This window comes from Spermophilus citellus, assembly GCF_964194105.1.
Source record: "Spermophilus citellus genome assembly, contig: SCAFFOLD_55, whole genome shotgun sequence".
Taxonomy (NCBI): domain Eukaryota; kingdom Metazoa; phylum Chordata; class Mammalia; order Rodentia; family Sciuridae; genus Spermophilus; species Spermophilus citellus.
This window is the reverse complement of record NW_027672793.1, coordinates 2,183,439-2,255,527: the sequence shown is the minus strand read 5'-3', so window position 1 is coordinate 2,255,527 and position 72,089 is coordinate 2,183,439. Positions and strand designations below refer to the sequence as shown.

The 72,089-nt window shown below is 37.7% G+C and overlaps 2 protein-coding genes across 2 annotated transcripts; one reads left to right on the top strand and one right to left on the bottom strand.

Moving 5' to 3' along the window:
• Positions 1 to 16,295: 16,295 nt before the first annotated feature.
• LOC308640602 (cTAGE family member 2-like) lies at positions 16,296 to 22,682 on the bottom strand (the record flags this gene model as incomplete). The annotated part of the gene is given in 6 exon segments (XM_081312445.1): positions 16,296 to 16,387; positions 16,629 to 16,731; positions 16,733 to 16,846; positions 16,848 to 18,567; positions 21,238 to 21,473; positions 21,537 to 22,682. Coding segments are annotated over 6 exon segments (3,411 nt in total).
• On the top strand, positions 22,681 to 42,224 carry LOC308640601 (adenylate cyclase type 10-like; the record flags this gene model as incomplete). Its single annotated transcript, XM_081312444.1, has 14 exons — positions 22,681 to 22,748; positions 24,872 to 24,948; positions 25,045 to 25,234; positions 25,707 to 25,762; positions 26,449 to 26,602; positions 26,763 to 26,952; positions 28,102 to 28,188; positions 29,776 to 30,047; positions 30,815 to 30,951; positions 31,806 to 31,934; positions 34,743 to 35,000; positions 35,897 to 36,232; positions 39,423 to 39,489; positions 41,906 to 42,224. The coding sequence occupies 14 exons, from the start codon at positions 22,681 to 22,683 to the stop codon at positions 42,222 to 42,224; spliced, it is 2,340 nt and encodes a 779-aa protein (XP_081168570.1).
• Positions 42,225 to 72,089: the final 29,865 nt, after the last annotated feature.

The window sequence follows — 72,089 nt, the reverse complement described above, 5'->3', positions numbered from 1 at the left end:
GATGAAGGCTGAAGTTTTAATATGGAATAAGAGGCATTTAATTTTCTTGAATATGTTTTTTCAGATGGTACTTCCTGTTTTCAGTTAGGAGACATTCACATCCTAGTTTAATGATGCTTCAAACAGCATGACATTAATAAATACTTTCTTAGAATATGTGTGCTAGATTTGACTTTGTCTTGTTTCAAGCAATTTGGGACTCTCAATAACATATTCATAAAAAAAAAATCTGCCAGTAGTTCTCCAAGAACTACAACTACTGAAAGGAGTTTCTGGCACCAATCACAATCCATTCTTCTTGCTGAACAATAAAATACACTAGGATGAGCTTTCTCTCTACTTATATCTTTAAAGTTTTTTTTTTTTTTTGGTAACATTGTCTTGATCTAAGTTTCCATCAAATGGAATTGAAACAGAGGAACCATAGTCTTCTAAGAAGTAGGTACCATTTCTTCACTGTCTTTCACCTTCCATCAAATGAATGTTAACAACATGTGAGCTCTATAGGTAAGAGCAACAATAACTGCAGGAGCTTAGATACTTAAATCGTCATAAGAAGAAAAGATGCCTTCCACTAACTCTGGTATTGGATGTTCACATGAATGAGAAATCATTTGATTTAATTATTTTTAATAGCACATAGTTTTACTATACATGTAGCTACTAGAATTATTTGAGACAAGTTAAAATATTCAAAGTTAATTTCAAAGACACTTCCTAATAATGTAAAAAGCATAAAAACTCACACTTAATATTAATCTACCACTTGATGATTTTCAAATAGCCATGAAATGAAATAAATAGCTTGTAACTTCTGCCTGAAAACATTCTGTATATACTATACGTTTCACTCTATGAAAGTAAAGGGAAGTCAAAACTAAAGTACTAAAAAAACATTTTTTTTTTGGTCTACATTTAGTCACATGTTATTTGGTCAAAGCAAGAGAAAAAGATTAGTCAAATCCAAGGGAAAAAAATAAATGTGTCAAATAGTTTTCTGTTAACATTTTTTTCTCATAAACTATTTTTAACACACTGTTCAACAAATAGCAAAGAAAATAATTTCCTTTGCCTACTCATTTGTCTACCAGGGTTAATACAATCAAGAGATATACATAATTATCCATATATCTTTGAGAAACAGAAAAAAATAAGCTGTATAACTAAAAACCAAATAACTGGGAGAAATGCAGTTTATATTTAGAACTTACTTTCTTTTATTCTCAAATAATCTAGGAGTTGGCTTTAAGTGATAGTGACACAGTACAAACTTACTGTAAAATATCCTGAACCAATTCCAAATATCAGTTTAAGACATGCAAGAGATGACTATGGAATCTAAATGAAAGAAATTTAAAGGTAACCAAGCTGAACTTCTAAGGAGAAATAACAAATAACAATATTTGTTAAACAAAAATAAGATCATTTGGGGGAAGCCAGGGGCTATAATATCAGAACATTTCTGAAAATGGCATTAACTCCAAGAAATATGCTTCGATTTGATCATACAAAATACAGATGTCATTTATCCAATTAGTATTTGGGAAGTTCCAATTATTCCATTTGATGCAACCCCTTATCAAGATTCCCCAAAGTTTTGTTAGCTTTTGTTTCTTTTTGCATAATCTGACCCTAATTCAAATTTCATCCTTCTCTTTATACTTTTCTCATGTTTAAATTTCAATAGACTTATTACATTGAGTCACAAAATTTAACAAAGACAAAATATGTACAAGCATTTTTACACAATAAATATCGCTAGTCATCAATAGCATTGAGGGTGAACTGGAGTCTCTTCTCAAAAAACCAACAAGGCCTGGGGCTGGGACTCAGTGGTGGAGCACTTGCCTTGCAAGTGTGAGGCACTGGGTTTGATCCTCAGCACCACGTAAAAATAAAACAAAAACAAAAACAAAAGAAAACAAAATGTGTGTAGGCAGAACAAATAATATTTCCCTTTAAGTGAGAAGCCATTGGTGATTTCATACACAATAAAAATGGGAGTCGTTACAAAAGTCCAAATAAAGCCAAATTTCTTAAGATGACCACAATAGAGTAGATAATACAGGATGAAGAGACCTTTCACTTGTAACTAGACAAAGCTAATAAAGATAACTTAAACCTAGGAAAGAGAAACACTGTTTCTCATGCATCACTTTGAAGTGACCATCAATATGCAATGTCAACATATATTTACTTATCTTACATATTCAAAGACATCATTAAATGGAGACCTCTTGAACCTGGCTTCACTTAATTCCAGAGTCAGGTTTCTTGGCTATGGACCAAAAAGAAGAACTATTAGAAACCACTCTTCCAGAAAGATTGGGAAATGACTACAAATAGAAATAACCCTGGATCCAAACTACTGAACTGGAAGGATAGAAGGGAAGAATAGAAATTTGGGTTGACAGTTAAAGTAGTACTTGCCTTGAATCAATAATCAAGTATCACCCTGAACTGATCCTGAACACTTGTTTACCCTCCCTACTATAGGCCGATGCCTGGTTATTATATTATCAACTCCCTTAATCCTTGATCTCTGCCTTTTGGTACCCTGCCAATTTCTTCCTAATGGTGAGCACAATGCCAGCAACAATGACCGTAAGGACCACCAGAATGACAACACTGAAGTTAACTAACAAATATTTCATAATGTTTTGGAATGGAGGATAGTTGTGGATTTCTGATTCACTTTTGAGATTACCAGCAGGGGGCTTCCATACAACTGCATATTGAGACTTCTATCAGTCTGGAAGAGTGATCCCACCTAGCTTTCCTTTCAATATCAGCAGAGTTAGCAATGCCCACCTCACCAAGGGCCTTTTGAGAGAAATTCTGCTACCATTCGATATAGATAGTGGGGCGCTCATAGTATACTACTATGTACTTGGAATATAGCCAGTATCCACCACAAAACAGCCACTGACCATTCAACATCCCTGAAATGTTTAAAGACACAACATCAGGACAGTAACGTTTTGTGGTAAAGGCATTATGTCATAGGGTCAGGTCTTTCTTTTCCATTGTGAATGCCATTAGGTTCACCCACCAATGAAATGATACCTGTTTGTGCTAGTGGGTTTTCAAATACCCTTTCTGCTGTAGTTGGAGTTATTCAGGCAACCCATATCCACAAAGGTATGTTCTCTAGGGTTCATCATACTCTTCCCACTCATACATTTGTTTCTAGCAGGAAATAAGGGATCCAGAATGGAGTAGTTCACCTCAAAAGTCCAGTGAGGGGCTAGGACCACTAGCACTTCCCCCCAACACTTCACCACAGCTGTAGCATAAACACTTGTTCATGATACAGTCAAGGTGTAATATGGCTGTTTTTCACCAATAGTAGGAACACTGGGCCCTTATTCAGGCCAAAGCAAAGAGAATTAGAGAAGGCAGGAGGATATTCGGAGGGCTTTAAATAAGGACCCAGAATTTACTGCTTTTAAATGTCTTGCCTTAGTTTCTTCCTTCTGTAAACATAAAGTCCATTTTTTAAAAACATCAAAATGTTTTTCAAAACATTTAAACATTAAATATTTAGCTGCTAAAATTATGATTATGTATGTCAATGATTATAAAGGTATTAACAATTTCAATAACTTGACAATCTACCTGTCCGCATGGAAAAGATCACTTGTGACCTTTTGGTAAAAAAAAATATATTTATTTTTTAGTTGTAGTTGAACACAATACATTTATTTTTATTTATTTATTTTTATGTGGTGCTGAGGATCGAACTCAGGGCCTCACACATGCAAGGCAAGCACTCTACCGCTGAGCCACAACCCATGCCCCACTTGTGATCTTTTACATATTCGAGAAATAAGCTTCTATCTTATTTAAACAACTGCTGTTTTCAATTTTCCACATTTATGCTCAAATTGAATCTAAATGTTTACATTTTATGATTTTAATCTCATACCTAATATTTTAACACTAACAGCTATAAACATTCTTTTATTATACTCTCTTACATTTATTAATTCTATTCAAGTACTTATATTTTCTTAGTTCTATAAGTTTTACTCCTCATCTTCATTGCAGTATTTCCATTCTTCAAAGTCTTTTGCTCATCTTTGCTATAAAGTTTCATTTCAGTCAAGAGTATATTTGTTCTCTCAAAATTCTCAGTAGCTTCTTTTATAATTATAGTTCTTCAGCCACTGAAATACTTCTTGAAATTTTTAGGCCGTTCCATCAATTAGCATTAAAAAGGTATTATAAACACTTTTATTCACTCTAATAATGGTTCAGAAGTGCAAACATCTCCAGTAAGTTACTATATAATTGTCAGCTCAAACAGAACAGGTGAGATTTAACTACACCCACCGCTGCTTTTGATTTTCTTTAGTGTAGTCACCTAGTAAATTCAAGCCCTGTTCAGTAATGGGGCAAATTCCTTTCTATTTGCTATGTAGAGATTTGTTATCTAACACACTTCTAAGTTGGGGACTAGAAATTAGTGTCACTATAAAAGTCCATACTTTTCTTTGACACTAGAACAAAACTACCTCCTTCTGGGAGAGAGAATGAATGGCTTACTCACAGACCACCCTCTTAAGACATCTCTTTTTTTTTCCAATCATACTTAAATGGACAAAATCAGCTTTACCTTCAAAGTTGGTGTCAAGCGCAAACAGAAGACCAAACAGTCTCACTCATTATGTAAACTTCATTTTTCAGTTAACACCAATTCCTTACTCATACAAGCTGATAGCATCAGTACAGTAAGATCAAAGGGAGTTAGCTTAGCTTTAATCAATAATTTAACCAATAATTTGTAATTATAAATTAATAGACCATTTGATCACTATGGATTTTTTTATTCTTCCTACAAAAACTGGCAAGTCCATGAAGGGTCAGGCAAGTTTATTTCATATTCTATCTGTTGTGCCTAATTCAACCCCTAGAAGAAGCAGCTCTCAATAGATATGTGTTGAACAAATGAACTTTTTTAAGTTGATATCTGGGGTACAAACTGCAAATACTAACAGATTACAGAATTAACAATCAAGTGCTTCCCAATTCATAACTAATAATCAAAAAATTCCAATTAAATAAATAGCTTGAATGTTCCAAAATTGAACATATATTTAGTGTCGTAAGTTTCAAAGCCAAAATTTTCAGGCCAAACAATCTCATGCCAAGCTTCAAATGCCTACACTCATGCAAACTTTCTTTCAGTGAATATACTAAAAACTAGGGATCACCTCAGATGCCTTCCTCTTTCTTACCTTTCAGAATCTTTCCATTGCTTTAATATTTATAAAATCTGTCATTTCCTCTCCATCATCACTGACATTATAAAATTAAACCTTCATTACTTACCAATTGGAACTATTAAAAAAGCTTTTATAATTGGGTGTCTTTGATAGCAAGCTTACTCTCCCTGAAAATCATCGTTTTCTATTGGGAGGTGGTTTTGTTACTCCCTTAACTTTTTATTATGCTGGGGCCCTTTCGGCTGTGGCTCTCAACATACATACAGATATTAATTCATACATATATACGTATACATATTCTGACAAAACTTCCACAATCCTGTCCTCTAGGCAGACCTATGTGAATTTTTAGTATTTTCAACTCAAGTAGTTTTTATCTTTCTTATTAAAGTATTAATAGTACCTTTTAATATGTTTTCCATAAGGTATGTTCCATGAGGGCAGAACTTTCTTTTTAAACTTCTGCATATATAAGAACTATCAGCACAATCTTTGAATATAGGGCATGCATAATAATTATCTTAAGTCTGATTCATTATGATTAATTCTGATAGGGAGAAAGGACTAAAAAACAGAGTGATCATAAATAGTTGTAGAATTTCCCAATTACAGCACCACTTCACTTCCAACTGCTATAGAAAATTAAAATATCTGAATATGGCATGTTTTACTTACTATTTTTCTTGATAACAGACATTTATACTTTTAATTTTTGGCCACTACAAAGAAGCAATAAACATTCCTCATACAGACCTCTTTTATAAACATGTAAAAAAATGTTCTCTACAAAGGCTGTGGATATGGCTTAGTGGTAAAGCACTTGCTTAGCATACATGAGGCCCTGGGTTTTATCCCCAGCACCACAAAAACTGTTTGTTTGTTTTTTAAAGTAGTCTTTTTTTTTAAACTGATTTTCTTTAAAGGGCAGAAAGGAGAGGACGAAATGGGGGAAGAAATGGGAAAAGGGAACAGAAAGAGATGGGGAGGTAAACCTACTACAGTGTAGAAACTCATTAAATTTTTACTGAATGAATGAAAACTGAATAATAGATTAGTCAACTTACCTTGATATTAATAAAATTTTCTCCAAAGTAGTTAAATAGATTTAGACTTCTACTAGGTGCTATTTCACATCTTACTGCCTATAGGTGTTGGCAGACCTTTTTTATATGACTCAATATGATCGATGAGTATGAGACACTATTTTATACCATTCTACCCAGAATTTAAAAAAAAAATTGTAGGTGCTTTTAAAATTTTATTTCTAACTTGAACTGAATAAGATGCTGTTTCTGATTACTTGCTCTAATTGGTTATTATTACTACACAAAAGTACACCCATTTTTTAATGTTAATTTTCTATCCAGAAACTTTGCTCATTATATCTAGAGTTTCTCTTGAAATTTCAATATAGACAATAATTGTTTCCTTTACAAATAAGGATATGTTTACATCTTTGTTTCAATTGTTATCACTCTTTTTCATTATTATATCTATCATTTTTAATTGTTATAATTATTATTTTAATTTTTTGTAATTATAGACAGCATGCCTTTATTTTATTTGTTTATTTTTATGTGGTGCTAAGGATCAAACCCAGTGCCTCACATGTGCTAGGCAAGCGCTCTGCCACTGACATACAGTCCCAGCCCACTTAATTATTATTGTTTTAATTTATTGGCTTGGGGTTCCAGTATAGTAGAGTACTGATAATGCTAGGTCCTGGAAATACATCTATATTTCACTGTTAAAAATGATATGATGTGCACTGCACATTTTGGAGAAATAATATACACTAGGATATGAAGTACTGTCGTATTCCCAACTCATCAAAAGGTTTCTTTATCATGAATGTCAGATCTACTTTAGATCTACTTTATCAAATGATTTTTCTAAACACTCTACAACAATTCAGATAAGTATAGGTTTTTTACTCCTGTAATATGATTATTTGGTACATTATAGTACAAAAGATTTTCTAATATTAAACCATTCTTGCAGCACCCCTCCCCCAGCACTGTATACTCAATCCAAGAGTGCTTTACCACTGAACTACACCTGCATCCCTTCTTATTTTTTTTATTTTTTTCAGAAAGGGTCACATTCAGGCTGGCCTCAAACTTGTGATCCTCCCGTCTTGAACTCCTGAGTGTTGGGATTACAGGCATGCATCACTACACCTGGCTCACCTTTGAATTCTTAAAATAAAATAAAACCTCAACATCTTAAAATTTTATTAGATTCATATATTTGGATTCAGTTGACCTTCTCTACCATTTTCTCTTTAACTTCTACTTGTATTTTCATTATTGTTTTCTTCCAAATTACTTTAGGTTTTTCATTTTTCTTTTGTTAGTTTCCTTCTACTGCTGTCACTTAACATTAATACACTTAAGAGGACACATCTACTCAAGTAGTACTTTAGCTGGTCCCATCATTTACATTAACATTACTTTCACTAACACTGACATTTCACAACTATATATTTCCTTCTCAAGTTATTTTAAAAGTACCATTTTATACTTCCAAGTATAATATAATTGGAATTTATTCTATTGTATATTTCAACATTAATGGCACTGTAGTCAAGAGAACATGAGACAAATCCTTAACCAAATCTTTCAAGATTTCCTCAATATTCTCTGTTCATAATATACTCTTACAGCTGTGTAATTATTTACTTTTAAAATTTTTTAATATTTTTTTTAGTTGTCAATGGACATTTATTTCATTTATTTGTATGTGGTGCTAAGAATTGAACCCAGTGCCTCACACATGTTAGACAAGCTCTCTATCACTGAGCCACCACCCCAGCCCCTATTTTCACTTTTTTAGCTCAAGACTCCTTAGAACAAACATTAGATGTAGGGAAATTTGTCTAGAAATTTTGCCTTTTTGTTTTGTTTTGTTTAAGTTGTAGATGGACACAATATCTTTGTTTTATTAGTGCCTCACGTGTGCTAGTACACTGAGCCACAGCTCCAGCCCTATCTAGACATTTTTCTAAAACTACTTCTTCAAAAATGGTTGTCTCTTTAATTCCCTCTGATCTCTTCCTCTACCCTATTTTGAAACCATCTAATCCATACCAAAGTCTCTAAACAGCTCTTAGATATTTTCTAACATTTTTCTTACTCTGGGTACTTTCTAAATGAATGCTTAATGAAAGTTAATTACTGAGCTCTCCTTTTGAAGGCATCTAATGTAGTATTTTTCTTTAATAAAATTAACTTCTTGAATTTTATGATTCAAAAATTCGCTGAGGGTTCTTAGCCCAAAGCTCTACAAACTTAGGGTCTGAGGGAATGGCAAACAGGGAGAGTGTGCCCAGTCGTTCATGAAAATAAGGCTCCCGGGAGCAGCAGACCTGGCATGTAGCCAGTATTGTGGTGGGCATCACTGGTGAGCGGGGCCTGGATTGAGGCAAAGTGGGGAAGTGACTAGACACAAGAGAAGGCCCTAGGCACTCAGGATTGGAGATCCGCCCAGTCTGGGAGGAGGAGCTGCTGCACAGTGATTGGTTCCCAAGTATTGAGAGGAGAAGCTTGGCCCGGTGGGCACGGCTCCACCTACTAGAAGAGAAGTTAATCATACTCTAAGATTGCATTTATTGATTTTTTTAAAATTTGGGGGTTTTTTTCATTTTCATTTTTTTGTTGTTTTTTAAATTTTTTATTTTTTTTATTTTAATTTTTTTATTATTTTTTTAAAAAATTTTTTTCGTTTTTTATTTTCTATTTTTTCTTTTGTCTTTTCATTTCTTTTCAATTTTCTTATTTGCCCTTCCTTGAATTCTACCTGCTTACTCTCATTCTCTTTAGTGACTTCTTCCCTTCCCTTCTAATACCTTTCCTCCCAAGCATCAAATAAATTTATAGGAGTAAACAGTAACTCAGCAGTCAAACAGAACAAGAAGTAACATGAGCAGCATGAAAAATCAAGGAAGAAAAGGAGTACAAACAATGCAGGACAGCCTAAACATTCAGGAGGACCTAGAGGCATCAGAAAAAATGGTCATATAAAGAACTCAAGGAATACCTTAGACAGATGGAAAGGAACCTTAAAGAGGCTATGAGACAGCAAATTCAAACAGTGAAAGAACACATTGAAAATGAATTACATAAACAGATAAAAGAAGAAATTAAGCATCTTTATCGGGAGATAGAGATTATTAAAAAAATCAAACAATAATTCTAGAAATAAAGGAAACTATAAACCAAAATAAAAACTCAAATGAGAGTATCACTAACAGAGTGGAGCAAGTAGAAGCCAGAACGTCAGATAATGAAGACAAAATATATCATCTTGAAAAGAGTCTAGCCAACTCAGAAAGGCTGGTAAAAAATCACAAGAAAAACATCCAAGAGATATGGGATAATATAAAAAAACCAAACTTAAGAGTCATTGGGATAGAGGAAGGTATAGAGGTTCAAACCAAGGGACTGAGCAACCTGCTGGATGAAATAATTATAGAAAACTTTCCAGAAATAAAAAAGGAAAATGATATACAAATTGTAGATGCATACAGGACACTGAGCATACAAAATCACAGTAGACCAACGCCAAGACACATGGTTATGATGATATCCAATATACAGAACAAAGAGAAAATATTAAAAGCTACAAGAGAAAGGAGGCAGATTACATTCAGGGGTAAAACAATAAGGCTAACAACGGATTTTTCATCACAGATGCTGAAAGCGAGAAGATTCTGGAACAACGTATTTCAAACACTGAAAGACAATGGATGCCAACAAAGAATTTTGTATCCAGCAAAATTAAGCTTCAGGTACGAAGACGAAATAAAAATCTTTCATGACAAACAAAAGTTAAAAGAATTTGCATCCAGAAAACCAGCATTGCAAAGCATCTTGAGCAAAACACTACACGAGGAAGAAATGAAAAACAATAACCAAAACCATCAGTGGGAAGTGCCTCGGTAATGAGAGAGGGCGGGGGGGGGAGCTTATCATGTAGAAACAAACTAAATTTAAAAAAATATATAAATAATCAAACATGGATGGAAGTACAAACCATATATCAATAGTAACTCTGAATGTTAATGGCTTAAACTCTCCAATAAAGCGACATAGGCTGGTAACATGGATTAAAAAAACAAATCCAACAATATGCTGCCTCCAAAAGACACATATGATTGGAAAAGACATACACAGGCTGAAGGTGAAAGGTTGGGAAAAAATATTCCACGCACAAGGTCCTCGTAAGCAAGCAGGGGTGGCAATCCTCATATCGAATAAAATCGACTTCAAGACTAAGTTAATCAAAAGGGATAAGGAAGGACATTATATACTGTTAAAAGGAACCATTCACCAACAAGACATAACAATTATCAATATTTATGCACCAAATAATGATGCTGTGACATTCATAAAACAAATTCTCCTCAAGTTTAAGAATCAAATAGACCACAACACAATAATTATGGGTGACTTCAACACAACTCTCTCACCATTGGACAGATCCTCCAAACAAAAGTTGAATAAAGAAACTATAGAACTCAATATCACAATCAATAACCTAGACTTAACTGACATATATAGAATATATCAACCATCATCAACTGGATATACTCTTTTTCTCAGCAGCACATGGATCCTTCTCAAAAATAGACCATATATTATGCAATAGGGCAACCCTTAGTAAATACAAAGGGGTGGAGATAATACCATGCATTTTATCTGATCATAATGGAATGAAACTGGAAATCAATGATAAAAGAAGAAAGGAAAAATCCTACATCACATGGAAAATGAACAATATGTTACTGAATGATCAATGGGTTACAGAAGACATAAAGGAGGAAATCAAAAAATTCTTAGAGATGAATGAAAATACAGACACAACATATCGAAATCTATGGGACACAATGAAAGCGGTTTTAAGAGGGAAATTCATTGCCTGGAGGTCATTCCTCAAAAAAAGAAAAAACCAAAAAATAAATGAGCTCACACTTCATCTCAAAGCCCTAGAAAAGGAAGAGCAAAACAACAGCAAATGTAGCAGAAGGCAAGAAATAATTAAAATCAGAGCGGAAATCAATGAAATGGAAACAAAAGAAACTATTGAAAAAATTGACAAAACTAAAAGTTGGTTCTTCGAAAAAATAAATAAAATCGTTAGCTATGCTAACGAAGAGAAGAAGAGAGAGAACTCAAATTACTAACATACGGGATGAAAAAGGCAACATCACAACAGATACTACAGAAATACAGAAGATAATTAGGAATTATTTTGAAGTCCTATATTCCAATAAAATAGAAGATAGTGAAGACATCGATAAATTTCTTAAGTCATATGATTTGCCCAGACTGAGTCAGGAGGATACACACAATTTGAACAGACCAATATCAATGGATGAAATAGAAGAAGCCATCAAAAGACTACCAACCAAGAAAAGCCCAGGACCGGATGGGTATATAGCGGAGTTTTACAAAACCTTTAAAAAAGAATTAATACCAATACTTTTCAAGTTATTTCAGGAAATAGAAAAAGAGGGAGCTCTTCCAAATTCATTCTATGAGGCCAAAATCACCCTGATTCCAAAACCAGACAAAGACACCTCAAAGAAAGAAAACTACAGACCAATACCTCTAATGAACCTAGATGCAAAAGTCTTCAATAAAATTCTGGCGAATCGGATACAAAAACACATCATAAAAATTGTGCACCATGATCAAGTAGGATTCATCCCTGGGATACAAGGATGGTTCAATATACGGAAATCAATAAATGTTATTCACCACATCAATAGACTTAAAGATAACAACCATATGATCATCTCGATAGATGCAGAAAAAGCATTCAACAAAGTACAGCATCCCTTTATGTTCAAAACACTAGAAAAACTAGGGATAACAGGAACTTACCTCAACACTGTAAAAGCTATCTATGCTAAGCCACAGGCTAGCATCATTCTGAATGGAGAAAAATGGAAGGCATTCCCTCTAAAATCTGTAACAAGACAGGGATGCCCTCTATCACCACTTCTATTCAATATAGTTCTCGAAGCACTGGTCAGAGCAATTAGACAGACGAAAGAAATTAAAGGCATAAAAATAGAAAAAGAAGAACTTAAATTATCACTATTTGCAGGTGACATGATTCTATACCTAGAAGACCCAAAAGGGTCTACAAAAACACTACTAGAACTAATAAATGAATTCAGCAAAGTGGCAGGATATAATATCAATACGCATAAATCAAAGGCATTTCTGTATATCAGCGACAAAACTTCTGAAACGGAAATGAGGGAAAACACCCCATTCACAATATCCTCAAAAAAAATAAAATACTTGGGAATCAACCTAACAAAAGAGGTGAAAGATTTATACAATGAAAACTACAGAACCCTAAAGAGAGAAATAGAAGAAGATCTTAGAAGATGGAAAAATATACCCTGTTCATGGATAGGCAGAACTAACATCATCAAAATGGCGATATTACCAAAAGCTCTCTGTAGGTTTAATGCAATGCCAATCAAAATCCCAACGGCATTTCTTGTAGAAATAGATAAAGCAATCATGAAATTCATATGGAAAAATAAAAGACCCAGAATAGCAAAAGCAACTCTAAGCAGGAAGTGTGAACCAGGCGGTATAGCGATACCAGATTTCAAACTATATTACAGAGCAATAGTAACAAAAATAGCATGGTACTGGTACCAAAACAGGTGGGTGGACCAATGGTACAGAATAGAGGACACAGAGACTAATCCACAAAGATACAAATATCTTATATTTGATAAAGGGGCTAAAAGCATGCAATGGAGGAAGGATAGCATCTTCAACAAATGGTGTTGGGAAAACTGGAAATCCATATGCAACAAAATGAAACTGAATCCCTTTCTCTCGCCATGCACAAAAGTTAACTCAAAATGGATCAAGGAGCTGGATATCAAACCAGAGACTCTGCGTCTGATAGAAGAAAAAGTTGGCTCCGATCTACAGATTGTGGGGTCGGGCTCCAAATTCCTTAATAGGACACCCATAGCACAAGAGTTAATAACAAGAATCAACAAATGGGACTTACTTAAACTAAAAAGTTTTTTCACAGCAAGAGAAATAATAAGAGAGGTAAATAGGGAGCCTACATCATGGGAATAAATTTTTACTCCTCACACTTCAGATAGAGCCCTAATATCCAGAGTATACAAAGAACTCAAAAAATTAAACAATAAGATAACAAATAACCCAATCAACAAATGGGCCAAGGACCTGAACAGACAATTCTCAGAGGAGGACATACAATCAATCAACAAGTACATTGAAAAAATGCTCACCATCTCTAGCAGTCAGAGAAATGCAAATCAAAACCACCCTAAGATACCATCTCATTCCAGTAAGATTGGCAGCCATTATGAATTCAAACAACAACAAGTGCTGGCAAGGATGTGGGGAAAAGGGTACTCTTGTACATTGCTGGTGGGACTGCAAATTGGTGCGGCCAATTTGGAAAGCAGTATGGAGATTCCTGGGAAAGCTGCTAGGGAGCGCGGGAGGTGCTTGGCCGGACACCTGTACTCCGCCCTGCCTCGCTCATTTTTCTACTTTTTTTTTTTTTTTAATGTTTTACTAAGTTGCTCAGGGCCTTGCTAAATTGCTGAGGCTGGCCTCAAACTTGCAATCTTCCTGCATCAGCGTCCTGGGTTGCTGGGATTATAGGCATTCTCCATCATGCTGGCCTAAGGATTTGGGATTTTATTAAATCCCAAGGCAAACTCTTAAATTCCCTCACATCGTATTTCCCTGTTATAGTCATAGAACCCTTAAGAGATTGCAGTTCTTAAAACCTAATGAAGATACTGGAGAAGTAGCTGTTTCCTGCATCTAAGTTTCCAACATTAAAGATGTTTTTAAGGAATAAAGCCTTTTCAGAATTTAGGTTAAATCTTATATTTAATATATGCATATATCTAATTTAACTGGGAAACTAAATGGGCGGAGTTCCCTCCTTGATCTGGTTTTCCAGATTTTTACCTCCTTACATTTTAGCGTTATTGATATCAGACACTGTCTGTTGGAGCCTCACTGATACTTAACTGCAGGTTGTTTAAGGAACAACATATATGTGTGTCATAGAATTGAGTTGGGGTGTTTCCAGAAGGAATTAGTAGCCTATACTTTCACCTACTCCGTGGCAAATACCATTGAAAACAGTTTTGTAAGAGGCATCACTGTAAGTAAAACTTGGGTCTACAAATTAAAAGGGCCTGCAAATAAAACAAACAAAAAATGTGTGTTTCTATAGTTTAGAGCAAGGCTGGCATACAGACTTGGAAATTGGCCATACACTTACTGGGAGTGATACTGCTTGAACCATAGTCAAAGTATTACATCTGTCAGTCAGCTTCTTGCTTTTTCAATTGCTCAGCATACAGCTCAAGTCATGAAGTGACCATTTCATAGGATGTATGTGTTAATATATTGATATACAGAATTCTCACCTCACATTTCTTTTCTGTTCTTTTAACTGATGTAATCCAGAATTGGTTTAGCTTCAAAACCTTGTGAAGAGGTGCTGTTTTCTGTTTCCCTGAAATTGATGTGTAGTTTTTGTAAGGCGGGGGAGCTGAAGGGTAGAAGAGTCTTAAGGTACTAAAGTTACAGAAGTGGGATGATGGTGGTTCTGACAATGAAGATGTTAAGCAGCCTTCCTCTTCACTATGCTGAGAAATCTTTAAAGAAATCCTAATTTGACCTACTGACCTGGAGATGTGCTGGTAAATCCTAAACTGCTGATTAGGAGTCTCTCATCTGAAGAGTTGCAGATGCATAGGGCTGAAAGTGAGCTTGAAAAGAAGTGGTCTTATTCCTGGACTTGGGTGGGTCCCTTCAACTCCAAATCATTCCAGTAGAAAGGGATGATGGATTGATTGATACATCTTTAAAGTTCTAGATATAGATAATTATGCACAAACTTCTTTAGGGAACTTCATTCTTGTATTTATTAGTTTCCAATATATCTCACAAGGTGAAATATTAGATTGACAGATTGAAAAACCATTTTATTGCCAGTTTCAAATTGTCATTTGATGTTAACGAATCTAGTGTCTTATAGACTGGTCCCAAATTTCCTGAAGTCATTTCAGTGCCCTAGGAAACCTGACAGTTCTGAAAGCTCTGCTTCCTTAAATGTATTCATAGTCAAGCCTTATTGTTAGATATCTTAGGCCTGTCTTGTGAACCCTTGGTAAATAAAATTAGGGAGGGTTATATTCCAGATGCCTTCCTATGGTTTTGAATTCTTGTGCAGTGAGTGGCAGCAGGCATGTTAGTATATCTGAAATACATTGCATGCCCTTCTCCCCAGAAAACCCTACACTCAGGTGAAAAAAAGGATTTGGGCTTTCTCTGTTTCTCTGTTTTCTCTGTTTTACTGCTATTTTGAGACTTTTTTGGTTGCCACTTTTTGTTCAGTTTGTTCTTGTCCAATTAAATCAGGTTGTAAAAATGTTACTGAAGGGGCCCACACCGTATTGTACATGAGTTTATCTACTGAAGGGATACCCTTTTCCTGTAAGCCAAATGTTAAGACCTGTGTGAATTTTTAGATGTGTGACCATTGTATGTCCCAGAACTTATTTGATATCCCTCATGTTTTCAGGCCAAGAATGACTTGGGATTGTTTGACAGAGTAGGGAGAAACTGTGGGATATGGTTAAGTATTCTAACTTAAAGGCCTAGTGAAGTTAGTCACCTGGGTTTGAATTTCCACTTTATTTCCAACCTTTGTTAGCCTCTTTGTACCTTCATATTCTCATGTATAAAATAGGAATAGTAAAAATATCTCTCTCATAGGACTGCTAGGGAGGGATTAAATAAGCTTGTCCCACTCCCTGCATCCCCACCTACCAGGAGCTGGGTCAACTGTGGAGCATCTCTTAGAAAGGAGTAGAATAAAGAGACTAAGAACTCATCTTTATTTGATGTTCTTGTCTAACATGTACTGGTATTTCCTGGTGTACAAAATTGATTAAAACAGTCCTGTTTTCTGCTTTATACATTGTTAATATTCATGTGATTTTAGACAACTCATTTACCTTTGCGCTTAATCTTCCTCATCTTTAAAATGGGAATCATGCTTCATCACCAACCATTTTGTATGTATTGTTTCCTTTGCATGACTGTCTTTGTCTTTCCCTAAAAAACAATCAATTACAGTTTAATTGTGGATGTCCATCCAAATTACAGGATAATAAAAGTAATTGAGTAATTGTATTTTTTGGAGTAAACCGAAGGGCAAACTTTGACTTTACAGTAACATTTAATTCTCCTTCAAAATAAGAATCTACTACTCCAGGTATCACCATGATGGCCCCTTTTAAATTGTTACTTCCCCAAATTAAACCTATACTTTCTCTAGGGATTGGCCCCAAAATACCAGTAGGAATTTGTTGTGGTTCTGGATGTTCAGTAGCGGGCTCATTTGAAGATGGAATGAATCCTGAAGGGAACTCACTTCTACTTTCAGAATGCGGGGGTGGGTGGAGGAAATCCAGCTCTTGGGGGAAGGTCTCGAGAAAAACACTTCCCTGCACAGACATCTGGCATTGGAAAAAATGGAGGGGGTGGTGGGCCTGGTGGAAAATAATCTTGAGGGTGCTCCATACCTGTTTCCTGGAGGAGGCAGAGGGAAAAATGGTCCTCTTCTCGTGAACTGACTCCTTGGGTCCACAGGAAACAATTCACCTCTGACTGGAGGGAAAGGTGCCAACAATGAGCCAGAGCCAGTTGCTTGGTTTTCAGCAGAGAGAGATGAATCAGGCACATTGGTATCACCAGGATCAAATTTGGTCTCCTTTCTACTGGATTGACTTTCTGAAGACATAGGCCAATCCTCTTTATCCAAAGAAGGCATATTAGAACTTCTGAGTTCTGCTGGTCGCGATGGTCTACCATAATTCGAGTAACATCCACCTTGCCAAGGAGGACCCAATGATGAGGGACCGTTGGGGGAATTCTTTCTGCCCAATGCTGCCTTTGAAACACCAAGTGCACAGGGATCTTTCTCTACAAGTTCAAACTGAAGCTCCCTTTCAGTTAACTTTTGTCCATTGCGAGCCTTTTGTTTCATGAAATAATGGAGGTTTCTTTCAGCAATCCAAGCCGCCAATTCACTCTCATGTGCTTTTTTCTCAGAGTAAATAATCTTCCCCTGACAGGACTGAATGGTTCTCTCCAATTCTTCTTCAAGATATTTGGCTCGTTTTCTGTAGGTCTCCAGCTCTTTCTTCATATGGCCCATCTCTTCTTTGACCTTGGAAAGTTTCTTCTCTTGCTCCACCCGGTAGTTTTCCTCTACTCTGCGTTTCCCATAGAGTTTCATCCTATTTTCTTGACAGTGTTCCATTATGACTTTACATTTCTGCTGAAGGTTCTCCTTCTCACCTTCAAGCCGTGTAGTCTCTGACAGCAAGGTTGCCTGTTCAGTCTTCAGGCTTCTAATCTGTTCTCTAAGGTCTTCCTTTGTTTTCTCTACTTCAGATAAGAAAGCACAAGTTTGATATCTTTGTCCTTCTAAGTTTTCTAAGGAGGCCTTTAGCTTAGCACCATCAATCAGTTTCTTTAAAGCTCCTTTTGGCTCATCATCCAAGTGAGCACCAATTCTTGATTCACTCCTCATTCCCCATTCCAAGTTGCCAACATCTGTTTGGGCTCCCGCGCTTGGAGAAGACCTATCTTTCATCTTCAGCAAGCCTTCAGTCAGAGACTCCTCGTGATTTTCTTTATCACTTTGAACTTTTCCTGCATGGACTTGAGAGTCTTCCAATGTGGTGCTCTCTTTACATTGGACACATCCTTGTTCCCTCCATGCTTCAGCTTCTCCTTTTATGATTGGTTTCTGACATTGCTGAAGCTGGGAACTTACATCCAAAGCTTCTTTCATTGCCAGCTGAAGTCCTTCCTCACTCATTTGAAGCAGTCTCAGGTTTGTTTTACTTTCAGTTATTTGTGATCTGAGGGATCCTAATTCACCTTCGAGGGACTTTATCCTTCTCGATATATCTGCCATGATTTCATCCTGTTTACAATGTCTGGCCTTTTGCTCTTCTAGCTCTTTTTCTAGAAAGAGTCTTTCATCCCCATGGCTAGGTTTGGACCTATGCAGCTTTTCATAGGTTGCCTTTAAATTTGGGGCTTCTCTTGGACCCTTCTCAAAACTGCCACCCTTTAAAGTTGACTCTGTGCCTTCATGCTCTTTTTGAATAAGGCTAACTTTTTCAAGTAGTTCACACTTTTCTTCAATTCTTCTAGAAAGTTTTAGAGCCAGCTGTTTTTCTCTTCCCACATAAAGCCTGCTTTTAACACACTGAAAACGTCTTAACAAAAACAAGAGGAGACAAAAACATCCAATAGCTCTACACATCACTAAATCCCAAGGAACGCCATAAGGATTAGGGCCTGGCTTCATGTCTTCAGACAACGCTGCCACAACCCTTCCTACTTCTTCCAGGACCACCCTCTAATATGGCTGTGGACACTCAGGTCAGTTTGCTCAGGAATTCCAACCTGCACCAGGCAACGGAGCAGACCACTGAGAACCCCTGCAAGGGGGGGTGGGGTTGTGATGTGGGGAGCCGGGGTGAAGGACTCCCAGGAGCCTTGTGGTGCTCAAGTGCCCATCAGGGGTGTCTTGGCCCCTTCCTTCCCTACCCAGTGCATCCTGAAGTGCCAGGGGTTCAGGTCCCTTCCACTCCAGCCAGAGAGGAGTCCTCTCCATGCCACTCACCCCTGAGTTTGGTTTAGGCTAGGCCAAGATGGAGCTTCTTAAGAAATTTCTATACAGTCATAATACCACTCAGTTTGATGTCATGCAAATTCTAAAGCTTTCTAAACTGTCTCAACAGATTTTAGGTCATATTCTTATATGTGTACTGCTTGCCCTTTGGTTTTAATGACCCATTCCTTTCCCTGCTTTTGTCCTCTCCCTTTTTTCTTCCTTCCTTCCTTCCTCCCTCCCTTTCTTCATTTTTTCCTTGTTTTCTTCCTTTCCTCCTTCCTCCCTTCCTCCCTCCCTCCCTCCCTTCTTTTTTCTCCCTTCCCTCCCTTTTCTTTTCTTGCAGTATTGGGCTTTAAATTCCAAGGCCTTCTGCATGCTTGGCCAGCTCACTACCACTGAGCTACCTCCCCAGACCTGCTGACTCTTTCTAGGATGGTCATTTGAATTATTTCTAACAGAAAAAACTCTCATGATACACTACTTTCTTTCTTTCTTTCTTTTTTCTTTTTAATTTTTTAGCTGGGTTAATGACTTATGTTTCTTTTTTTTAAGTTTACCCTTAATATTGTTTTTGTTAAGTTTTATTTTTATAGAGCAAGCAACCATAAAAATTAAACAACTGGTTAAATAAGAACTGTTATTTTAGATCATTGTACTGTCATTTTTTTAACTTTATTTTTTAATTTTTTTTTAGTTATACTTGACAGCAGAATGTATTTTGACATATAATACATACATGGAATGTACACACATCATTCATATTGTCTATTCTATTCTGTTGCCCTTCCTGTCCTCCTTACTCCTCCCCTCTTCTCCCATCCTTTCTCTCTATCCAATCTAATGTGACACACTTTTTTTTTCTTTTTCTCATTACAACATCATATATGTATTCTGTATAACAATGAGCTTCTCCTTCCATTTTCCGTGCAACTCCCCTTCTCCCTCTTTTTCCCTCCCACCTTTCTTCCCTATTAGTGGTAGTCTTCTTCTCATGCTCTTATTCCCTATCCCATTTTGAGTTACCCCCCTTATATCAGAGAAGACATTCAGCATTCGTTTTTTTAGGGATTGGCTCACTTCACTTAGCATAATCTGCTCTAATGCCATCCATTTGCCTGCAAATGCCATGATCGTGTTATTTTTTAGTGCTGAGTAATATTCCATTGTGTATCAATGCCACCTTTTTTAATCCATTCATCTATTGAAGGGCATCTAGGTTGGTTCCACATTCTAGCTATTATGAATTGTGCTGCTATAAACATTGATGTGGCTGTGTCCCTGTAGTATGTTCTTTTTAGGTCTTTTTGCTATAGTCCGAGAAGGGGAATAGCTGGGTCAAATGGTGGTTCCATTCCCAGCTTTCTAAGTAATCTCCATGCTGCTTTCCAAATTGGCTGCACCAATTTGCAGTCCCACCAGCAATGTATGAGTGTATCTTTTCCCCCACAACCTCACCAGTACTTATTGTTGTTTGACTTCATAATGGCTGCCATTCTTATTGGAGTGAGATGGTGTCTTAGAGTAGTTTCAATTTTAATTTCTCTGATTGCTAGAGATGGTGAGCCTTTTTTCATGTATTTGTTGATTGATTGTATATCCTATTCTGAGAAGTTTCTGTTCAAGTCCTTGGCCCATTTGTTGATTGGGTCATTTAATTTTTGTTGTTTAACTTTTTGGGTTCTTTATATACTATAGAGATTAGAGCTCTATCTGATGTTTGAGGGGTAAAAATTTGTTCCCAGGATGTAGGCTCCCTATTCACCTCAGATATTATTTCTCTTGCTGAGAACAAACTTTTTAGTTTGAATTCGTCCCATTTGTTGATTCTTGGTTTTAACTCTTGTGCTATAGGTGTTATTAAGAAATTTGGGGCCTGCCCCCATGTGATGAAGATTAGGGCCAACTTTATCTTCTTTTACATGCAGAGTCTCTGATCTGATTCCTAGCTCCTTGATCCATTTTCAGTTGACTTTTTTGCATGGTAAGAGAAAGGGATTCAATTTCATTTTGTTGCATATGGATTTCCAGTTCTCCCAGCACCATTTGTTGAAGATGCTATCCTTTCTCCATTGCATGGTTTTAGCACCTTTGTCTAATATAAGGTAGTTGTAACTTTGTGGATTTGTCTCTGTGTCCTCTATTTTGTACCATTGGTCTACCAGCTTGTTTTGGTGCCAGTACCATGCTGTTTTTGTTACTATTGCTCTATAGTATAGTTTAAAATCTGGAATCGCAATGCCACCAATTTCACTCTGCCGCTCGCCCGGGCCTAGGCCGCCGCTGGGCTCCGCCTCGCCGGGCTACGCAGGCGGCGGGGCTGCAGCACGAGACGGGCGGCGGCGGGCGGAGGGCGGCGGCGGGCCGGGCGACGGCGGGCGGAGGGCGGCGGCGGGCGGCGGCGGGCGGCGGGCCGCGGGCGGCGCCTGCTGCGGCAGGCGGCGGCTTCTTCCGAGGCGCCGGCGTGGACTGCGACGGCAGAGCCGCGAGGTCCCAGTGCTGCAGAGCCTACAGGGCAAGATCTGTAAGGGGGCCCGGGCTGAGGGGCTTCCCCGGCGGCAGCGGCCGCACGGCTGAGGGGGCAATGGGCGCGCTGGGTTGGCGTCGCCGCGCGGCGCTGGATGGTGGGCCGAGGGGGCCGGTGAGGCGGGCGCGGGCGAGGCTGGAGGGGGTGTGTTGGGGGAGGCGTCGCCTGGACGGGGCGGCGTGGGCTGCGGCCACCCCTCTGGGGAGGGAGTGGAGAGCGGGCAGCGCCGGCGGAGGCGGCCTGGGCGCGTGGGCGTGAGGGGCTCGGTGGCTGAGCGCGGCCGGGGGCGCGGGCCGGGGGCGTGAGGAGCTTCCGGACGCCTTCCGAAGCAGGCCTCCGGGCGGCCGCGGACACCGGGAAGCGGCCCCGAGTCGGGTGCGGAGGAGCAGCCAGAGGAGAGGCGGCGGCGTGGAAGGGGGGCTGGCCCGAGGGGAGGGGGCTGCCTGCCTCCCGAGCTCCCGAGCCCGTGAGAGCTTGAAAAAGGCGCCCTCAGCGGGAGGAAGCAGGCCGCCCGGGGACCCGGAGGGGGCCGCGCGCCCAGGCCTAGGCCGCCGCTGGGCTCCGCCTCGCCGGGCGGCGGAAGGGGCCCGGCGGCACCATGGCGGCGGCGGCGGCGGCGGCTTCTTCCGAGGCGCCGGCAGCGACTGCGACGGCAGAGCCCCAGACGGGAGACGACGGGGCAAGGTCTGTAAGCGGGCCGGCTGAGGGGCTTTCCCGGCGGCAGCGGCCGTACGGCTGAGGGGGCAATGGGCGCGCTGGGTTGGCGTCGCCGCGGGGCGCTGGATGGTGGGCCGGGAGGGCCGGTGAGGCGCGGGCGAGGCTGGAGGGGGTGTGTTGGGGGAGGCGTCGCCTGGACGGGGCGGCGTGGGCTGCAGCCACCCCTCTGGGGAGGGAGTGGAGAGCGGGCAGCGCCGGCGGAGGCGGCCTGGGCGCGCGGGCGTGAGGGGCTCGGCGGGCTCGGCGGCTGGGCGCGGCCGGGGGCGAGGGCCGGGGGCGTGAGGAGCTTCCGGCTGCCTTCTGACGCAGGCCTCCGGGCGGCCGCGGACACCGGGGAGCGGCCCCGAGGCGGGTGCGGAGCAGCAATTATGGGGAGGAGCGGCCGGAGGAGAGGCGGCGGCGTGGAAGGGGGGCTGGCCCGAGGGGAGGGGGCTGCCTGCCTCCCGAGCTCCGGAGCTCCTGAGCCCGTTCATGTCTGTCTGCATCACATCAATTCTCACTCAGATCCTAAACTGCATTCCATGTCTCCTCTTCACCTTGTAAGTTCCTCTTTCTAATCTGAAAAATACGTTTAGTTTCCAGCTCCTTTAGAGAAAAGATGATTCCCTGAGCATGGAGTGATCAGGATGGTGTTTAGTACCATAAATACTTCATGTATAATTGCATATGTCAAATAAAGAATATATTCTTCCACAATAGAGAATGTTTTTAAAATAAAAAATGAATATGGACTGTCAGGAAGAACAGGGGGTAGTTATAAAATACAATAAAAAGAAGAAACAACCAAGTGAGAAAAGTACAGTGTGTCTTATCTTGTTAGTGATCCAGTGCTTGAGTTTCTCATGTGCATAAATGCATTCATTAAGTATTCTTATGCCTTCGACATAAGAACAATAAAGAGACCACCTCCTCCCCATCCAGGTAAACAGCTTTCTTGTAGTACAGTGAAATTTAAGTGCAGGAATAAAATTCTCTGGGAGCTAAAGCAAGATGCTTTAGGAAGAGATAGTTCATTATCCCCAGAGATATCAAAGAAGTCTTGATATCTTTGATATCTCTGGGGATATCTGTGCTGGGTAGAAAAAGAAAGGAGTTTGGCAGGTGGAGAAAGTGGGAAATGTCATTTTAGCCTGAGGAAGAATCTTAAACCAGTAGAAGATTTTGATTCTTGCTGTTGGGGTGATGATAGAATCGACTACCTGGTTCTTGTCTTGTGCACTTCTTTTATTCACCATGGACAGTGGGTACAGCATATGAATGGTGAGAGCCCTCAATCCTGTCCTCAGGAAGCCAGGAGAATTTGGTTGGTATAGGAGACAGTCATGTTAACATGATCACTACTTTTCACGTTCTCTCTGAACCACTGAAAATTGTTTGTTTGTACATTAACTTGAACCTAATTATGCCTCATTGCTCCTTCTTTCTCCATCCACATATCTGTGACCTGTCATGTCAATCAAGTAAATCTGCCCATTCTCTATTATACTCTCTTTTTAAGTAATCCGTATTGTGCATGTTTTCCCATCTCTCATCTATATAAGATCACTTCTCCCTTCACCTCTCCCTACTCCAAACACCATCGGTGCTCTAGCCATCTTGAAGTACTTAGTTTTGCATAACTACACCAGGCTTCCAAAGCCTGTGCCTTTTTCTACTGGAAAGAATGCTGTTTCTCTGTTTCAACAGTGTTTTCAACTTTCAAGGTCTGACTAATGTCCTCTCCCTTATGAATACTCTTTCTGTACAAGTTAGTACAGAAAGTTAGTATACCTTCTGTTTGCTTTATGAATGTGCTTTACTGATCTCTTATAAGAATATTTGTCTTGACATCATATAACTGTTTCTTCACCTCCCTTATTCCCAACCTTCTTCCCCAGCCTGAACTTCTCCAGGACACACATTTTAAACATCCAGCTAAGTGTGTGGCACTGTGCATACTTCTCAGTGCTTGTTGAATAATTTTATGCATGTGTAACTGAATGAAAAAGTTGCTCATTGAAAAAGTATATTCCAAAGATCAGTTTGTTTCAGAATTCTTCCACCAGCAGTCCTGACATTCTGATTATTCATTACTCTGACATTGAATTATTTGATTCAACTCTGTATTGCCATCTGTTCCTCTACTTTTCATTTTTTGGGTTTTATCTAAGGGCAGCATGGAATAGCAAAAATAACACTGATCTAAGGATCTGGAAATCTAGATTCTCATTCTGACTTTTGCTGTATAACTCTTGGAAAGTTAACTTAACCCCTTTAGTTTTTTCCTCTTTTCTCAAAGCCTATTAAAATATTTGCCTTGACTGTCATACAAGTTTGTTGTTAATGATATCTCAAAGGACCAGATGAGGCAATCAATTTGAAAGTACCTCAAAAAGCATATATAAATCATCTGACAGATAAAAGTGGTTTTTAAAAATCTTTTTACCAATAATAACTCCCCAAATAAAACTCCTAAAAGAGGGAGACCATTCTGTAGGTTTTGTTGTTTTCTTGTTAAGTTCTTCATATTCATCATGTGATGCAGATTGGCATTAGCCACTGACCTTTTTTCATTCTGAGCTCTAAAACTAGACTTCTAGATCTAGAGAGTGGCAGATCTTGTGCCTGAATTTGGAGGCTTCTGACTATATATTTACTCAGTTGTTACTTTTCTGATCCCCAGGCTTGTTTCCATCAGTATCACCAATGGACCAGTATTCTGTGGCCTGGTTGGGGCAGTAGCAAGACATGAATATACAGGTAGAATAGATTGGATTATTAGCTCTATGACTTAAGGGATGAAGATGGAAGAGGTGGTCCAAAAATTTTCCACTCTTTACTGTCTTTCTAACACAGTTATTGGCCCTAAAGTGAGCCTTGTGGCCAGAATGATAGCTGCTTATCCAGGCTTGGTATCCTGTGATGAGGTAACATATTTAAGGTCCATGCTTCCTGCTTACAACTTTAAGAAACTGCCAGAGAAAATAATGAAAAACATCTCCAACCCAGGGAGGATGTATGAATATCTTGGCCATAGAAGATGTATGTGAGTATTATTGGTGAGAGTTTATTCTCATCTCTTGCAGAATAGAGGCATGAGAATGGTAAATTTTCAGTTGTATGAAATTTAGTAATACTAGTACTTCCCTGTTGGAATAAGACACATAAAAGGAGGCTTTCTCATCTTGAGATTTTTAGCTTGTCTGTTTAGCTCTTAGCTACTTCTTTGGGGAATTTCCTTCTCTCCAACAGGAAGAAAATAGCAGTAAATCACTAATCTAGGTGTTCTGTGTGTGTGTGTGTGTGTGTGTGTGTGTGTGTGCATGTACTTCACAATTTACTTACCTCTCTGAGCCTGCAGTAATCAATATTACTTTCCCTTTCTCACTCCCTAACAATTTTTAGTTCTTTTACACAGATCTCTGTACCTCTTCAGTTATTTGAAGTACTTGCTTAGGAAGACAAGAGTTCTTGATGCTATTTTTAATAAAACATTTCTCTTTGTTCTTTTTTTGCAGAATGTTTGGGAAAAGACATTTGGCCAGAACGAGAAATGAAAATTGCCCTTTGTTAGGTGAGTTTTCTAACTTAGATCATATTTGTTTCAGCTGTAGATGGCTAGACATGATTTTAAAAATAAAATGGAATGCAAACTAAATGATTTTAAGTTTGTATTAAAAATAGAGAGCAGCCTTCTTAGTGAATTTATATTTGTTTTGAAGAGGATCTGTCATTTCTTTTTCATGTTGAGTATTCAGATTTCAGGTCAAGTTCTACCATTTTGCTTGAGAAGTACCAACATTTAGTTAGAATCTTTGTAAGTTAGGGTTTTGCTACTGGGGTCTATTCTGCCACCTGCATTATATAGTCCCTATTTTTATTTTAATCTACATTTATTAATCCATTATCTTTACCTAACAGTTTCAGACCTTGAAGACTAAATTGTTATTATGGAAATTTTTATAACAAACTAAGAAAATAATAGTAGCCCCATATCCATATGGTGCCTGGTTGTTCTGAATGTTATTGCTTAGGCTCTGCAATAAACCCTGAATCTATCCAGTTCCTCAGCACATACTTCTGTTTGTCTCAAGTTGATTTTCTAGACCTAGATATGAAATTCCATCAAAGAATGGGATTCTGGATTCTGCCAGGGATTCTGGGACAGGGAGGTGATAGAGCTTTTAAGAGAGCTAGCTTTGAAAATCAATTCAAATAGTCTCTACTATAAAGCACAGAGTGCTTCTTGTCTCTTTGCAGACAGGGAAAAGGAACTGGAGGCCTTCAGATTGGCACAGCAGTCATGTTTGCAACAGAAGAAGGGTCAGGCAGTTCTGTATGAAGGTGGAAAAGGCTATGGAAAAAGCCAGATTTTAGCTGAAATAAACTTCTTGGCCCAGAAAAAAGGGCAAAGGTAAAGACACCTGCTTTCTGACTCAAAACCTACTTTGGGGGGGCTTCTTTACCTTATTGGTACAACTACATGTCATTAGATTCAGCATCCTTGGACTGGTGGAATGAATAATCTCTGTGTGGGTCTGGGGTCCCCCAGTGACCATGTTAATATTCACCAGGGTGTTGCCATTGAAACTGAAGGAAGCAGATTCCCAGCAGTGCTTCTATGTTATCCAGACCCTCATGGCCATCTTCTTTGAGATTGATACATGCCCAGCCTATTATCGGCAAGAGTGCCTGCACAGACAGCTCCATGGAATGGTGGATGAACCACTTCATTGCCTTTTTAATGACCTCTTCTTTGTGAAGGTAACAAAGACTTTGACTTTCTGAATTTGGGTTACTGTTATTCTTTCTGGATAGTCAGATCCACTGTTGTCTTTTAACGTAATTAATACCCTTAGGCCATATATATGTAGCTTAAGAACACATAGTCTTGGGAGGATCAAGATTTGGATTCACCAAAACCCAGGTTTTTTTTTTTTTTTTTTCATTAGAGTGGATTCTAAGACTAACTCTGACACTTGCTAATTATATGGCCTTGAGCAAATCACTTAGCCTCTCTGAGCCACAATTTTTTCATCTGTAAATGATTTACATACTTTATATGATTTTACATAAATTTTAAAGAAGATAGTGTATAAGAGATTGTATTATAAATTTTAAACAGCTACATGTGTTAAGGTGATCCTGACCCTAGGAATTATATTCATGTGTTCTTAAGTCAGTTGTGATTTTTTATTCCTTAAAGCTGCCTTCCTATTCCCTAGCCATGGAGTATATCCCTTGAGCCAGCATCTAAGTCTCAAAATCTTCCAGTGGTCTAGGGTTTATGTGGTACCCAACAGCCAGCAAACTAAAGATACCCTGTTCATTCTCCATCACTTCTAACTTCTAATCTACCTCCAAAGAAAGTATTTGATATAAAATCTATCCAGTTCCTCAGTGTAGCCCTCTATTAAGTTTTGTCTGAGCTCTAACCCTTGTTCATATAGTCAAGCAGGAATCTCACTTTGGCTAACAGATCCATGGTAGCTTATGTGCCTTAACATAGCACAGTAAAAAAATGTTAGGTGATATCCATTGCATCTCTTTCTGACAAGTTGCATGTAGAGATTCATCCTGGTATATTTGGTGTAACTTGTATACTGGAGCTGCCCAAAGTAGCATTACTAAGTACAACCTGTCATTTATTCCTTAGTTACAGCCTTTAATAATTTTCTAGACTCTGGTATACAAAAAGAGATGTAAGTATCTGTCTTTAACCCTCAATGAACTTTCAATATTACACTTTGAGCTACACATTAATATTGGATTGGATCTTGTCTCTCTATGCTCAATCTCACAGAAACCCACTCTTCATTAAAATAGAATAGTTTTCTGTTCCTTTGGAGAATATGCATATTTTTATTAGGTTGCCATTTTAAATGCTAATACATAATATTTCTTTTTGATCAGTTTCCATTGTCCTTCAAAGTTTCACACATGGATGACCTGGCCAGACAAAAAAAGATTAAAGAGTGTTTTATTGAAGTGCTTCAGGAGGTGGGTACTTTTGCTACATACCATTTATTCTTAATATTTGGAGATGGTTTATGTTTAACCAGTTTGCATCATACATTGTTCTAGGCTTTTCTTGGCCTTCCATTTGTTGCTATCTTCAGTGTTTGTGTCTATCTGCAAACATGTATTCATTCTACAGCATGGCATGGTACACAAAAGAGTTTTGGCTCTTTCTTGGTCCTGTTTCTTAATGAAATTTTAGTAATTTGATGTAAAACAATGGTTTACAGTGCAGGTGAATCGCTATTTTACCTATTATTTATTAAAAGCACAGATACCCAGACTCTACCTCAGAATTACAGAATCAAAAATCTATATGAAAAGAAAATGATGTGACCATTCTGGAAAGCAATCTAAAAGTAACAATTCAAATTTTAATAGCATGTATCCTCTAAATCTAGGAACTCCCAAGGAACATGTCCATTGTGTTTATTTGTGGAGGCCAGAGAGGTACTGGCATGAACACGTGGATAAACACAGTGAAGTAAATGTTAAAGTTAGAACTAAGGGAATAAGATGAAAACTTAACAATGTGGAGTGATATAAAAACAATTCTGAGGGCTGGGGTTGTGGCTCAATGGTAGAGTGCTTGCCTAGCATTTGTGAGATACTGGGTTTGATTCTCAGCACTGTGTATAAATAAATAAATTAAGGGGCTGGGGATGTGGCTCAAGCGGTAGCGCGCTCGCCTGGCATGCGTGCGGCCCGGGTTCGATCCTCAGCACCACATACAAAGATGTTGTGTCCGCCGAGAACTAAAAATAAATATTAGAAATTCTAAAAAAATAAAAAAATAAATAAATAAATAAATAAATTAATTAATTAATTAATTAAATAAAGGTCCATCAACAACTAATAATAATATTAAAAAAAAATAGTCTGAAGCCAGAGGATGTAGCTCAGTGGTAGAAGGCTTGCATAGCACCGCAAAAATAAAAACAGTCCTGAATAAAAAAAGAGGAAGAAATAATGAGATCTGTAATACAGTAGTATTTATATAAAAACAATGTATTTGGCAAAACAACAATGCATATTTTAAAAGAACAAAATGCAAACAAAAATCTATAGGATAAACACATTAGAGTGATCACCTGACACCATGGGAAGCAGAGCAGGAGTGGGGATAAAAATGGATACAATTTTTTCAGAATGTTCAGTGAGTGGGGCCTGGTAATGAGAGTGTTGACAAGCACTGCCAGGAGATTCTAATGTGCAGCCGGGTTTGAAAGTTGCCATTTTAAAATGTTATAAATTCTCATACAGAATAAAGTCTTTGTCAAAATGAAATATTTGAAAGCTTCAAGTTTGAGTTAGAGAATATTTTGATACTTATTTTTAGTTAGAGCATTTTCTTGTTCACTTATTTTATCCATACATTTTTTATTTAGGAATTATATATGTAGGTTATATTTTATATTTAGAAAGTAAAATGTGACCTGGACTTAAAATACATTTTACTCTGAAAATTCCATCCTGTTTGACATTTTGTTTAAATTGTTGATGGAAAAATTTCAGTAGATCTTTATTTCTAATCAGAGGTTTTTATTGTTTCTTTGCTGTTATTTCCAGGCAGTGAGGGAAACACCACTGATTTTCCTCATTGACGAGGCCCAGTATATGGATGCAGCTTCCTGGGAGTTTTTGGGAACATTGCTCTCCAGTGTGCCCATCATCATGGTGATGACGTTGACCCCTCCTGTCACCCTGTGTGGCTGGGCCCAGCACTTCCTACAGAGTCCTCAGGCTATCCTTGTGCCCATTTCAAAGTTGGCAGCAACCTCGCTGTTGAGAATGGCATGTTGGGAACTAGGGGTGGTGAGCATCCCCCAAGAGCTGCAGATGTGAGTGGCTAGGATCAGCTGGGCACTTCATTAAGGGAGGAACCAGTGCCATAATATAAAAGAGAAGGCTCAGGGCTCAACAGAGCTGGGGGAGAGAGTGGCATTAGTAAGCATGATGAAGCCCAAGATGAGATTTCAGTCTCCTTGTAAACTATGAAGGGGCTACCTCCCCGGCTGCCCATGCAAGTTTTAACAAGACAGTTAGGATTTGGATGGCTTACTTATAGTGTCAGTTATATACAATCAGGCCAGTTTCTGCCAAGCCTTTTAGCAAGGAGATGTTAGCTCCTTTTAACATCAGTAGAAGCAAAATAGTTAAGAAAAAAAAAAGTTACTGCCAAAATATATTTCAAAGCCAATCAGAAATTGTTTTTCTTGCTGGGAATGGTGGTGCACACCTGTAACCCCAGCGACTCGGGAGGCTGAGGCAGGAGGATTACAAGTTCAAAGTCAGCCTCAGCAACTTAGCAAGGCTCTAAGCAACTTAGCGAGACCCTGTCTCTGAATAAAATATTTTTAAAAGGCTGGGGATGTGGCTCAGTGATTAAGCACCCCTGAGTTAAAACTGCAGTGCACCCCCCCCAAAAAAAAACCCAAGAAATTGTTTTTTTCCTACGTTTTTCCCTGCTGCTGCTTCCCTCTGTTAGTGTATATACATCAAGATCTGACTTTAATAAAAGAAGATTCCTCAGTATGAAGTATCCTTAATATTTGGCTCCCCTCAAGTGGTCATCTTTAGTCAGCAATCACCTACTTACTTTCTGCAGCTACCTTCTGCACAGGAGCTTTGGAAACCCCCTGTATTGTGAGATCCTATGCCAGGACCTTCTCTCTAAGGACATATTGCTTTTTCATGACCTAGAAAAGGAGGAGGAAGAGAACAGCAAGTGGGAAACCCTCTCAGGTAAGTTCAGCCTTGCAACCACTGACGTTTGATCTCCATCATGGCATTACCTAGTCTTTATGAAGCTTGTGGTCATTCCCTGTTGACATTGTGGGCCAGATTAAGCCCAGCTAAGTACAATGTACAAATACTATGCAACTAAGGTGAAAACACTAAATCGCTGCCTCAGATAACTTAATTCAGTCAACCAATCTGCAATAGTTTTATTTTGAGTAGCCTAGGAGATCAGGTAGGAAATAGGGTTTTTAACGATGAGAGTCCAGAACAGAGAATTGTATATTAATGATGAGGAGGACTTGAGGATTTGGATGGGGGATGGGAGAAGGAAGGAGGATGGGCTAGGAGGAAAGGGTAGAATTACATGTATATCCAGAAAGGCATCCTAGAGCTGTGATATCATAGAAACAGAGCTATTATAAAGTAAGCAGGAATAATGAACATTGGTGAAATATAATATGGTACAAAGGATGCTATTAGTTTATAAGAGAAAATTAAAGAACAAGCAGGATGTGTTGGTGTGAAGCATGTTAAACCGTAGTGTTGGGCTGGGGATGTGGCTCAAGTGGTAGCGCACTTGCCTGGCATGCGTGCAGCCCGGGTTCGATCCTCAGCACCATCTACAAACAAAGATGTTGTGTCTGCCAAAAACTAAAAAGTAAATATTAAAAAAAAATTCTCTCTCTCTCTCTCTCTCTCTCTCTCTCTCTCTTAAAAAAAAAACAAAACAACATAGTGTTTTCCATTCATCTTCATCCTGAAGTCTCTTGACTTAATCTTGCATTTCTGTGCCTTTAAAACTACAGTCACTGAGCTTGGTGTTTTCCTCAGTCATGGTCCTTTTTTTGCCCCTACAGCCAATGCCATAAAATCCACAATGTATAGTATTTCTCCTGCCAGCTCCAAAGAAGATCAGGAACTTTATGTCTGCACAGTCAAAGATGATGTAAACTTGGATACAGTGCTTCTCCCACCACTGTTAAAAGGCAAGTTCTTTGAATACCGCCAGTGAACCAATTACAGGTGTCACTGCAATTAGTAATTGGGTGAGTGAATGAGTACAAGTCTCTCATTATCATTCTGGTTTCATTTTATTCTAAACAGGAAACTTGTCTTCCAGAAATAAGTTCTAGCATGGCCTGAAGAGCCTTTTGAAGACATGAATAATGTTTACTTAAATGGCCTTTTGCTTTCTTTTGATGATCTGGAAGCTTTTTCAGTTTATTAATAAAAATTAGGTCCCGAGTTTCCCTTTGTGAAAATTCCTGTGCCAAAGGAGGCAATAAGCAAGGGAGATGATGTTGCTGAGATTTAAGAAAATCTATTATGCTGATAATGTTATGTATATAGCAAGAGTTTAATAAAAAAGAATGCAAAGTATGTTTATTTTGACCAATAAGGAACAAAGAATTTGGCAGGCAGGCATAGTTGGAGAGGAGACGTTCTTTGAGATTAATTATGTTTTTTTTGTTTTTAACTTTTTTTATTTTTATTTATATATGACAGCAGAGTGCATTACAATTCTTATTACATATAGAGCACAATTTTTCATAAGTCTTGTTGTGTACAAAGTATATTCATACCAATTCATGTCTTCATATACTTACTTTGGATATTCATGTCCATCACATTCCACCATCATTTCTAACCCCATGTCCCCTCTCTTCCTCTCCCACCCCTCTGCCCTATCTAGAGTTCATCTATTCCTCCCATGCTCCCCCTCCCCACCCCACTATGAATCAGCCTCCTTATATCAGAGAACACATTTGGTTTTTTGGGATTTGCTAACTTAGCCTTATCTTCTCTAACTCTATCCATTTACCTGAAAATGCCATGATTTTATTCTCTTTATTATGTTTTGTTTTTCAAATGTTCTATTCAAGTGTTTGGTGGGGGAGATACTATATTAAGCCCTCTTAAGGAATATTATGATAAATATAGTTCAAGTAAAATATCATCTTGTTGTGAAAATAAGACATGTACATGAAACCACCATAAAGACATGCTAGTCAATTGCTGGGACTCTGGAATCAGAAAAATGAGGACACTTTTGGCCCCTCCACTTACTGGCTGGAGGCCTTTGATAAGTTAGCTGTAGTCTTCTCATCAGTCAAAAGAGGATAACAATAGACCCTACGTCATGGGTTCTGTTGAGGATTTAGCAAAATAAATAATGTCACATAATATTCTGTTAATGTATGACACCATAGTTCTTCGTTCTGGAGATTTGGGGTTCAACTAGACAGTTTTTGCTCTAACCCTGACAGGCCAAACTTGGCATTGGCTCTAGTTAGAAGTAAATGCAGCATGCTGGCAGGACAGTAGCAGGTGGTTTTCTTCAGTGGGAGTCCTTACAACAATTTACCTGGCAACCCAGGGACTATTCCCTGGAGCCTCAAGGAATAATAGTCCCAGTGTCAGGAATGAGACCCATGAAGCTTGGATGCTTAGAAACCCCAAGTCCCAGATAAGGACTTGGCCCTGCAAGGATCATGATCTATTACAAGAATTATTACACTCAAGGAAGCCCCAAACTGTATCTCACAATCAGCTCATTTACATTTCCCCAGTCCAGATTCAAAGGTCATTCTTAGCATAGCCATGTTGCCTGGTAACACTGCCCACGTTCTAATTTTATTGGGATCCCAAGAAACAGCTAGAAAATTAACCCAAAGTCAACATTGTCAGGGAAGGAAAAGAGGTTGTAAACTGCAAGCTAAAATGAATAGGTCAGCAAAGCCTTGGTCTAAAAGAAAGGCCAAAGCTAGATTGTGAAAGATCACACTGAGTTTTAAAGGTATTTGAGAGAGAGACTGACTTGATCATATTGTGTTTTTAAGATATCTAATTTTGCCACTAGTTAATAATATATTGTTGGGATGAGAATAAAAAGAAATTGGAGATGTGCAAAACAGGATTTATAGTGATCCAGGTGAAAATGGCTTGCTAGTCATTTAAAATTGTTTAGTATGAAATATATCCAAGAGACATTTAGAAAGAGGATGGATGGATGACCAGTAGGTTGTGAAGAGAAAGAACAAAGTTTAGGATGATTTCAAGTTTTTGAACTTGATGACTTATTTATTTAATACCAACCACTTTAATGTTTAGGTCAGAATATGGAGAGATTTAATGAAATCCTTGGAGTTTATTAAGATCTTTACAGTTATTAGAGATCTAGGACCAGGAAATCTGCCTTGAAAGTTTAATTTAAAATAAGGATCTTAGGCTGGGGATGTGGCTCAAGCGGTAGCACGCTTTCCTGGCGTGCACGGGGCACTGGGTTCGATCCTCAGCACCACTTAAAAATAAAATAAAGATGTTGTGTCCACCGAAAAACTAAAAAATAAATATTAAAAAATTCTCTCTCTCTCTCTCTCTCTCTCTCTCTCTCTCTCTCTCTCTCTCTCATATAAAAAGTAAGTCTAAGTACTAATAGGTCATGAAGTTGGAAAGGATTAGTGTAGCCGAGTGATCCAGAGCACAGTTTTGGTCTGCCAGCAAAGGGTTTTGGTGATCATAGGAGAACAGTTTCAGTAGTGTGGTAGAGACCTAGTTGTTGGTTGAACAATTAATGGGAAACAAGAACTTGGAGATAGAACTCTTTCAAGAGGTTTGGTTGACTAGAGAAGGGGGGATTAAGGTAGGAAATAAATAGGGGTATATAAGAAGCAAGCTTTTTTATTTTTAAGATGTACAAATTATCAACATAATGTATCCCAGGTTTATAGAACCATTGTTCACTGCTGTTTCTTGCTTTCCTTTTTTTTTTTTTTTTTTTGGTGGGGGTACAGAAATAGCAGTAAACCAACTGGATCAACTGAGCCCAGAGGAACAGTTGCTAGTGAAGTGTGCTGCAATCATTGGTCACTCCTTCCATATAAATCTGCTGCATCACCTCCTGCCTGGCTGGCATAAAAATAAGCTACTTCAGTTGTTGGGGGCTCTTGTGGATATGCATGTGCTCCGCTGGCTTGAGCTTCCTGCTGAGTCCATGTTAGTACCTTCCATTATTGACATCATTGATCAAACCAAAGAGAAGAAAAAGTCAGGTGAGGAAGGCGGGGGTATTCTGTGTTTAGAAAGACCATTAATATCATGTATTGGGGCTTCTCTCTGAAGGCTGGCGATTCAGAAATGGAAAGAAAAGTTTTGTTTATCTATGAAGGAGCCATGGTTATAATAGAAAAATATCCTGTATCCTTATTCCAGCTCCTTGTTAACTCCTGTGTTAGTATTTGTGTTTTGATTTTTTTGGTTCATAAAATATTGTCATAATCATTTACTGGTTTTCTAGGTACAAATAATAAGGAAAAAAAAGATAAATCATTTTGAATTTTAGAAATTCATAAAGAAAATGACTCATGGGGTATTGAAACAGACTTGAACGGAGCAAAATTCAATTGAACAGCTTATGATTTCAAATTCTCCATATGAAAGAATAAAGTCATAGCATTGATGATCCAATTGAGATCAAGTAACTTTCTCAAGATAGTCAAATATTCCTTGGAACTCTGAGATCACATTTTTTAAAACACTCTGTACTTCAGGGTTAAACAGTTCCCTTCTACATACTCTCTCCCAGTCTCCCATTTCTCTTTGACTTTGAGATGTTTGCACTCATATTTCAACAGAATATGTCTTATGATTTGAGATTTGTAACAATTTAAAGTAAAAAAGCTCAGTTAGAAGGAACCGTCAAGAAATCTTCCCAATGTATTTCAGTAAAACTAATAATTTCTTCCATTTTGTACCATATCATCAAGTAGAAATGGTCAATACCACTTTCAGATAGGTACAAAATTTTTTATACAAAGGAGGCAGGCACACCAACCATGAGTTGTAAATAAAATCTTATAAAGTAGCAACAATGTGCTTGGGAGTTTGCTATACTGAAGCATTGAAATACTATAAGGGAGAGTCTCACTTGAATTTTCCTAAATTTCAGACGCTGGCTCAGCCTCTCTTCTCCGGCTGCAAAAAGAACCATCCCTGCCTCAAACTGATGTTCTAGAATTTGGAATGCCTCTATTGCGGGAAGCTGCTTGGGAGCTGTGGCCCAAGGAACAACAGCTTGCGCTGCACCTTGAATGTGCCTGTTTTCTCCAAGATTTGGCCTGCCGCTGTGGGAGCTGCCATGGAGAAGACTTTGTCCCCTTCCATCGTTTTGCAATCTGTTCTACTAAGCGCTCTGGGGGGACCTTTAGATTCTGTACTTACAAAGATAGAGGCTCAGTTCTAACACAAGTGACCACAGACAAATTGCAGCTGCCTTCTCCCCAAGGTAAACCAGTAGGCAGAAAGAACTCATGTGGGCAGCACTTCTCTTTTTCCATGCACTTGGAGCTCTCCATCAAAAAGTTGAGATTCAGATCGGGAGAGAGTATGTAGAAGGGAACTGTTTAACCCTGAAGTACAGAGTGTTTTAAAAAATGTGATCTCAGAGTTCCAAGGAATACTTGACTATCTTGAGAAAGTTACTTGATCTCAATTAATTAGAAAAAGTAATAATATCAACTTCATATTATCATTTTGAGAATTGAATTGGTTAAAATATATAATGTGCAGCTTTTATTGCCAAGCACATGTTGGGTACTCAGTACAGTTTAGTAATTGCCTTCATTATTTTTCAGTTCACTATACATATATTGAGTCCTTACATGTATCCGATGCTACACTGGATGTTAGGGATACAATGTGGGTAAGCCTCAGCCTCTGAACTCCTGAAGCTGTCAGTTTTGGGGGTATAAATTGAGAATTCTAGTATGACATGGTAAAAACATTGAAAATGGCCTACACATCGAGTTTAGGGATGCCTAGAAAAAGGCACCATTAACCCAGACTGAGGAATGTTTCAGAGAAAACACTTCCCTGAAGGAGATAATGCCAGAATTGAATCTGTGGGATAATGAAGTTGGCCATTTGAAGAATCTTGTATTAGTTGATAGATGTTCACCATAGCCTCTTAAACCAGACCAGGGTTCATCCATCTTTGTTTTAACCTCTTCAGTTCGCTTACCTGGAGGATTTCATATTTCTTTACCTCAGCCTATCAAAAAATTTCTTCTTTCATCAGGCTGGGATCTACCTTCTTGCACTCCACCTAGTTTTCCCAGTTGTGCCATCTTCCGTGACTGAAACCAGCTGTCAAGATCAAACCAAATCTTCTCCTTCTGTATTTGTTAGAAGTTGGTTTGGGTAGAGGGTTAGGGGGCAGGGACACTAGGGGGAAAGTGGTAGATTGTTCCTGTTGGACAGCTAAAGTGAGAGAGAGATTTGACCTATGATCCTAATACCTATTCTACATATAACATAATATGAATGTGAAACCAGTGACTTGGAGCAATCCTGTGGGCATTTCCATTTTTTGTAGTTTCCAAAATCTGGTATTGTAAAGAAATTGTGCTACCATATTTCCTGTATGGCCCCTTTACTTTTGAGAAGTCAGTGTCAGCTTTAGACTAGATGGTTTGGTCAGTCTGTGAGAGAGAGGCTCGAGACCTCCAGAGCCCAGCCGAATACTGAGTGGGCTTCCCAGACTCAGGCCATACAGCCTTGACATTACTCAACTCCAGAGGCCACTACTCCCAGAGGCTAGAATGAGAAAGTGCCAATTGGAGTTATGCCCACAATAGTGCTGCCAAACCCTTTTCCTTAATTACCTTATCTATTATAAAGATCATTACCATGAGAGAGCCAGTCCTTTTAGTTAACCCAAACATTCTTCTTCTAAAAATGCTCTTAGACTCTATCAATCCTGCCCATGTAGGTAAAATCTCACCATCATTCTTAATATTTGCTAGTTTATTATTATCATTATTATTATTATTATCATTATTTCCATATTACATTTTTAAATTTGTCCTAATTAGTTATACAAGACAGCAGAATGCATTTTGATTCATTGTATATAAATGGAGCACAACTTTTCATTTCTCTGGTTGTGCAAGATGTGAAATCACAACATATGTGCAGTCATATATGTACCTAGGGTAATGATATTCATCGCATTTCACCATCTTTCCTGCCCCCATCCCCACTCCCAATCTCTCCCTCCCCTTTGCCCAATCAAAGTTCCTCCATTCTCCCCACGCCCACCCCCCAGCATTATGTATCAGCATCCACTTATCAGAGAAAACATTTGGCCTTTGGTTTTTGGGGATTGGCTTACTTCAATTAACATGATATTCTCCAACCCCATCCATTTACCTGCAAATGCCATGATTTTATTCTCTTTTAAGACTGAATAATATTCCATTGTGTATGTATACCACACTTTCTTTATCCATTCATCTGTTGAAGGACATCTAGTTTACTTCCACAGTTTAGCTATTGAGAATTGAGCTGCTATGAATATTAATGTGGCTGTGTCACTATGGTATGCTGACTTTAAGTCCTTTGGATATAAACCAAGGAGTGGGATAACTGGGTCAAATGGTGGTTCCATTCCAAGTTTTATAAGGAATCTCCATATGCTTTCCATAGTGGTTGCAACAATTTGCCACCGGCAATGTAGAAGTGTACATTTATCTCCACATCTTTGCCAACACTTATTGTTGCTTGTATTCTTAATAATTGCCATTCTGACTAGAGTTGAGATGAAATCTTAGATTAGTTTTGATTTGGATTTTTAGAGATGAGAACATTTTTTCATATATTTGTTGGTCAATTGTATATCTTCTTCTGAGAAGTGTCTGTTCAGTTCCTTGACCTATTTATTAATTGGGTTATTTGTTTTTTTGGTGTTAAGTTTTTTGAGTTCTTTAGACCAGAGACTCTGTATCTAATAGAAGAAGTAGGCCCAAATCTTCATCATATCAGATTAGGTTCTGACTTCCTTAACGAGATTTCTAATGCACAAAAAATAAAATCAAGAATCAATAAATGGGATGGATTCCAACTAAAAAGCTTCTTCTCAGCAAAGGAAATAATCAGTAGCCTGAAGAGAGTGCCCACAAAGTGGGAGAACATCTTTACTATACACACATCAGATAGAGCACTAATATCCAGAATATTTGCTGTTTTGATCTGTGACAGGCAGCTGCAGGTCAAATATGGAAGATAAAGGCTAGTTAAGTTCAGCTAGTAGACTGCGGCATCTTGTGCTTACCATAGTTTTCTTCTATTGGTCTTTGGCCCTACAATTCACTCTGATCTGGTCATCTACTTGATCCACATATATTTAGGGATTTCCACCATTGGAAGTATCCATCAAACCAGAATGGACACATACTTCATTTTTTTCCTTCATTTAGCAAACATCGAGGATCTCCTTCAAGGGGGGAACTGGTTTGAGGAAATTGACGATGAGGATTACTTATGCGAATCACAAATAATTGTCATTAGAAATTTATAATGTATCATCCTAATTTTGTATTGTAAGTTGCAGAGAAAAAGGTAGTTAAAAATTTTAAATATTCTCAGTTAATCCAAACATGGATAATTAAAAATAATTGTATTTTTTCTCCCCACAGATAGTTTTAATTTCCAGGAAAAAACATTCAGAAGTCAGGAGACCTTCTCAAGTGAACAACACAGCAGGTAGATGAAGATGCCCAGGGAGGACACAGAGGTCTCAGAGTGAGAGACAGATAGCCATCAAACTGGGGTACTCACCTCACCCTCATACCAGAGGGAGTCTGACCACTCTGCAAAAGACTCTTTTTTTTCCATTATTTTTATTGGTGCATTATAATTGTGTGTAATGGTGGGGTTTGTTGTTTCATATTCAGACATGCACACAATATAATTTGGCCAAAATCATTCCCCAGTATTTCCCCTTTCCTTCTCCTCCTCCCTTCTCATGGTCCCTTTCCTCTATTGATCTCCCTTTGATTTTCACAAGATCCCACAATCAACTTTCTTTTCCCTTTTCCTCTCTAGCTCCAGTATATGAGAGAAAACATACAACTCTTGACCTTCTGAGTTTGGCTTATTTTGCTTAACATAATGTTCTCAAGTTCCATCTATTTCCCAATAATGGCTTTTATTTTTCTTTACAGCTGAATAAAACTCTGTTGTGTATATAGATTACACATTTGTGTATATATGTGTAACATATCTGTTGATGGATACCTAGGCTGGTTCTATAGTTTAGGTACTATGAATTGTGCTGCTATAAACATGGATAGACATGCATTGATGACTTTAATTTTTTAGGATAAATAATGAGGAGTGGTGTAGCTGAGTCATATGTTGGTTCCATTTCTATTCTATTGAGGAACTGCCATACTGATTTCCAATCTTGGAATTGGACTAATTTACAATCTCACTAACATGTATAAGTGTTGCTTTTTCTCCCTACCTCTCCTGCATATATTACTGTTTGTATTCTTGTTGGCTACCATTCTTAATGGCTGCAATTCTGATTGGAGTGAGACAATCTCAGTTTAGTTTTTATTTATATTTCCCTAATTGCTAATGATGTTCGACATTTTTTATATATTTATTGGCCATTTGTATTTCTTCTTTTGAGAAGTGTCTGTGTAGTTCATTTGTCCATTTATTAATTGGGTTATTTGAGGGGGGAGGGTGTTAAGTTTTTTAATTCTTTGTGTATTCTAAATATTAATCCTCTGTCAGAAGAATAGTTAGCAAATAATTTGTCCCATTTTAGTGATTCTCTCTTCACATTCTTATTTCCTTTGGGATGGCATCAAATTAAAAAGGCAATGTACAGCAAAGAAGTGGGAACTCTTATAATCAGCCCAAAATTCAGAATGACAGTTCTCTAAAGGGAAATTATTTCTTAAGGGTCAAGAATAATTTTATTTAAGCTTTCAAACATTGTATACAAAGCAGATTTTTTCAGCTATAAATCTGTCGATTTTTTTTTTGCTTCAGATGATATGAAAATGTGTATTTCCTAACCATGCACTTCCTGACTTTCTAATGCCTATCCCATCAATTTTAAACTTTCATTTTCACCAGCTGTTCTAGACATAGTTTCTCATTCCACTTACCTAACCTGCTACTCTACTGATTTCAAACAAAACTATTTAAAAAACCTGTATTCCTCATGAACTACCCATACTCACCTGTGCCAGCTATCCCTCTTTCAGTGCTGAGTGGCCTCTGCCTCCCTCCATTTATCAGCATGTTGACCAACCTTCAAGCCCCTCCTCAATTTTTACTGTTTTAGACCATTGTGGTTCAGGAATATCTGACCTCTTTTGACCTCAGGATGCCTTTAGAAAGTACATGCTAGTAGTCAGAGAGGTGAGCTCTAGTTTGGGTTCTATTTCTCATTAGCTGTGATACCATAAGTCATGTAATTTCTCTGATCATTAGTTTCCTCACCAGTAAAGAGAAGTATTTTTTGCCTTCCTGATAGAATTGTTATAGGATTGATGCTGCTATATACAATAATATTTAAATATACTATGAAATTGCATATTTTTTACAAAATTGAAATATGCTACTAGAAGATATATTATTACATATTGGTTTGTATCATTTTGTTTTATTTAACATTTATTTTGTTAGCTTACTCTTTAGGCGTAATGTTTCCCCATTTAGATTATGAAGTACTTAGGTTAGTTTTAGGTTTGGGGGGTGTTTTATCTTTGTTTTTTGGTGGTTGTTTGTTTGTTTTTCTCAGTACTTGGATGGAACTTTGGGGTGCTCTACCATTGAGCTATATCCCCAGCCCTTTTTATTTTGAAACAGGGTCTTGCTAAGTTGCCCAGCCCTGAACTTGCAGTCCTGCTGCCTCAGCCTCCTGAAGAGCTAGGATTACAGGCATGCACCAATGTGCCTGGCTGGCTTTAATTTTTTAAATCCCTAATAGAGCATTACAGTTATAGCTCTGTTTTCTGACTTATTAAATTTTATAGAGTAATAGAGTAATTAATTATACAGACACTTCCTGGGAAAAGTGGTTTTGAGACCTTGTAATGCCCCAACAAAAGTGACAGTTTTGTGGCCACTCTCAGTTCTTGATCTTCTCTCCATAAAGAACAGAGGAAGAGTTCCTAGAGCGAGTGAACAGGAAGCTGGCTCAGACCAGCCCCAAGAAAGACCTGTTGACTGTTGGGTGCAGACCAACATTGACCACAAAGCGGCGGGGCTGCAGCACGGGACGGGCGGCGGCGGGCGGAGGGCGGCGGCGGGCCGGGCGACGGCGGGCGGAGGGCGGCGGCGGGCGGCGGCGGGCGGCGGGCCGCGGGCGGCGCCTGCTGCGGCAGGCGGCGGCTTCTTCCGAGGCGCCGGCGTGGACTGCGACGGCAGAGCCGCGAGGTCCCAGTGCTGCAGAGCCTACAGGGCAAGATCTGTAAGGGGGCCCGGGCTGAGGGGCTTCCCCGGCGGCAGCGGCCGCACGGCTGAGGGGGCAATGGGCGCGCTGGGTTGGCGTCGCCGCGCGGCGCTGGATGGTGGGCCGAGGGGGCCGGTGAGGCGGGCGCGGGCGAGGCTGGAGGGGGTGTGTTGGGGGAGGCGTCGCCTGGACGGGGCGGCGTGGGCTGCGGCCACCCCTCTGGGGAGGGAGTGGAGAGCGGGCAGCGCCGGCGGAGGCGGCCTGGGCGCGTGGGCGTGAGGGGCTCGGTGGCTGAGCGCGGCCGGGGGCGCGGGCCGGGGGCGTGAGGAGCTTCCGGACGCCTTCCGAAGCAGGCCTCCGGGCGGCCGCGGACACCGGGAAGCGGCCCCGAGTCGGGTGCGGAGGAGCAGCCAGAGGAGAGGCGGCGGCGTGGAAGGGGGGCTGGCCCGAGGGGAGGGGGCTGCCTGCCTCCCGAGCTCCCGAGCCCGTGAGAGCTTGAAAAAGGCGCCCTCAGCGGGAGGAAGCAGGCCGCCCGGGGACCCGGAGGGGGCCGCGCGCCCAGGCCTAGGCCGCCGCTGGGCTCCGCCTCGCCGGGCGGCGGAACGGGCCCGGCGGCACCATGGCGGCGGCGGCGGCGGCGGCTTCTTCCGAGGCGCCGGCAGCGACTGCGACGGCAGAGCCCCAGACGGGAGACGACGGGGCAAGGTCTGTGTAGAAAAAAGTCTACATTTTTGCAAATGAAATAGCCTGACTTATCTATTAATACTTTTGTCTATTTTGTTCTTAATGTGTTTAGGAAGATTCTGATAATGAGAGATGAGGCCTGTTGATTATTAAATTAAGACAGATCCTAGAGGACAGATGTTACTGCCTCTCGCAACCCTCAGTGCCTTGTGTGCTCTTCATTAATCCAGGGGTCACTGCTCCCTTGTAGTTATTAGAGAATTGTATATTTATTAGACCATGAATGTAAAGAATCTTGAAGAAGAATCTCTGTTTATTTGTAACTAATTGCATAGGAAAAGTCTTGATTACTAGCAGAAATACTCAAAGCTATCATGCTTTTCTGCCACCCTGGTGATTCTGGATGCTTCCTCTACAATTTCATATTAGTCCTCTATGGTATTTTTCATACTTTGCTGCAGTTATTTCCTTAGGAATGTGCATCTTGAGGACTTCCTGGATATGAAATTTGATATCAGATTCATCTCTGAATTCCCAGTTCCTTACACTGATGAACTTTGATAAATGATGAATTGTTAGATAAATGCTATTGAATTAACTCACCTTGACATTTACTTAAGATAAATAAAAAAATCACCTAAATTTGCTGTGGAAAAAGAAATAATTCATAATGAAATATAAATAGAAATACCAAAGTAACCCTTGTTGACCCATAACCCATAACTGAGCAAAACTCCCAGCCTCTGATTGGCCAGAAATCTGTTATGTGTCCCACAAAAATGTTACAAAGTAAAAATAGGATGACTTGTCATATACATTTGATGTGAGTCATATTCTCCATAATAGAGAAAGGAAAGACAATGTTATTTCATTTATTTCAAATTATTGATGCTTATCTTTGAAATAGATCAGTTCAGATATTTTAAATCTGAAAGGTTCAAAAATATATACTGCAAAATCACTTACCACATATGCTTCTTGCTATTCAATACACGTTTCATAGAAATAAATGTTTCCCGTATATTTTTTATAGGTAAAGAGGTAGTCGGTGAAAACAAAAGCAAATACATGTGTATGTATATTTATACAATTTATTCATTTTCTAATGTTTCTATAACAAATAACCCCCCAAAGTAAATAGCACATGTTAAGTTTATAAGAGTTCTTTAAGTCAAAATCTGACATGAAGGCTGGGTTTGTGGCTCAGAAATAGAGCGCTCGCCTACCAAATGTGAGGCATTGAGTTTGATCCTCAGCATCACATAAAACTAAAATAAAGGTATTGTATCCACCTATAACTAAAAAATAAGTATTAAAAAAATCTGACATGGGTCTCATTGGGCTAAAATAAAGGAAAGAGCATGGCTGTGTTCCTTTCTGGAATGTCAGAGACAGAGTCCATTTCCTTGCTGTTTTCATCTTTTAGAGAATGCACATGACCCTGGGTTTGTGTCCTCCTTCCATCTTCAAAGCCATCAATGAGGAATGAGTTTTTCTCCAGCTGCTATGTCTCTGAATCTGTGACTATATATATCTAGGAGATGCCCCCCTTTTTAGTATTTATATAATTTTATTGGAAACATTGAGATAATACAAGATAATATTCCCATCTCAAACTCCTTAACCTTTATCACATCTGAAAAGTTCTCTTTACTCTGTAAAATATTCACAAGTTTCAAGAAAGAATAGGATGTTGGTACTTTGGGAACCAGTTGTTTTGCTCAATGCAGTGTTTCACAAACACACACACTCACACACATACACACACAAATATGCACATGCAAACACACACACAGGTGTCACCCAGTATCCCAAGAGGATTCATTCTAGAAACCTCTGCTGATAAAATCTGAATGTTCCTATCCCTTATATAAAATGGAGTAATATTTGCATATAACCTTTGAACATCCTCCTATATGCTTCAAATCATCTCTCAATGACTTACAATACCTAATACATTATAAATGCTAGGTAAATAGTTGTTTAACTATACTGTTTAGGAATAATGACAAGACAAAAAATACCCTACATCTTCAGTACAGACACATTTTTTTTTCATGAGTATTTTCAGTCCATAGTTGCTTGATTTGCAGGTGTGGAATACATGGATATGGAAGGCTGACTGTTTTTTTCTTGGATGCCCAAAAGTTTTCAGACATTTTCATACATGATTGTACACAGAAGTTAAAAATCATACTCAAAGCTGTATTCTTTATTTGAAATTGCATTTCAGAAACATGCTGTATGTTGAACAGATACCACAAATCAAAAAAGACACATATCAGCTCTGGAAACAAAAAAAAATGGAATTCAGCTCAAATATTAACTGCTTCTTAGGACACTGAGATAAAAGTGGAATAACGGAATTTTGTTTAAAACCCAGCAACTCAATAAATAACTACAGTAACTCTCCATCATAGATACAGAGCTCATATTGCTTTCTTTTAACAGTGTTTGTTTTTAAACGGCATGAGGTCTGAATAGACCCAATCTTCAAATCCAAAACACATATTTCTTTAAACATTGCTTCAGGTTGATCGTATTTTGTTACCAGCAGGAAAAAAGCTTCCATTTCCATGTGCAACAAAATTGTGCCACAGGGGATGGCAGAATACAATTAAGGAAGCTGGTGTCAGTGGTAACCCAAAGATGAATGTCTGAATGGCACAATAGCTGGACAGGGATAAACATAGTATGCAGGAAGTCGCAGGACCAAGGCTTAGCTGATAGCCCTGTTCACAATTCTGTGTCCACACATTTTCATAAACTTACCACGGCAGGGGATGCAAAAAGGTTTTTTTTTTTTTTTTGGAATGAGAAGATAACATCTTTCTGTCCTCAAAACAATCAGCCCTGTTTGCAAATATTCTTAGAGTTTGGTTCAACTAAGTAGAAAACAGCCCAAATTAAAGAGATTGTCTGTGGGTTGTGCGCACTTGCTGTTTTCAGCATTTGAAAGCCGTTTTCAACTAAAAGTCTGACTACTTAGAATGCAAGCCCTGTGCAACTAAAGAACTCCAAAAGAGGTAATGAACCATAAATTATTGCCGTTAGATATTTAATACTCAATCAGTATGTGCTCTCTCAAGCATATCCCACTGGCATTGCATTCATTCTGACAGTGTGGTACTGCTTCAATTACTTTGCTCATTTACAATAAAAGATTAGGGCTGGGGATGTGGCTCAAGTGGTAGCGCACTCGCCTGGCATGCGTGCGGCCCGGGTTCGATCCTCAGCACCACATACAGACAAAGATGCTGTGTCCGCCAAATACTGAAAAATAAATATTAAGGTTCTCTCTCTCTCTCCCTCTTTCTCACTCTCTCTCACTCTTTCTTTAAAAAAAAAACAATAAAAGATTAATGAAAAGAGGTATATTTTAGTTCACAGAGATTAATTGCATCCCTTACTTTCCCTACACTAGAAATATTCAACCCATAATCCTGATAGCTTTTGCATCAACAAGTACATAGAAAATTAATAGACTTTCGTCTGCTGGAACTCTCAGAGGATTTTCAGATAGAAATATCCAGAGAAAACAAGATTGAAAGTTGGCTTTGGGCTGGAAATGAATTAATTTACCTGCTTCTTTAAATTTACTCTTATGACATTTTGAATTAGCCAGTATAAAGATGTGTGTACTATAAGGTTTTTTTTTTAAATCTGCACATTTCTGTTGAGTATTTACAAAGCAAATTCCCTTTAGAGATCTAGTTGTACTAGATAGACCTAGGTATGTCTATGCTTGGTAGCTGTTTGAGGAGATGTTGACTGCTAACATTTCACAGTTTTTTCTTCAGAGAATATGGATACCAAGCGCACTAGCACATTTATTTTGAACTTTTTTTTTGGCATATACTTATTTACTTCTGGGAAATCTAGGCTTAAAATTTCAAAGTGTCTTCCTGGTAAATAATTCTTCAGTTTCCACAATCCTTGTGAGTGTGGTACTTTGTTCTCCAGTTCATTGAAGGAAACACAAGCAAACATCTCTCACTGGTATAGAGTTAGAATGAATAGGAGACTTAAATACATTGAGACTTGTCTGTTTCATATATAGCTTTTGTCAGACCTTAGTTTACAGAATTCTTAGAGCAATTTGGTTATATGATTTCCACATGTTTTGAAAGAGAAAGTGAGGCTCAGTAAAGTGCCCTGGCTTGTCCCTGACCACACAATTTGTAGGTATCTAATCCTGGAGTTAAACCATTGTGTTTTCATCCAAAAGTACTTTACATGTTGTACAAACTAGATTTAAGAAAGGAAATCTCTTTGGATAGGCATAGATTCTTCTCGAAGTTTCCCTTTGTCATTCAAATGGTGATCACAATTTGACTTGATGATAATAGTGTCGATTAATAATGAATGAAAATTAGGGAAGCAGAACTGTTCTATGTGCAGATGGAAATAAAAATATGAGTAAATTGGGGCCCAATGGAGCAAACTGTATCCTTAAGTTCTATTGGAATCCGTTCCTTGGGCATTTCCAAATGGACCCTGCCTGAGAAGCTTTCCTGAGTCCAATTAGACAGTTTAATAGCTCCTCTCTTCCTCTTTTCAATAAAGCCTATTAATCTATTTCTAAATCAGAGCTATATTCAAACATGTCCATAGCAAAAATGGCTAGTATGTACTTTCTATACATTGTTATCCTATGGCTATAAGACAGATGAGTTCCCCTCCTTAGGTACTTAGGTAACAACAGAGTGAAGGAAGCAGCCTAATTTCCATTTTCTGTTTCTTATGTATTATCTACGAACCTAGTACCCAACAATATCAGCCCCCAGATACATAGCATAGGCATAGCAATTTCTTTGTGTTCTCCAAAGAAGGAACCCAGTGGATTAGAGACAAAGCCACAAACTGTGAAAATATATATCCATCATAAAAATCAAAGATGAGTAGAGATGAATCAACTCAGACCTAAATCCAAGGGGTTTTTTTTAATCATAAAGAGAATATTGCCTTCCTAGCACCAACCAACCCATTTTTGTGATTTATTTTATGAAGTTGATTGTATTGGGGGACATGGATTGTATTGAGCCAAAAAGAATAGAGCTCCTCATTGTATTTTGATGAAGTAGCATATTTTGCAGCAATTTCAAACTGGATTTGTTTTGTGATTACCTAGTGAGCTCATTGGAAAAGATATATTTTATTTTAAGAAACCAATCTCAAAACAGTGACCACAGACCACATGTTTTTATGTTTGTTTTTATACTTATGCCCAGTGATTTTGTTTCTTCCTTTACAAATTTTGTTTATACTTGAATTTCATATAGAAGCCATGTGTCATTTCTTCCATGTTTTGTACCTACACACATAATCTGTCTTAATAGAGACCTTATAAAACTTCTGTCTTTCAGAAAAGTTTTAGCCATTTTAGCCCTCGTAGACTTTTATGTCTTCATTTATGAAACAATGGAATTTGGACAAAAAAGGAGCCAACAAACATTATATATCTACTAGGAGGTATTCCCAAGGGCATGGGCCTTGGTAATTCATAAAATATAGAATGTTTCTTCAATAAAGCCACCATGAAATGGGAGATGGAAAGCAAATGTAAAGGAGGATCACACTACAGTGGAGAGATCCATAAGATCCTACTGAAATAGGATAGACAATGTAGCCAACATTAAGCATGGAGTAGATGTGACAATAGAGAAATGTGTCCCCAAAAGACATAATCCTTGATCTGTGTCCTAAACATGAGTAGTAGCTGAGGGTAGATGTGAGGAAATGGATAGTTTAGAAAATAAAGGAAGCAATGATGGACAAAAATCAGAAACACAAAAGTTGCCTTTAAAAAAAATGGCCAGGTATGGTGGCATAGGCCTGTAATCCCAGTGGCTTGGAAGGCTGAGACAGGAGGATTTCCAGTTCAATGTTAGCCTCAGTAAAAGTGAGGCACTAAGCAACTCAGTGAGACCCTGTCTCTAAATAAAATACAAAACAGTGCTGGGGATGTGGATTAGTGGCCAAGTGCTCCTGAGTTCCACCCTAGTACCCGCCCCCCTCCCTAAAAAAATTATTGGGACTTCCTGGTCAGCAGGAGGATCCATAGGAGAAGGTAGAGATTCCAGCATGAGCTGGGAAGTCTCAATATGTGTCATCTGTAAACTTGGAACCCAGGAAAGTCCTTCTGTGTACAAAGGCCTTAGACCCAGAGCAGTATAAATCCCAGCCCAAGAGCAAGAAAAAGCTGAGTCCTACCTACACACAGACAGCAGGAAAGAGAAAGTGAGTGGAGGGTTTCTCTTTCCTCTGCCTTTTCATTCTATTCCAACCTCCCATGGATTAGAAAGGGCCCACTCACACTGGGGAGGGCAATCTGCAGAGTCTGCAGATTCGAATGTTAACCTTACCCAGAAACACCTTCACAGACACATCCAGAAATAAATTTTAATCTGTGCATCCCATAGTGCAATCAGATTAACATATAAATTTGATGATTACCCCCATGTCTTCAATTTACCTTCCATCTATGGTGACTATAAACTTCCTGAAATCTGCATTAGATAATTTTGTAACCTAATACAAATTAGGTAAAATTTTGAATAATCTGTTTTGTCTTCTGAAAAACATAATGTAGCTATTCTTCAGACTCAGGTTGGCCCAATATCCAGCAAACATGAAAGGCTTCCCAACCCTGGTAGGAATATATACCTGGGATTCATATGTCATCATGGATGCCTTATGTTTGCTGTCTTGGTCATATTCTTGATATTCAAACTCTCTTTTATGGCTTAAAATCCAGCATGTCTTTCCATTTAGTGGACATCATTGTTGTATTTCTGTGATCCTTCCAGGCCTAGCAATGCTTTTTTATTTACCCGATCTGATACCTAAAAGGTTCTGCTAAACACAGACTTACACACTGTAGACCTATTCTTCTTTTTCCCTTTATTTTGCAAGAAGAGTAATCTACCATGAATATGGGCTCTCCAGCCTCAATTCAGGAAGCCCATTATGAATGTTTATTAAAAGGAAACCCAGGACTCTCTGCTTGTTGTAACTACATTAGGAAAATTAATTTTTAAGTCAATAGAATTCCAATAGTAATCTAAATGGGATATCCCTTAAATTAATATTAATATCAAGAATTATAATTTTTATTAGAGGAAATCTATGAAAAAGCTTGTTTATCTTTCATTTCTACTGACTCTGTGACCTTAGGAAATCCACATATGCTTCTAAGTTAAGCATAACTAAGTTTATTTTACAGAGATGTAATGAAAATTTTGAGTGAAGTTCAATGCAATAACATTTAAAAAAAACAACTTGTACTATGTGCCTCACATGTACTAGGAGTTTGAGAATTTCCAGCTATTATTTGTTATGTCTTCACTTATCACTTGAATACTCTCTCTGTAAAAGGGATAATCTTACCTGTTCACATCTTCAAGTGGGAAAATAAAAAGCAGGCATAGAATTGAGGATTAGAATCAAAGAAATACTATTTTTTAAAAAGTTTTAATGGTTCTCTGTCTCATAAAAGAAGAACAGTTCATGCAGACTTCAATTGGCTAAGCTCTTTTAAATACTCTACTGAACTTTGCTAACATCAATGGGAAGAAAGAAAAGTCAAAAGTTTGATAACTTGAAAAGATTAATGCCTGTCCACCCCAATGTTACTCCCATGACAATTTCAAATACCCCACTCGGTGCTCATTAAGCTTAGCTCTGACATTTGTCCTCCAATTCTCCTCTGATTGTCCATACATATTATAAGAGTGAATCTAAGTCTGAGTTATGGTTAATAACAATATTTTAATGTCACCCAATATTTTAGTATGCTGTGGTCTCTAGAAGAAAATGAACCTTCATTATAATATAAATGCTTTTTATATACAGCCTCAACCAGATTCTTGACTACTATTTCAATACATTTATTTCAAGCATAATCAAATTCTGAGAAAATTGGTTGGTATAGTGAACAATGGCTGAGTTATCCATCCTGTTGAATTTTAATTCATTGTCCTAAGTAAACCTGAAATTGGCAATATGATTAGAGTGCAAAGTCAACCACTGAAATGAACATGTATAACTTGGAATTATTTCTATCACAGTGTCTCCCTAAGAACATTGACAGAGCAGTTACCAAGAGATTTTCATTTTTGAAACTCAGCACTTTTAATAGGACTATTACATGTAGTTAGTCTGTGTTCCTATGTCAGGAGATTGATCTGTTTATTCATTTTTGCCACACAAGGAAATCAACAAATATTGAAAAATAATTATTATTGTATTATTAATATCAGTAGGACCATAAATTTTTGTGCCTAACTATTCACAATATGCCTGCACATACATTTTGCTAATACAAAAATCAGTAAGGTGAGCTAAGCAAGCTCGCTTATCTCCATTTCACAGACCAGGAAACAGAGGTGATGACTTACTTCGCTTCTCTAAACAAATTATTAAACTGAGTGAAGCAGGAATTCAGAAGGGTGGCAAATCCTAGCATTCGTGTAGGGAACACCTGGGTCAAATTACTCAGATTGGACTGACACACTACTTGCAAATAATTACACTTGACTTAGAGTCATGACTATAAATAAAGTCAACATATCAATGACTGAGATTTTAATTTAAATTGCACAGTACTCTATCTCCAGAAAATTAAAGTCAGAGTAATAAAAGTGAATTGGTAATATTTCTAGGGGAAAAAAAAAACATGTACAGGTTGAATATCCCTTATCTAAAATACTGAGTACTAGAAGTGTTTTGGATTTCAGATTTTTTTAAAAAAATTAGAATATTTGCATATATATAATGAGATATTTTGGGAATGGAACCCAAATCTAGAAATGAAATGCATTTATGTTTCATATATCCCTAATACACTTATTCCAATGGTAATTTTATACAAAAATTTGAATAATTTTAGTGCATAAAATAATGTGTTTTTTTTTGCCCTGAATCATCAGAAAGCCCTCTCTCAGTTATCCCTATAAACAATCTGTGGTAGTAATCATTATTTTTCCTGACTAAATTTATATGCTATTGCTAAGTGATCATTTTCTTATTCTTATTCTCACATGAATACTTGACACTAAAAAATAATGACTATAGTTTAATAGGTAATGTCCCCTAAAGGCTCATGTGCTAAAAGCTGGTCTCTAGTCTAATGCTCCTGGGAGGTGACAGAATCTTTAAGAGAGGGAGCCTATCGGCTTGTCTTTGGATCACTGGGAGAACGACCTTAAAATTGACCCTGGAGGCTGGGGTTGTAGTTCAGTGGTAGAGCACTTTCCTAGCACATGTGGAGCACTGGGTTTGATCCTAAGCACCACATAAAAATAAAAAAATAAAATAAAAGTTTAAAAAAAACTGATCCTGGAAGATTAGCTCCTTTCTCTTTCTCTCTTTTACTTTATAGCTTTGAGCCAAGTGTGTGTTTTTTTTGTTCTGATTCACACCTCCAGCACGATGTGCTCATCACAAGCCCAAAGCAAAGGGAGTCAATTAATCATGAAATAAAACCTCTAAAACTGTGAGCCAAAACATACCTTTTCTCTTCATAAATTGATTATCATTAGTATTTATTATAGTAACAGAAGACTGACTAACACATATACAGCTAATATTGTGAACAAAAAGAATGTGTTCAAAGTAATCAAGTAGCATCACCAGATCATTGTGTTTGTGGCTGAACAAGAATAACAGAACAATACCAAGCATTTGTTCTCCACCTGTGATGCCTTGTTTTGTGCACTGCCTTCTTCTTTTTCAAGTAAGAAGAAATATCAGAAAGAGTTGAGAGACCAGGAAGCAGGTCCTATAGGGATGAGGAGGCTTTATCCTGCTGGATGCATTTTTCAAATGTTACTGCTCCATGCATCTGCTTCAGGAGTGGATGTCATCATGGCAGTCTCCATTTGATTTCATAAACTGATATGATTTTTTGTTTGGATAAAAATGCAAGATGCTCAAGTCCTTCAATAAGCCCATCACACATTCCTAGGGGTGTCTGTACACACTTTTCCTGCAGTGTTGGCAATGTCCTCTTCATCATCACTGTTCTTACTATCGCATTGATTCAGAACCACCTCAGTTCTTTCACCTTCAGTCAATGAGTGAACAACGGAGCCTTGTTATTGATGTTAAAATTTTTACTCCTTGAATGGATTTCTCTGCTGCTTCATGATCAGCATAGGCTTTATCACCACCAATATTTAAAACTTTAATGCTGTATCTTTTCTTATATTTCTGCAGCAAGCCTGTTGAATATTCACAGTTTCCTTCAATTTTCAGCTCATCATGATAGATCTTTGCTTATTTCATGCTCAGCATACCATTAACTGGCATGTGTTCCTGCAGTGCTGACAGATCCAGTCTTTCAATACATGACTGATATCTTCATTTATGTAATGTATTTTTACTTTTTTTGTGAACTTCTGTTAATCATTTTCAGCACAGAACTTCACTAGTTTATCTTTCTGTCTCTTCGGAACATATGTGGTGGCCTTTCCAATACCATACTCTTCTCTAAGGTGTTTCACACTTATACCATCGTCTTGATTCTCCAGTAGCTTGGCTTTCTATGCTACAGATAAATAAATGTTTCCTTGTTTTCTGATAGCTATGTCCCATAGCGTTATCTGCAGGCCTTTTTGACATTTTCACCAATATCTTTATACTACCGACCAGAGAATAAACAAGCAGAGGAAAAACTATAGGTAAAGAATGCATGAAAGTCTTGACCCCATTTAGGAAAATATGGGGAACTGGTGGTTGGAGCATCTTAATTGAATGCGTGGCATTTATTATCATTTGGGGGTACGCTTGCATGAAGGAATCTAGATATGCCTAGAAAAAAATGAAGCTAAAGGGGGTTGAGAGGGTTTGTTTGTTTTTTTTTTTATTTTTGTTTTTTCCATTAGGGATACCAAATATATTGTGTTCTATATTCCTGCATATTTGGCGGGGGTACTAGGTATTAAACTCAGGGGCACTCAACCACTGAGCCCCATCCCCAGTCCTATTTTGTACTTTATTTAGAGACAGAGTCTCGCTGAGTTTTTCAGCACCTCGCTGTTGCTGAGGCTGGCTTTGAACCCCTGATCCCCCTGCCTCAGCCTCCCGAGTTGCTGAGATTATAGGTGTGCGCCACCACCTGGCTATTCTTGCATTTTGACTCAAACATTTCGAGGAGGTGAGATATGGAATTTTCCATTTGCAACATCATGATGGTACTCAAAAACCTCTGGAGTTTGGAACATTTTAGATTTTGGATTTTTGGATTAAGGATTTTCAAGCTGTAATGACTAATTATAGCTATCACAGTAACAAGAATAATATAGATTAGAAAACACAAAGTGGCCTATTACATACCTTTCAAGTCTTCTGCTATAGACTTAGACACTGTTTCAGGTAAAGAGAAGCCATATTCATATTTGGTGAATACTTCTCAATTTTTCATAAACCGCTGGCCCTATAACAATAGAATGGCAGGCCTGTCAATTCCTTGGTATTGATGAGCTGGGCTAAATGATTCAGTTGAAAACACTGAGAAAAATGAACCTAATTCCTCTCCGGGAGGGTGAGAGTTGTGGGAAAGTCAGAGCAACCTTGTGTATCTCTGGGTTCTGAGGAAAAGGAGAAATTGTGACATGAGATCAGAAGATTGAATCAAATTATTTTGAAAAATTGTTTTCAGAGATATTTAAAGGTTGTATATTCTCATGGTCTTTGCTGTTTCATTTAATTTAGAACAATGGAGGAAAAGATATTAAGAATTCTGCATTGATATTTGCTGAAAAAAAAAAGAATTCTGAAACTATAGGAAATTATAAAGCAGAAGAGTCACCTCTCCCTCATTCCTATTATAATACACTGCCTCTCAGGTTACCTCTGTGTGGAAATTGGAACCTGAAGCTGAAATGACTTTGCTGGGAAGTTCAGCCACTTGCAAACTTACTGACTTTGGGTAACTTTGTGTAAACTCACTCTGTCACAATTTTTCTCTGGGGATGATGATAGTACCTATGTCAGAGTACTGGTATAAAGGCCAAATAAGTGCATTTCTGAAGGTGCTTTAGAATAGTCTCAAACATTTTGTAAGAATAATGACAGTGATAAGTATGTTAACAATAATGACCATAATACTAAACATGGTAGATGAGAGTATCACTTCCAACTAATTGTTCAATTCTGGTTTCCATAATTGAATGAAGAACCCTCTCTTGTTGCAATGGGTTTTCAGTATCTGCTGTGTGAAGATGGTGCTACTCTGCCCATCTGAACATTCCTTGGCCAATAAAAGGTGGCGTGATAAACACCATACTTGAACTGTATTTTTAAAAAAATATATTTTTAGATGTCGATGAACCTTTATTTTATTCATTTATTTATATGCGGTGCTGAGAATTGAACCCAGTGCCTCACACAAGCTAGGCCAGCACTTGACCACTGAGCCACAACCCTAGCCCCTTGAACTGTATTTTAAAAGCTGCTGAATATGTATTACAGACCTTTTGTACTTTCCCTCTGCCATGATAATGACATTTCTAAAACAGAGACTGCTTCTTGGGCTTGTATTCTCTGAAAGCAAATAGCATGGATATAAAATAAATATATATATTTTTTTCAATAAGCCACTAGGATTTTGACGTCTTCCTTACTCCAATAAATTTGAAAATCTTAGAACTTATAGATAAATTGAAATAGCCACTAGGAGTCCATAAATAACAATAATAATTTTTTTTTTCTTGTAAGCCTCCTGGACACTAATAATGAAACTGTAAAACATACACTTGATGTCTTGATAACCATGTAATTGTGTTTCTGAGGGATTAGTAATTATCAGTTCAACACGATTTAACTATAGTAAAATCAAATGCATTAAATAAAGTATGTCTATTAAGGAAGTTTCCAGTAATTATCCAGTAGATGTTGTAAAAAATTCTCTTAGCAACATCATCCACACCAAAACTCACTGAAGTATATTATATCAAGTAGCCATATATTTATGATATCATTGAACATGAGTGTCAAAAAAGTAATTTGATCCTTTAAACAATAAAATGTTCAGAAATTCATCAGGCTTCTTATTTTCTTCTTACTTATGTGAAATTGGAACATGCCATCATCATAGAATGTATCTGCATTCTACACGTCACACACTGACAGTAAATGAAGCATCCTGGACAATTACTGTAACAGAGCTAATGTTTTGAAGTCCTTGATCCATATCATGCCAACAAGAATAACAACAAAAAAATTCAGTAAATTTCTTAGTACATGAATTTTAAAATATCTTTAGTTGAAAAAAGTTCTTTACTTCAGAACTTTAAGATGCTTTGAGAAGTCAACGTGTTCCATGAATTGGTAAGAAGATGTGTTCAATAGTAAAGATTTTTTAGTGTTTTTTTTTTCTTTTTATCACCAAAGCATCCTTTATTGCAAGGAGCATTTTGTAATCCTGTACTTTTTAATTAATACAGATAAGAAATTTTCTATTATCCATTTAACCTGTCAAATAATCTTTTTATTGTTATTCTCATCAAACAGACTTTGTTGAGAGCCACAGCCAAAGGGGCCCCAGTAAACTTCCAGCTGCCAGCAAACTTCCAGCTGCCGGCTGATGATTGGCTCACAGCAGCCCCAGCAACATCTAGCTGATTGGCTCCTCTGCAGTGATGTTCATTGGGCTGTTTCCCTGCCCTTCAGACTGCCAGCTGATGATAGACTCACAGCGGCCCCAGCAACATCTAGCTGATTGGCTCCTCTGCAGTGATGTTCATTGGGCTGTTTCCCTGCCCTTCAGACTGCCAGCTGATGATTGGTTCACAGCGGCCCCAGCAACATCTAGCTGATTGGCTCCTCTGCGGTGATGTTCATTGGGCTGTTTCCCTGCCCTTCAGACTGCCAGTTGATGATTGGCTCACAGCGGCCCCAGCAACATCTAGCTGATTGGCTCCTCTGTGGTGATGTTCATTGGGCTGTTTCCCTGCCCTTCAGACTTCCAGCTGATGATTGGCTCACAGCGGCCCCAGCAACATCTAGCTGATTGGCTCCTCTGCGGTGATGTTCATTGGGCTGTTTCCCTGCCCTTCAGACTTCCAGCTGATGATTGGCTCACAGCGGCCCCAGCAACATCTAGCTGATTGGCTCCTCCATGGAGCTGCTCATTGGGGGACTTCTTTGGCTCCGCCCACACGACCCAGCCAATCAGCCTCAAGAGCAGGAGGATTGTGGGAGGTGGTGAGGTTTGTGGGGGGGTGAGAGGCTTGTGGGAAGCCGGTGGTGGCAGTTGGGCTCTGAGGGTTTTTTCCTGAGGAGCTGTTTTGTTTGGCGTTTGTAGTTCTAAAAATAAAGTTAGTTTCTTTTGACAAGTGGCTCCTGAATTGTGCCCAGCCAGACTGTGGCAAGACTTCATCTCACTGAGTCCTAGGTCCCAATCTATAAAAGTGATAATAATACATAACTACTTCAAAAACTAATTATGAAGACTAACTGTGGCTATTTGAACACAATTCTTACCATAGAATTTGAAAGGTGTTATAGTTTGGATATGAGGTGTCTCCAAGAACTCCTGTTAATGCAGCAATATTCAGAGGCAAAATGATTAGATTATGAAAGTTGCAACTTGATTGGTCCATCCTAGTTTGAATGGACTGACTTGAGTAGAAGCTGTAGGCAAGTGGGGCATAGCTGAAGGATGGTTGTTCACTGGGGGTGTACCCTGGAAGGGTACATTTTCCTTGCATCCCCTTCAGCTTCTCTTTCTCTGCTCCCTGACCCTGCCATGAGCTGAGCAGCTTTCCTTTGCTGTGCCCTTCTCTGCAGGCATGCTGCCTAATCCTGAGCCCAGAGCAATGGAGTTGGCCCTCTACAGAGAGACTGAGACCTCTGAAACCATGAGCCCAAAATAAACTTTTCCTCCTCTAAATTATTTTAGTGAAATATTTTGGTCACAGCAACAAAAACTATTTGAAACAGAAGATAATAATAAATATCTTAGACTAATTCCACTTATGACTCAGAAGTTCCTTGAACAACAAAATTGACGCAGGATCACCATAATGTAACCATTTCAGAATGTCTGTGTTCATTGCTAAGATATGCCTCTTATTATTTAAAGAACACTGGCCAAATTTATACACAATGGAGTATTACTCTGCACTAAAGGATGACAAAATCGTGGAATTTGCAGGGAAATGGATGGCATTAGAGCAGATTATTCTAAGTGAAGCTAGCCAATCCCTAAAAAACAAATGCCAAATGTCTTCTTTGATATAAGGAGAGCAACTAAGAACAGAGTAGAGAGGAAGAGCATGAGAAGAAGATTAACATTAAACAGGGACGTGAGGGGGGAGGGAAAGGGAGAGAGAAGGGTAATTGCATGGAAATGGAAGGAGACCCTCATTGTTATACAAAATTACATACAAGAGGAAGTGAGGGGAAAGGGTAAAAAAAACAAGGGGGAGAAATTAATTACAGTAGATGGGGTAGAAAGAGAAGATAGGAGGGGAGGGGAGGGGAGGGGGTATAGTAGAGGATAGGAAAGGCAGCAGAATACAACATACACTAGTATGGCAATATGTAAAACAGTGGATGTGTAACCGATGTGATTCTGCAATCTGTATATGGGGTAAAAATGGGAGTTCATAACCCACTTGAATCAAATGTATGAAATATGATATGTCAAGAACTATGTAATGTTTTGAACAACCGATAATAAAAATTACATAAAAAGAACACTGGCCAAGTTGTTTAGCCACTTAATGTGTTCTTTTTCTAAACTATAAAGTGTAGATCGTACTAATATCCACATCTGTACCTAAACACTGCTTGTATTTAGAAGAATTTCCAGAACAGAGAAAGGACCCAATGAAAGTTATCTTTTATTTCTATTAACTACATAACCATGTTTAGAAATGCATTTCCCTCAAATAATTATTACATTATTTTTTCACAGCACTGCTAATTTAACACGTACTGATCACAATAATTATATGATGTGTATGTTATAGGATCATATATCATACAAAATATTGGCCAGAAAATGTATCCCTATAGTATGATAGGCACTGGACACATATTAAATTATTGGATTTTCTAAAACAGTTCTGAGAGTCAGCATTATCATATCCACTGACGGCATCAATTGAGGCTCAGGAAAATTAGAAATCTTTTTTTTTTTTTTTTTTTTGGAGGAGGATATACTGGGGATTGAGCTCAGGGGCATTCAACCATTGAGCCACATCCCCAGCCCTATTTTGTATTTTATTTAGAGACAGGGTCTCATTGAGTTGCTTAGCACCTTGCTTTGGCTGTGGCTTCCTTTGAACCTGTGATCCTCCAGACTCAGACTCCCAAGCCACTGGAATTACAAACAAGAACCACTATGCCCAGCTAAAATAGAAATTTTCACCAAAACTCATGAAATTATTGTGGTACTACCCAGATTTGGAATTTTTATGTTAGACTATCCATAGTTTCTCCAATACTCTTATAAATATGAGATTCACTCATAATGGCAACTTGACAGACCTGTCTTTTCAAATTAGCGAGTGTAGTAATTTAGTGTAGAACCACTTTCTTATAAAAAAGAAGGTGTCATGCCATGATCAGAGAGTGTAAAAATCCATCACAATGTCACTGTCACATGTTTTTCTTAGGTTAACCACTCTGTTACAGTAAGCTCCAATTCTAAGAACATCTCTTTCCATCGCTGAAGGTGGTTAAAGAAATAATAAGTTGTGATAACCTAAAAATAGATTATAAATTAAAAAAGCAAACTGATAAAAAGAGGGGGACCATGAATCGTGTTTCTCTTTTAATAGAATTCACTGGTTTTTCTAAGAAATATTCCAATTAATAGATTTCACAAAAGTAATGCTTTTTCCTCATACAGGAAATATATTTGTATATGTGTGTTTTTAATCACAATATATATAGTTCAGGAAAATATTTCTAGCTCTCTTCTGAGACAGAGAAGGAAAGAAGGAAATGTGATGGGGATAGACTAAAAGAGGGTAAAAAAGAGTTAAAAAGAAACATAATTTCTGATACAAAAGAATCAAAAATTTTTTTGAAATTTCTCAAATTCCTAGACCTCAGGAGATGCAAATATTTTTTTTCTCTCTTTGATGTCTCTTGAAAATTTCCTTATGGGGCTGGGGTTGTGGCTCAGCGGTAGAGTGTTTGCCTAGCACATGAGAGGTCCTGGGTTCAATCCTCAGCACCACATATAAATAAATAAAATAAAGATAAAAAAATAAAATTTGCTTAAGATTTCTACATGTTGTGCATCTTTAAAATTACAAGCCCCTTGTTTCTCATGTAATGTACTATCATTGGGCTTGTGTTTCCTTAGTCAATCTGAGTGCTTAACCTTAAATATTTTATATAAAACACAGCTTTATAGAACAAGATGAAGTTTCAGAGAAATTCTAGTCTTCTTGGAACTGTTAAAAAACCTCCTACAAGTACCAATAATCTTTTTGTGAATAATTCCAAGTCATAAGGTTACTGACCTCATTTTCCTGTTATAATATTTTAGGAAGTTATCAAACATACGTGAAAGTAGAGAGAATAGTGTAATTTACTTCCAGTCCTCATCACTTAGATTTATCAATTATCAGCATAATGCAGTAACTTTTCATCTATATTTTTAACCCCAGACCTTGCAAATTGTCTTTACCCACTATATAAATGTATAATTTAAATACACTAAAATTAATTGTGAATGCAATTTATTAAAATTTAGCACATTTATATAGCTCAGTGATTCTAATGATGCAGTTTTAGAATATTTCTGCTACCTATAAGTTTTTTGTGCCCTTCAAAGTCTTTCCACTCTCTGCCCCAGGCTCAGACAAATACCTCTGTGCTTTCTGGACATTTCTCATAATTAAGTCATGAAATATGTAATCTTTTTGTGCCTTAGCATATTTAAATTTATCCATGTGGTAGCAGGTTAGCATTCATTTCTATAGCTAGATAATATTGCACTGCAGGAATAAACCACATTTTGTCCATCTGGTCCTCAGCTGATGGATGTTTGAATCGTCTCTTCTTTGCGTATTATATGACTCTTGCTGCTATGCATGCTTGAACACAGACTTCATGTGAACATATCTTTCATATCTTTTTTTTTTCTCTTAGTTGTATCTGGACAGTGTCATTGTAAAATCAAATGATAAATCCATGTTTAACTGTCGAGAATACTGTGACCTATGTTTCAAAGTTACCTTCATCATTTAACATCTCCAACAACAACAAATGAAAGTTTGTTTCTTCCCCTCCACATCAACAGAAGTGGTTGTTTGTTTGTATGTAAAGGATTGTTGTTATTTATTATTTAGAAGTTCTGAAGAATTCACCAGTGAAGCTATCTGACCTGGGGCTTTTCTCTGTGGGAAGATATTTAATTACCAATTCAGTTTCTTTACTAGTTATAGATCTACTTAGAAGTTGGAGAGCAGACATTTTTAATGGGGGATTGAGGAGAAGAGGAGCTTTCAAAATAGATAAAAAAGAATGCTCATGTGTATAGAGAAAATAGCTTGACCTGGATTTAGAACTCTAAGTGTATTGTTGGCCCAAAAAAGGGAGACAAGTCAAGAGCTATGAAAGTCAGACTAAAGTAAACTCATTTTTTTGCATCTGAACTAAATTAAATGCATCAAAAATGTATATAATTATCTTCAAAAAGTAAAATATGTTACTTAGTTGTAAAAAATTTATAAGCAAATAATGGTATCTGGAAGATTCAAGCAAGTAATAAGATTATAAATTAATAACTAACCATGTTTTTGATTATTTTTTAATAATGAGAATATCTAAATATGAAAATCCAAATGGTAGAATGGTAGAGCAGTGGGGATAAATAGACTGTCCAAGTCTTTATCTTTCCACATGACCCCCTGGTTAATAAAGGTATACAGACCAAAATACCTTAAGAATCCAGAAAGAGGATGCAATACCCCCAGCAAGCACAAAAACCCAAGAGCAAAGTGTAACAGGTAAGAATTCCTTTGTGGGAATCAGGTCCTTCCAAGCCAGCACAGCTCAGTGCTGAGAAGAATGTTTTTAATCTCTGATTTCTCCCTTTCTCCCTTCGTGGGGGTTGGGGGTGGCAGGTACAGTCTGTGTCCACCATCTGTTGGTCCTCTATTTTACTGCCAGAGAGACCAGTTTCTGTGCTCCCTCACCTGAAGTGCTGAAGGAATTGGAGACTAGGAGAAACACCTCAAAACTGTAATGCTTGGTGCAATTGATTGGTGCCATTTATATAGATTAAAAGGCAAAAGTCTTAAAAATAACGATTGCTACAATAGCCTGTTGATCTGTGTGCAATATGAAAAGATGTAGCTTTGGGCATTAAAACATTAAAATGGAGGAAAGAAAGTGAAAGTGGATAGCTTTTGTCTGCCATGGGAGGTTATCAACTCAAAATAGATAGTTATAAAAATTAGTTGTCTTATGTAAACCTCATTGGAACCACAAAGGAAACAACTAAAAAGATACCCAAAGGACAACAAATAATAATGAGATGAAAGTCAACATACATGGGAAGAAAGCAAGAGAATAAAATAGGGGAAAAGGGTTAAAATGAGAGGTAGAAAAGAAGTAACCAAGTGGGAATAATGTCTTTCTCTTTAATGATTACTTTAAACATAAAATAGATAATAAAGATATAATGTGGCCAAACAGGTAAAAAGACAGGTTCCAACTAGTGGTGGTCTAGAAGATAATTACTTTAGAATTAAGGACCATTACATAATCTGAAAGTGAAGGGAAAATTATATTTTGTGCAAATGTTAACCAAAAGGGATCAGGGTCAGCTATACATATATTTTAAGTCAACAAAAGGAGATTATGTAATAATAAACATGTCAATCCACAAGGAAAATGTAGCAATCATAAATAATAAAATAAGCTATAAAAGTCATCCATCTGCAGCTGGTGGGGGGAGTGGTTTCAGGACCCCCATAGTCACCCAAATTCAAGGATGTGAAATTCTCTTATATAAAACATTATAGTATTTGCATATAACCTACATACATACTCCCGTATATTTTGTATTATCTCCAGATTACTTATAATATTAAGTACAATAGAAATGTCATGTAAGTAAATAATTGTTATACTAAATTATTTAGGGCATAATGGCAAGTTTTAAAACAAGTCTCTAAGTGTTCAGTATAGCCACAATGCTGTTTTTTTTTTATTTTTTATTTTTCAAATATTTTTTATTCAACATTGGTTGAATCTGCAGATTCAGAACCTGTGGATATGAAGGACCGACTATATGCATTCACCATCAGCACACATGAATATATAAAGCAAACATTGATAGAAGATGCAAGAAACTAAGGGAAGAACAATAGCAGTACGAGACATCAATATCCCATCTTCAGTAATGAGTAAGAGATAGAACAACCAGACAGAAAATCAATAAGATAATGGCAAACTTGAATGGTATTATAGACCAAGTGGGCTTAACAGACATATATCAGCCGCCTCACTAAACAGCAGCAGAAAATGCCTCTTCTCAAGTGCACACCAATGTTCTTCAGGCTATAGCACATTAGGCCACAAGATACGTCTTAATCTTAAGAAGACTGAAATCATATCATAATTGTTTTCACAATGAAATGAAACTGTCAACTAAGAGCAGAAGGAAAAGTGAAAAATTCACAAATATGAGAAAAATAGAAATAGAAAAGAAGTTAATAAATATCTTTAGATAAATGACAATGAAAATAGAACACACCGAAACTTACAATATTCAAGAAAAAATGGTACTAATAGGAAAGTTATAGCAATAATTCAAAAGGAACAATCTCAAAGAAGCAACCTAACTTTACACATCAAGAATTAGAATATAAGGCTTGGGTTGTGGCTCAGTGGGTTGGTGCTCAGTTTGATCCCCAGCACCATATAAAAAACAAAGGTATTGTGTCCACCTACCACTAAAAAAATATATTTTAAAAAAATTAGAAAACAATAACAAACTAAATCCAAAGTTATTGGAAGGAAAGAAATAATAAAGACTAGAAAAGTAAGTGAAATTAATGATAAAACAAAAAAAAGTAAATGAAATTAAAAGTAAGATTTTAAATTCTACTTTAAATTAACCAAACTGGCAAAGCTTTAACTGGATTAATAAAAAGAGAGAAAACTCAAATAAATAAAACCAGAAGTCAATGAGTAGGAATTACACTGGTGCTACTGAATAGAAAGAATTCTAAGAAGTTAGTGTGAACAAGGACATCCTATGAATTGGACTACCTAAAAGAAATGTATAAATCCCTGAAAATATACTACCTACCAAGATTGAATCATGAAGAACTAGAAAATCTGTAAATCTATAATTGGTAAGGAGATTAAATCCGGAATCAAAAATCTCACAACAAAGGAAGCCTAGGATCAGATGGATCTATTGAATAATTTTACCAAATAATGAGCCGGAGATATTAAGGAGTAGGGAATAATCGTGAAATCATTTAATGAGGCTTACATTACCCTGATGCCAAAAGTAGACAAAGTCACAGCCGAAGGCAGGGGGTGAGGCTGACATCCTGAACGAACACAGGACACAGAGGTATAAAAGTCACTTTATAAGAGACAGAAAAATGTATTTGACAACACCATTTGTTGAAGATGCTATCCTTCCTCCATTGCATGCTTTTAGCCCCTTTATCAAATATAAGATAGTTGTAACTTTGTGGATTAGTCTCTGTGTCCTCTATTCTATACCATTGTTCCACCCGCCTGTTTGGTACCAGTACCATGCTGTTTTTGTCACTACTGCCCTGTAATATAGTTTGAAATCTGGTATCGCTATACCACCTGATTCACACTTCCTGCTTAGAATTGCTTTTGCTATTCTGGGTCTTTTATTTTTCCATATGAATTTCATGATTGCTTTATCTATTTCTACAAGAAATGCCATTGGGATTTTGATTGGCATTGCATTAAACCTATAGAGAACTTTTGGTAATATCGCCATTTTGATAATGTTAGTTCTGCCTATCCATTAACAGGGTATATTTTTCCATATTCTAAGATCTTCTTCTACTTCTCTCTTTAGGGTTCTGTAGTTTTCATTGTATAAATCTTTCACCTCTTTTTTTTAGGTTGATTCCCAAGTATTTTATATTTTTTGAGGATATTGTGAATGGTGTTGGGAAAACTGGAAATCCATATGCAACAAAATGAAACTGAATCCCTTTCTCTCGCCATGCACAAAAGTTAACTCAAAATGGATCAAGGAGCTTGATATCAAATCAGAGACTCTGCGTCTGATAGAAGAAAAAGTTGGCTCCGATCTACATATTGTGGGGTCGGGTTCCAAATTCCTTAATAGGACACCCATAGCCCAAGAGTTAATAACAAGAATCAACAAATGGGACTTAATTAAACTTAAAAGGTTTTTCTCAGCAAGAGAAACAATAAGAGAGGTAAATAGGGAGCCCACATCCTGGGAACAAATTTTTACTCCTCACACTTCAGATAGAGCCCTAATATCCAGAGTATACAAAGAACTCAAAAAATTAGACAATAAGATAACAAATAACCCAATCAACAAATGGGCCAAGGACCTGAAGAGACACTTCTCAGAGGAGGACATACAATCAATCAACAAGTACATGAAAAAATGCTCACCATCTCTAGCAGTCAGAGAAATTCAAATCAAAACCACCCTAAGATACCATCTCACTCCAGTAAGATTGGCAGTCACTATGAAGTCAAACAACAAGTGCTGGCGAGGATGTGGAGAAAAGGGTACACTTGTACATTGCTGGTGGGACTGCAAATGGGTGCGGCCAATTTGGAAAGCAGTATGGAGATTCCTGGGAAAGCTGGGAATGGAACCACCATTTGACCCTGTTATTGCCCTTCTCGGACTATTCCCTGAAGACCTTAAAAGAGCATGCTACAGGAATACTGCCACATCGATGTTCATAGCAGCACAATTCACAATAGCTAGACTGTGGAACCAACCCAGATGCCCTTCAATAGATGAATGGATAAAATAATGTGGCATCTATACACAATGGAGTACTATGCAGCAATAAAAAATGACAAAATCATAGAATTTTCAGGGAAATGGATGGCACTAGAGCAGATTATGCTTAGTGAAGCTAGCCAATCCCTAAAAAACAAATACCAAATGTCTTCTTTGATATAATGAGAGCAACTATGAACAGAGCAGGGAGGAAGAGCAGGAAGAAAAGATTAACATTAAACAGAGACATGAGATGGGAGGGAAAGGGAGAGAAAAGGGAAATTGCATGGAAATGAAGGGAGACCCTCATTGCTATACAAAATTACATATAAGAGGTTGTGAGGGGAATGGGAAAATAAACAAGGAGAGAAATGAATTACAGTAGATGGGGTAGAGAGAGAAGATGGGAGGGGAGGGGAGGGGGGATAGTAGGGGATAGGAAAGGTAGCAGAATACAACAATTACTAATAGGGCATTATGTAAAATTGTGGATGTGTAACCAACGTGATTCTGCAATCTGCATTTGGGGTAAAATTGGGGGTTCATAACCCACTCAATCTAATGTATGAAATATGATATGTCAAGAGCTTTGTAATGTTGTGAACAACCAATAAAAAAAGAAGAATTTTGACTGCACATAGAAAAAAAATGTATTTGACAAAACTCAAAATGTTTTCATTGTAAAAGCCCTCAAGAAACAAAATATAGAAGGGATTTGTTTTGATATAATAAAGATCACATGGGAAGAGGGCACAGTTAACCCACAATCTTTTCCCTCTAAGATCAGGAACATGGCAAGGATGCTCATTATTGCCACTTCTACTCAACAGAGCACTGGATGGAAATCCTATCCAGAAACAAATGGCATGGAATGGAAAGAAATGGTATCCGTGTCAGAAATGAAGAAGTAAGATCACCTGTTTGCAGATGGCACAATCTTACATAGAGAAAATGTATAAGAACAACACCAAAACCATAAATCTCAAAAAACTAATTTAGCAAAATCTCAGTGTATAAATTCAACATAAAAATCAGTTGTACTTTTATGCACTAACAATATAGTATCCAAAATATTAGATAAATGAAGAAAATAATCCACTTATAATACCATCTCAGCAAATAAAATGAGATGGAAAACGTGACTGAATGGATACTATAAAACATGCATGAAATAATCTAAGGCAAACACAAATAAATAAAAACATATTCCATGTTTATAGGCTGAAAGACTTATTATTGTTAAAATGTCCACAAATCCAAGGTTATCTACAAATTCAATGTAATCTCCAGAACACTGGTCTATAAAAAGATGTTCATAACCTAATCATTGAAAACCGTATGTATGTTATGTTGCAAAAGAGACTTTATAGATATGATTAAATTAAGGATACTGAGATGGGAAATTTATTATAGATTATCCAATTGAGAATTAAACATAATTAAAAGACTTGTTAAAATCTGTCTGCAAACTTGTCCTGATACTAATGAGAGGACAACTTGACTGTAGAGAGAAGCAATTGTTCTGGCTTTGAAGATGGAGAAAGTGGTTTGGCAGCTAGGAATGGAAGCAATTCTATTGGCTCCCAATAGGAAGGAAGCACATTTTTCTCTAAAGGTTTCCAGGAAAAAATATGGCCTTGTAGACACCTTCATTTCAAATACAGTAACTGTATTAAACTGCTGAATTCCCCAAACCTCAGATTTGAAGTCATGAAGTGTGTGATAATTCATTGCAGTGGAAACAGAAAAACTAGTAGAGCAACTATTTTAAAAGTATGTAAAAATCAGTGGAGATGCTTCTAGGCTTATTGTTGAAAATGGCATGAAATAAAAGGAAAAATTGTGTTTATTCAAGATATTAAATGTTATGAGCACAATTTGCATGACTGAGTCATACAAAGTAATGTCTTAGTCTTCCAGTCTCTGCCCAGAAAATCCAGAAATAAAATTATGAGCACAAATGTTTCTATGTATATATTCATTCTCTGCTCTTTGGAAAACATTTTAAATCATTAATTTCAAAGATGCCTCTTTTCAATATTTTGTTTTTCAACAAAGAGCCAGTATATTCTCTAGTCCTAGACTGGGTCCCAGAATAAATTGTGTGACCTGACTCCAGAAATGTCTTTCAAAGGGTTGCTCACGCTGATGTGTTTTTACTTTTAAGATAAAGTTTCGTTAGCCAAATTGTGAGCTATTGCCAAATCTTTTAAGTTATTTTTGTGCCAAAGTCAGCACTGATTTCAGTGACTACCTACCATTTCCTTCATCTGGTATCTCTTTTTTTTTCTTGTTTCATCTTGATCCTAATATGTTTTTTTTTCCCCTGTGATTATTTATCTCTGTAACCTAATGATATATAACCTAAAATAAAGTTTTTATTTCATAATATTTTTTTTTGTTTTTAGGATGAGAGTTGGGATATACCCCTCCAGTAGCTCAACCAACTTATTGCTTATAATTCACATGTTGAATGAGAATCTGAAAACCATCCAAATACGTTTTGAACCCCTGTCCAATAGCAAATGCAGGGCATGGTTGAGGCCACCACATCCCTACACCTACCTGGCCATGTTGATATTATTATCAAATCGCTGCTATCACAGATTACCACATCTTATTCCGCAAACAACAAAAATGTATTCCATTGCAGGTCTGGAGGCCAAAAGTCCTAAAGTGAAATAGCAGCAGGGCATGTTCCCTCTAGTAACTTTGAGCTTTAGCTTTTGGTGTTCGCCAACTATTCTTGACATTCTGTGGCATGCTGTTCCTCAGCCTAGTCTCTGTGATCACATGGCCTTCTTCCCAGGACTTCCTTAGTGTCTTTAAGTCTATCTCTTCTTACAAGGGCATCAGTCTTTGGATTTATCACCCACCGTCAATCCACTGTGACTTTATCTTAAATTAACTGCATCTGCAAAGACCCTGTTTCCAAATAAGATCTCATTTGCAGGTACCCAGGATCAGGTTTTCAATACATCATTTGGAGGGACATGGTTCAAACTACAACATCCCTGTAAAGAGCTTCAGATAGCTCAATAAACTATTCTCAAAAACAGCTTGCAATCAATAATGAATGTAATGTAGAGGAAAATGAACTAGGAAGGCAATAATTAAGAGCTGTTTAAAGAATGCGTTCTAGAGCAAGACTGTGTTGGTATGAAGGCTGGCAGGACTTAATAGCTGTGTGACTTTGTTCACATTGCTTGGCTTTTCTGTTTTGTGGGTGTCTTGTATGCAAAATGGGAATCACGTAGAACCAACCTCAGAAGGCTATAGGAATTGAATTAGATAATGCATATGAAATGACCAAGAAATCTTAGATAATAAAGTATCCATTTTTCTTAAAACATTTAATTTTTTAGTATTATGAATAGTGTGCATTGAGTTTGCATTTGTATAAAATATCGGGTTAGAAAAAGCAGTTTTGCCTTTACTCCTAAGAACATATTTAGTACACACCACCTACAAGCTTAAAGACTACAAACTATGAATTTTAGTGATTTTTGTTAAAGTAATAATTACTCCCTAATGTCAAGCACAAGAAAAGGTTTAATGAATTTCTATTTGGCTTAATTTTTTCACTATGCTATTTTTTTCTCTCTCCCTCCACCCCTTAATATAAATTCATATACTAAACATTTTGCATATTGGCACGGCTACGTTATTTTTTATTATCTTGAGATATGTAGTACATATAACATTCCACATTGCACTTCTCAGGTTTTCACCAAACTGTGGAAATATAATGATTAGGTTTTTATAATATTATATTAAGTGTACTTATTAAACTTATTTGACCTTTATAATATTTAGCATTTTATTTTGTTCCAAATTCTTATTTGAGCGTGAAAATGTGTGACATTGTAAGGAGAAGGAAAACAGTATGTTTTTTAAATTAAGTTAAAAGTCTGATGTAAAATTAAGTGCATACTCAGGGGGGAAAGTATTACTTCAGTAAAGTACAAGAAACAGAAGCAGTGGCCAATTCCAGAAGCTCTGCACAGCAGATAAAGTTCACCTTTCATATGTAATAAGCAGTTAGGCTAAAGTCAAACTCATAAGAATTTCTTTACATAGGTTTTTACAACTGTGGATCCACATTTTTTTTTCTATGTGGAAGTGGTTATGGTAAAAAAAGAACAATATCCATTTTATTTGCTGTTACATTTAATCAACTTGCCTCCAGCTTCCGGATTATTTCATTAGGTTCTGATTGCATAGAAAAGAAGCTGGATAATTTTGGGGTAGCACAACAGGCAAGAAACAGAAAAGTCTGCAAATTACCTGTTTTATCCTCGTTATAAATCACTTAATTTTTTTTTCAAAAGTAAGGGGAAAGCATTAACATTTATTAATTATTACTAAATCACTTGTGATGACAAAATGAAAATGATGAATAGACAGGATCCTGCTTCCCTCATCCCTCTTGCGTTAGATAATATTCTCCCCCCACTCCCCTCCAGAGAGCCAGATGTGGACCTTAAAGGACAGCAATATGGGAAAGTGCTATGTTATATTTAGATGCAAATTATTAATCATGCAGGAGAAAAATCCAAACTGTTGTATTATGACAGACACATGTCATGAGATACATGACGAATTCCGTAGTTTCTTGAGCTGTCAATGCGACCTGACTTGCTAAAATTTTACATTTTCCTCCCTGAACAGAAACTCATTGTTCAAGACTATTCTAATAGAACTCTGTAGCAACTCTCGTTCTTGTATATATTTAGGTAATACTTTATGTACCATTTTTCTAGCATAATAGCAACTGGTAAGAAAGAAATACCTTCATCTACTGTCTTGAACCTCTTTTGAGATAGTCTCTGTTTTAAAGATTCAGTGGCATTTTTTTCCCCCAGGGGTGGGGGTAGGGAGTTATTTTTATGTTTCTCCCTAACAGAAGCATAATATTTGAAAGCAGATGAAAAATTTTGTCACCTTTCCAGGTATTTAAATTTAGGTTTCTCATTTTTCCCCATGCATAATGTATATTTATATACCTTGGGTGAAAACAACACCAGAAGAAGGAGTAAAAAAAAACCCACCAAACCAAATTAAACCAGCAAGATTAAGCCAAAATTTAGTTGCAGCCAGCTTGATCAGTGATGTTCTATTCATCAATCACCTGCTCTTACATTGAATTGTTTACGCACAGATTTCAAGCATAAATAGCAAATGTATCTCTTCATCTTACTTGGGTAATACCACAGGATAATGTGGTACCCATTAGTATATTAGATCCCTTTGGTGTTTAGGGGCTTTGTAAAATGACTCCTTATTAGTTATATTACACGTTTTTTTCTCATCAAATGAAATTAAAACAATTTTCAAGTGCTTTAAGACATAATGAGGCAATCTTTGAGTACCTTAGATACTTTATGTAAGTGAAGCATAACTGGAAAAGGTATTAATGCATTTGTGACAGAGCACATCACGGATGAAATTTATATATTTATCCAATGCTTATGGGTTATACCGCTGGAAATATTCGTCAGATTTTTCTTTCATTTTCTGTTATGAAAGTGACGAAAATTTACAAGGTATACTCGTTTAAAATATGTGAGATGTGTAATTCCCAAAAAGGTGGTTCAATAAGATCTCCATGCAGAGGGACTATTTAAACAGAAATCTACAGAGGAAGAAGTCCAGATGGCAAAAATCACAGGGGAACATTCCAAAGAGAGCCACTATCAAGTGCAAAGGTCCTAAGGCAGAAAAAAAACTCGATAGATTCCGGGAAGAGCTAGAATGCAGAAATGTCACATAACATCTTCAATTTTACCTAATTCTAAATGCGCACTTCTTTTGTTTTTTCTCCTTTTTTTCAGTGAAGAAGACTTATCTTTTTCCAGACTAGGAGAATTGAGAGATAATCTGGCAAATCAACTTTCTGCCCACTCGATTTTATATATAAGGGTAAAGGAAATGAGAGGGAGGGATAGACTAAGGAATGTTTATTTCTTTTTTATTTCTCCTAAGTATACATGATAGTAGAATATATTGTGACCTATTAAACATATGTGGAGCATAAATTCTCATTCTTCTTACATATGTACATAGGATAGTAACGTCTGATTCATTTTACTGTCTTTTCTCTTTTCATCCCCCACCTTCCCTTCATTCCCTGTGGTCTAATCCAAGTACTTCTGTTCTTCTCTAAGTACTCCCCCTTATTGTGAATTAGCATCTGCATATTAGAGAAAACATTCAGCCTTTGGGGGATTGGTT